This window comes from Danio rerio, chromosome 16 (genome assembly GCF_052040795.2).
Source record: "Danio rerio strain M-AB ecotype USA chromosome 16, GRCz13ab, whole genome shotgun sequence".
In the NCBI taxonomy this organism is placed as follows: domain Eukaryota; kingdom Metazoa; phylum Chordata; class Actinopteri; order Cypriniformes; family Danionidae; genus Danio; species Danio rerio.
The window spans coordinates 17,725,671-17,797,759 of NC_141036.1; the positions used below are offsets into that span (position 1 = coordinate 17,725,671).

The 72,089-nt window shown below is 43.2% G+C and overlaps 1 protein-coding gene and 1 long non-coding RNA gene across 3 annotated transcripts; one reads left to right on the forward strand and one right to left on the reverse strand.

Moving 5' to 3' along the window:
- Positions 1-25,670: 25,670 nt before the first annotated feature.
- Positions 25,671-31,330, reverse strand: LOC147840225 (uncharacterized). Of its 2 annotated transcripts, none has more exons than XR_015511199.1 (3): positions 30,965-31,330; positions 29,660-30,566; positions 25,671-26,485 (listed from the first exon to the last, which is right to left on the reverse strand). It is a non-coding gene; the product is annotated as an uncharacterized LOC147840225 (long non-coding RNA). The 2 variants fall into 2 exon arrangements; XR_015511198.1 differs by having other exon boundaries at positions 29,660-30,534; positions 30,793-31,007.
- Positions 31,331-32,829: 1,499 nt separating this feature from the next.
- Positions 32,830-52,362, forward strand: LOC147840226 (uncharacterized). The gene is made up of 16 exons (XM_087286836.1): positions 32,830-32,893; positions 34,173-34,204; positions 34,839-34,885; positions 34,976-35,291; positions 35,677-35,757; positions 36,365-36,453; positions 37,560-37,656; positions 39,297-46,894; positions 46,989-48,036; positions 48,131-49,178; positions 49,273-49,404; positions 49,680-49,809; positions 49,900-49,980; positions 50,419-50,505; positions 50,872-50,928; positions 51,156-52,362. The coding sequence occupies exons 7-8, from the start codon at positions 37,561-37,563 to the stop codon at positions 46,041-46,043; spliced, it is 6,843 nt and encodes a 2,280-aa protein (XP_087142962.1). The 5' UTR covers positions 32,830-32,893; positions 34,173-34,204; positions 34,839-34,885; positions 34,976-35,291; positions 35,677-35,757; positions 36,365-36,453; position 37,560; the 3' UTR covers positions 46,044-46,894; positions 46,989-48,036; positions 48,131-49,178; positions 49,273-49,404; positions 49,680-49,809; positions 49,900-49,980; positions 50,419-50,505; positions 50,872-50,928; positions 51,156-52,362.
- Positions 52,363-72,089: the final 19,727 nt, after the last annotated feature.

A 72,089-nucleotide genomic window follows, 5' to 3' on the forward strand; every position in this document is an offset into this window, starting at 1 on the left:
TATCTATCTATCTATCATGCTAACAATATGCTAATTCATGCTAGAAACATGCTAGTTACATGCTAATTCATGCTAGAAACATGCTAGTCACATGCTAATTCATGCTAGAATCATGCTAGTCACATGCTAATTTATACTAGAATCATGCTAACAACATGCTAATTCAGGCTAGAATCATGCTAGTCACATGCTAATTCATGCTAGAATCATGCTAGTCACATGCTAATTTATACTAGAATCATGCTAACAACATGCTAATTCATGCTAGAATCATGCTATTCACATGCTAATTCATGCTAAAATTATGCTTGTAACATGCTAATTCATGCTAGAATCATGCTAGTAACATGCCAATTCATGCTAGAATCATGCTAGTAACATACTAATTCATGCTAGAATCGTGCTAACAACATGCTATATCATGCTAGAATCATGCTAGTAACATGCTAATTCATGCTAGAATCGTGCTAGTCACATGCTAATTCATGCTAGAATCGTGCTAACAACATGCTAATTCATGCTAGAATCGTGCTAACAACATGCTAATTCATGCTAGAAACGTGCTAGTAACATGCTAATTCATGCTAGAATCATGCTAGTAACATGCCAATTCATGTTAGAATCATGCTAACAACATGCTAATTCATGCTAAAATCATGCTAACAACATTCTAATTCATGCTAAAATCATGCTAGTAACATGCTAATTCATGCTAGAATTATGCTAGCAACATGCTAATTTATGCTAGAATCATGCTAACAACATGCTAATTCATGCTTAAAACATGCTAACAACATGGTAATTCACGCTAGAATCATGCTAACAACATGCTAATTCACGTTAGAATCATGCTAATACCATGGTAATCTATCTATCTATCTATCTATCTATCTATCTATCTATCTATCTATCTATCTATCTATCTATCTATCTATCTATCTATCTATCTATCTATCTTTTCATACTTTTAAAAACTGTTTAAACTAAATTAACTATTACCGTCAGGCTTTCACAAGCCAGCCTCAAAGTTTGTTCTCAAACTTTAAGAATCTAGTTATTAGGCTGGCTTGTGTAGCAAGCCAGACTACTGTTATCCTATTAAACTTATTAGGCTGGCTTGTGTAGCAAGCCAGACTACTGTTATCCTATTAAACTTATTATTATTTTTCTATATTATTCTTCTTCTGAGACTAAAAATTAAACTCTATCTCGTCCTAGGCCATTCAAGCTATGACCATCAAACTTGGGTCAGACCTCCGAACTATTCTGACTCGAGTTGCTATATCCTTTCCGACTGATCCGACTTTCGGTTTCCCGAAAAACGTCCCGGGACTGTCGGAAAAATCCCATAGACGTAACATTGGATCAAACTTTGTGACCTCATAACTCCGCATCAGAATGTCACACAGACTTCTAACTGGGCTCATTTAACTCAGACTATCAAACTGCCAATGACTGATCACCTTTAAACTTTCTGGCCACGCCCTAGCAACCACTTTTGGACCCTAGAAACCGTCCCATAGACTTCCATTGCAAAAGACTCTCATTGACTTTACATGGGATCAAACTTTGTGAGCTCATAATTCTGCATCAGACTGTCCTACAGACTAATGGCTAGGCTCATTTAACTCAGTCTAGCCAGCAGCCAATCACCGATGGCCTTTTAACTTTATAGCCACACCCTAACAACCAGATACTGCACCCTAGCAACTGTCCCATAGACTGCAATTAAAGAGGTTCAGACTGATATTGTCATGCTGCAGTGTGATAGAGACATGGGGGTTGTGTTTAACTGTTCATACTGGCAAGAAGCTTTTATACATCATCAGTCTAAGCTGTCAATCAACTCCATAGCAACAAAACAGACTAACCTAGCAACGATATGGCACCAGCTATATCTCAGCATCAGAACATCGTAGAGAGGCGGGGGTTGGCTTGTTTGACTCATGCTCTTACACCATCTATCTATCTATCTATCTATCTATCTATCTATCTATCTATCTATCTATCTATCTATCTATCTATCTATCTATCTATCTATCTATCTATCTATCTATCTATCTATCTATCTACCTCTACCTATCTATCTATCTATCTATCTATCTATCTTTATCTACCTCTACCTATCTATCTATCTATCTATCTATCTATCTATCTATCTATCTATCTATCTATCTATCTATCTATCTGTCTGTCTGTCTGTCTGTCTGTCTGTCTGTCTGTCTGTCTGTCTATCTATCTGTCTCTATCTATCTATCTATCTATCTATCTATCTATCTATCTATCTATCTACCTCTACCTATCTATCTATCTATCTATCTATCTATCTGTCTGTCTGTCTGTCTGTCTGTCTGTCTGTCTGTCTGTCTGTCTGTCTATCTATCTATCTATCTATCTATCTCTACCTATCTATCTATCTATCTATCTATCTATCTATCTATCTATCTTTATCTACCTCTACCTATCTATCTATCTATCTATCTATCTATCTATCTATCTATCTATCTGTCTGTCTGTCTGTCTGTCTGTCTGTCTGTCTGTCTGTCTGTCTGTCTGTCTGTCTGTCTATCTATCTATCTATCTATCTATCTATCTATCTATCTATCTATCTATCTATCTACCTCTACCTATCTATCTATCTATCTATCTATCTATCTATCTATCTATCTATCTATCTATCTATCTATCCATCATGCTAACAACATGCTAATTCATGCTAGAATCATGCTAGTTACATGCTAATTCATGCTAGAATCATGCTAGTCACATGCTAATTAATGCTAGAATCATGCTAGTCACATGCTAATTCATGCTAGAATCATGCTAACAACATGGTAATTCATGCTAGATTCATGCTAATTTATGCTAAAATCATGCTAGTAACATGCTAATCCATGCTAGAATCATGCTAACAACATGCTAATTCATGCTAGATTCATGCTAGTAACATGCTAATTCATGCTAGAATCATGCTAGTATCATGCTAATTCATGCTAGCATTGTGCTAACAACATGCTAATTCATGCTAGAATCATGCTAGTAACATGCTAATTCATGCTAGAATCATGCTAACAACATGCTAATTCATGCTAGAATCATGCTAGTAACATGCTAATTCATGCTATAATCATGCTAACAACATACTAATTCATGCTAGAATCATTCTAGTAACATGCTAATTCATGCTAGAATCATGCTAACAACATGCTAATTCATGCTAGAATCATGCTAACAACATGCTAATTCATGCTAGAATCATGCTAACAACATGCTAATTCATGCTAGAATCATGCTAGTGCAATGCTAATTCATGCTAGAATCATGCTAACAACATGCTAATTCATGCTAGAATCATGCTAGTAACATGCTAATTCATGCTAGAATCATGCTAGTTCATGCTAGAAGCATGCTAACAACATGCTAATTTATGCTAGAATCATGCTAGTAGCATGCTAATTCATGCTAGAATCTTGCTAGTAACATGCTAAATCATGCTAGAATCATGCTAACAACATGCTAATTCATGCTAGAATCATGCTAACAACATGCTAATTCATGCTAGAATCGTGCTAACAACATGCTAATTCATGTTAAAATTATGCTAACAACATGCTAATTATTGCTAAAATCATGCTAGTAACATGCTAATTCATGCTAAAATCATGCTAACAACATGCTAATTCATGCTAAAATCATGCTAGTAACATGCTAATTCATGCTAGAATCATGCTAACAATATGCTATTTCACGTTAAAATCATGGTAATAACATGCTAATCTATCTATCTATCTATCTATCTATCTATCTATCTATCTATCTATCTATCTATCTATCTATCTATCTATCTATCTATCTATCTAGCTTTTCATACTTTTTAAAACTGTTTAAACTAAATAAACTATTACCGTCAGGCTTTCACAAGCCAGCCTCAAAGTTTGTTCTCAAACTTTAAGAATCTAGTTATTATTATTATTATTATTTATATTATTATTCTTCTTCTGAGACTAAAAATTAAACTCTATCTCCACCTAGACCTTTCAAGCTATGACCATCAAACTCGGGTCAGACCTCCGAACTATTCTGACTCGAGTTGCTATATCCTTTCCGACTGATCCGACTTTCGGTTTCCCGAAAAACGTCCCGGGACCGTCGGAAAAATCCCATAGACGTAACATTGGATCAAACTTTGTGACCTCATAACTCCGCATCAGAATGTCACACAGACTTCTAACTGGGCTCATTTAACTCAGACTATCAAACTGCCAATGACTGATCACCTTTAAACTTTCTGGCCACGCCCTAGCAACCACTTTTGGACCCTAGAAACCATCCCATAGACTTCCATTGCAAAAGACTCTCATTGACTTTACATGGGATCAAACTTTGTGAGCTCATAACTCTGCATCAGACTGTCCTAAAGACTAATGATTGAGCTCATTTAACTCAGTCTAGCCAGCAGCCAATCACTGATGGCCTTTTAACCTTCCAGCCACACCCTAACAACCAGATACTGCACCCTAGCAACTGTCCCATAGACTGCAATTAAAGAGGTTCAGACTGATATTGTCATGCTGCAGTGTGATAGAGACATGGGGGTTGTTTTTAACTGTTCATACTGGCAAGAAGCTTTGATACATCATCAGTCGAAGCTGTCAATCAACTCCATAGCAACAAAACAGACTAACCTAGCAACGATATAACAGCAGCTATATCTCAGCATCAGAACATCGTAGAGAGGCGGGGGTTGGCTTGTTTGAATCAGGCTCACACACCATCTATCTATCTATCTATCTATCTATCTATCTATCTATCTATCTATCTATCTATCTATCTATCTATCTATCTATCTATCTATAACTATCTATCTATCTATCTATCTATCTATCTATCTATCTATCTATCTATCTATCTATCTATCTATCTATCTATCTATCTATTTATCTATCTATCTATCTATCTATCTATCTATCTATCTATCTATCTATCTATCTATCTATCTATCTATCTATCTATCCATCATGCTAACAACATGCTAATTCATGCTAGAATCATGCTAGTTACATGCTAATTCATGCTAGAATCATGCTAGTCACATGCTAATTCATGCTAGAATCATGCTAGTTACATGCTAATTCATGCTAGAATCATGCTAGTCACATGCTAATTTATGCTAGAATCATGCTAGTCACATGCTAATTCATGCTAGAATCATGCTAGTTACATGCTAATTCATACTAGAATCATGCTAACAACATGCTAATTCATGCTAGAATCATGCTAGTCACATGCTAATTCATGCTAGAATCATGCTAACAACATGCTAATTCATGCTAGAATCATGCTAGCAACATGCTAATTCATGTTAGAATCATGCTAACAACATGCTAATTCGTGCTAGAATCATGCTAGTAGCATGCTAATTCATGTTAGAATCATGCTAACAACATGCTAATTCATGCTAGAATCATGCTAGTAACATGCTAATTCATGCTAGAATCATGCTAACAACATGCTAATTCATGCTAGAATCATGCTAGTCAAATGCTAATTCATGCTAGAATCGTGCTAACAACATGCTAGTTTATGCTAGAATCATGCTAGTAACATGCTAAGTCATGCTAGATTCATGCTAGTAACATACTAATTCATGCTAGAATCATGCTAACAACATAATTCATGCTAGAATCATGCTAGTAACATGCTAATTCATGCTAGAATCGTGTTAATTCATGCTAAAATCATGCTAGTAACATGCTAATTCATGTTAAAATCATGCTAGGTACATGCCAATTCATGCTAGAATCATGCTAGTAACATGCTAATTCATGCTAGAATCGTGCTAGTAACATGCTAATTCATACTAGAATCATGCTAGTAACATGCTAATTCATGCTAGAATTATGCTAACAACATGCTAATTCATGCTAGAATCATGCTAGTAACATGCTAATTCATGCTAGAATCATGCTAGTAACATGCTAAATCATGCTAGAATCATGCTAACAACATGCTAAATCATGCTAGAATCATGCTAACAACATCTATCTATCTATCTATCTATCTATCTATCTATCTATCTATCTATCTATCTATCTATCTATCTATCTATCTATCTATCTATCTATCTATCTTTTCATACTTTTTAAAACTGTTTAAATAAACTATTACCGTCAGGCTTTCACAAGCCAGCCTCAAAGTTTGTTCTCAAACTTTAAGAATCTAGTTATATTTTCTTCTTCTGAGACTAAAAATTAAACTCTATCTCCTCCTAGGCCTTTCAAGCTATGACCATCAAACTCGGGTCAGACCTCCGAACTATTCTGACTCGAGTTGCTATATCCTTTGCGACTGATCCGACTTTCGGTTTTCCGAAAAACGTCCCGGGACTGTCGGAAAAATCCCATAGACGTAACATTGGATCAAACTTTGCGACCTCATAACTCCTCGTCAGAATGTCACACAGACTTCTAACTGGGCTCATTTAACTCAGACTATCAATCTGCCAATGACTGATCACCTTTAAACTTTCTGGCCACGCCCTAGCAACCACTTTTGGACCCTAGAAACCGTCCCATAGACTTCCATTGCAAAAGACTCTCATTGACTTTACATTGGATCAAACTTTGTGAGCTCATAACTCTGCATCAAACTGTCCTACAGACTAATGGCTGAGCTCATTTAACTCAGTCTAGCCAGCAGCCAATCACTGATGGCCTTTTAACTTTCTAGCCACACCCTAACAACCAGATAATGCACCCTGGCAACTGTCCCATAGACTGCCATTAAAGAGGTTCAGACTGATATTGTCATGCTGCAGTGTGATAGAGACATGGGGGTTGTTTTTAACTGTTCATACTGGCAAGAAGCTTTGATACATCATCAGTCTAAGCTGTCAATCAACTCCATAGCAACAAAACAGACTAACCTAGCAACGATATAACAGCAGCTATATCTCAGCATCAGAACATCATAGAGAGGCGGGGGTTGGCTTGTTTGACTCATGCTCGCACACCATCTATCTATCTATCTATCTATCTATCTATCTATCTATCTATCTATCTATCTATCTATCTATCTATCTATCTATCTATCTATCTATCTATCTATCTATCTATCTATCTATCTATCTATCTATCTATCTACCTGTCTGTCTGTCTCTCTCTCTCTCTCTCTCTCTCTCTCTATCTATCTATCTACATCTATCTATCTATCTATCTATCTATCTATCTATCTATCTATCTATCTATCTATCTATCTATCTATCTATCTATCTATCTATCTATCTATCTATCTATCTATCTATCTATCTACATCTATCTATCTATCATCTATCTATCTATCTATCTATCTATATATCTATCTATCATGCTACCAATATGCTAATTCATGCTAAAACATGCTAGTTACATGCTAATTCATGCTAGAATCATGCTAGTCACATGCTAATTCATGCTAGAATCATGCTAGTCACATGCTAATTTATACTAGAATCATGCTAACAACATGCTAATCCATGCTAGAATCATGCTAGTCACATGCTAATTCATGCTAGAATCATGCTAACAACATGCTAATTCATGCTAGAATCATGCTAGTAACATGCTAATTCATGTTAGAATCATGCTAACAACATGCTAATTCATGCTAGAATCATGCTAATTCATGCTAGAACCATGCTAACAACATGTTAATTCATGCTAGAATCATGCTAGTAACATGCTAATTCATGCTAGAATCATGCTAACAACATGTTAATTCATGCTAGTAACATGCTAATTCATGTTAGAATCATGCTAACAACATGCTAAATCATGCTAGTAACATGCCAATTCATGCTAAAATCATGCTAACAACATGCTAATTTATGCTAGAATCATGCTAACAACATGCTAATTCATGCTAGAATCATGCTAGTAACATGCTAATTCATGTTAAAATCATGCTAGGTACATGCTAATTCATGCTAGAATCATGCTAGTAACATGCTAATTCATGCTAGAATCGTGCTAACAACATGCTAATTCATGCTAGAATCATGCTAACAACATGCTAATTCATGCTAGAATCATGCTAACAACATGCTAATTCATGCTAGAATCATGCTAGTAACATGCTAATTCATGCTAAAATCATGCTAGTAACATGCTAATTCATGCTAGAATCATGCTAACAACATGCTATTTCACGTTAAAATCATGCTAATAACATGCTAATCTATCTATCTATCTATCTATCTATCTATCTATCTATCTATCTATCTATCTATCTATCTATCTATCTATCTATCTATCTATCTATCTATCTATCTATCTATCTATCTATCTATCTTTTCATACTTTTTAAAACTGTTTAAACTAAATAAACTATTACCGTCAGGCTTTCACAAGCCAGCCTCAAAGTTTGTTCTCAAACTTTAAGAATCTAGTTATTTTTATTATTCTTCTTCTTCCGTACGTTTTTCGGCGCGTAACTAGTCCCGCAGCTTTCGTCCCAGACCCTTGAAAGTGGGGTCAAATCGTGCGGTCTTATCGGGAATGGTGTGCTATGACTTTTATAAGGGGTGGGGGGTTTTTTGGCCCCGCAGGGGCCAAAAAACCCCCCCAAAAATCCCATAGACATAACATTGAGCCGAACTTTGACGAATCACAGCGCCGAGTGAGAATTTCATAGAAATATGGGATTCACAGCATCTGTAGGGGGTTGCAGCCTAAGTGAGAACATACCTCGCAATGGGGTAAAAGTTGCACCCCTGGGGCTCTAGGACGTCCCAAAGCTCTCCCATTGACTTACATTGTCCCCATTGACTCCCATTCATTTTTCTAGGAGAGCACTAAACGCGCCGCGAAATGGGACGACCTTTAAAGCGTTATAGCGCCAAGTGTGAAATTCGTAGAAATATGGGATTCGCAACATCTGTAGGGGGTTGCAGCCTGTATGAGAACATACCCCAAAAGGGGGTATAAGTTGTACCCCTCGGGAGCTAGGACGTCCCAAAGGGGTCCCCATTGACTTTACATTGCCCATTGACTCCCATTCATTTCTTGACTCACATGTCAATCACAGTACATAGCAGTGTCATACAGACTTTGGGGTTGCCTTACTTGACTGAGGCAACCAATCAGCATCTCAATATGATTTTGAAGCTCACAAGCCACGCCCCCCAAACCATTTAAAGACCCTTGATAACTGCCCCATTGACTTAACATGGGGTGGGATGTCCCATTGCACATCCCATTGACTTCCATTATAAAGGTCACACATCTATAACATTACATAGGAGTGTCATAGAGACATGGGGGTGGGCTCATTGGACTCAGACAACCAATCAGCATCACAATATGATAATGAAGCTCACAAGCCACGCCCCCAAATTGATCCCATAGACTTCTATTATAATTGGGCTAGATGCATATCTTTGCTTAGCAGTGTCCTATTGACTTGGGGGATGGCTCATTAGACTAAGACAACCAATGAGCTTTTCAATATGATAATGAAGCTCACAAGCCACGCCCCCAAACTGGTCCCATAGACTGCCATTATAACTGGCCTACATGCATATCTTTGCTTAGCAGTGTCCTATTGACTTGGGGGATGGCTCATCTGACTCAGACAACCAATGAGCATCTCAATATGATAATGAAGCTCACAGGCCACGCCCCCAAACTGGTCCCATAGACTGCCATTGTAACTGGTCTACATGCATATCTTTGCCTAGCAGTGTCCTATTGACTTGGGGGTTGGCTCATTTGACTTGGACAGCCAACCACATTCAAGTTCACTCTGCAACCTCGCCCATAGCAACAAAACAGAGTACCCTAGCAACCGTTCATCAACAGCTATATCTTAGCATCGGAACATCGTAGAGACTTGGGGATTGGCTCGTTTTAGTCATGCTAGCAAACGGAAGTTCCTATATGCTACACATGCTAGCAGTGACTAGCTACATGCTAATATTGACTAGCCAAGTACTGTAACTTGCTAGAAATGCTTACTAAGTATAAATATTTCATCAGGCATGTATGTGAGGCTTGCCTAATAACCACCCAGGGTACCCAAGCAACTGCCTAGCAACCACCCAAATTACCCTAGCAACCGCCTAGCAACCACCTAGCAACCGCCTAGTAACGCGTTAGTAAGGGCCTAGCGACCACTCAGGACACCCTAGCAACCGCCTAGCAACACCTTAGCAACCACTTAGAATACCCTAGCAACCACCTAGCAACACCTTAGCAACCACCTAGCAACCACTCAGGACACCTTAGCAACCGCCTAGCAACACCTTAGCAACCACCTAGCAACCACTCAGAACACCCTAGCAACTGCCTAGCAACCACTCAGAACACCCTAGCAACCGCCTAGCAACCACTCAGAACACCCTAGCAACCGCCTAGCAACACCTTAGCAACCACCTAGCAACCACTCAGGACACCTTAGCAACCGCCTAGCAACACCTTAGCAACCACCTAGCAACCACTCAGAACACCCTAGCAACCACCTAGCAACACCTTAGCAACCACCTAGCAACCACTCAGGATACCATAGCAACCGCCTAGCAACACCTTAGCAACCACCTAGCAACCACTTAGGACACCCTAGCAACCGCCTAGCAACGCCTTAGCAACCACTTAGAATACCCTAGCAACCACCTAGAAACACCTTAGCAACCACCTAGCAACCACTTAGGACACCTTAGCAACCGCCTAGCAACCACTCATGACACCCTAGCAACTGCCTAGCAACACCTTAGCAACCACCTAGCAACCACTCAGGACACCCTAGCAACCGCCTAGCAACACCTTAGCAACCACCTAGCAACCACTCAGGACACCCTAGCAACCGCCTAGCAACACCTTAGCAACCACCTAGCAACCACTCAGAACACCCTAGCAACCATTCAGAACACCCTAGCTACCAAAACAAATACATTGTACCCCATCGATTTGCCACGCAAACCCCATTCACATTTCCTTTAGGAAATGTACAATTCTAGTTAATGGGGTTTGCCATAGGCAAAGTCCATTCTTACTATTGTGGTTTATTATTATAATTATTATTCTTCTTCCGTACGTTTTTCGGCGCGTAACTAGTCCCGCAGCTTTCGTCCCAGACCCTTGAAAGTGGTGTCAAATCGTGCGGTCTTATCGGGAATGGTGTGCTATGACTTTTATAAGGGGTGGGGGGTTTTTTGGCCCCGCAGGGGCCAAAAAACCCCCCCAAAAATCCCATAGACTTAACATTGAGCCGAACTTTGACGAATCACAGCGGCAAGTGTGAATTTCATAGAAATATGGGATTCACAGCATCTGTAGGGGGTTGCAGCCTAAGTAAGAACATACCTCGCAAGGGGGTTAAAGTTGCACCCCTGGGGCTCTAGGACGTCCCAAAGTGCTCCCATTGACTAACATGGGCCCCATTGACTCCCATTCATTTTTCTAGAACAGCACTAAACGCGCCGCGAAATGGGACGACCTTTAAAGCGTTATAGCGCCAAGTGTGAAATTCGTAGAAATATGGGATTCGCAACATCTGTAGGGGGTTGCAGCCTGTATGAGAACATACCCCAAAAAGGGGTATAAGTTGTACCCCTGGGGTGCTAGGACGTCCCAAATGGGTCCCCATTGACTTTACATTGCCCATTGACTCCCATTCATTTCTTGACTCACATGTCAATCACATTACATAGCAGTGTCATACAGACTTGGGGGTTGCCTTACTTGACTGAGGCAACCAATCAGCATCTCAATATGATTTTGAAGCTCACAAGCCACGCCCCCCCAAACCATTTAAAGACCCTTAATAACTGCCCCATTGACTTAACATGGGGTGGGATGTCCCATTGCACATCCCATTGACTTCCATTATAAAGGTCACACATCTATAACATTACATAGGAGTGTCATAGAGACATGGGGGTGGGCTCATTTGACTCAGGCAACCAATCAGCATCACTATATGATAATGAAGCTCACAAGCCACGCCCCCAAATTGATCCCATAGACTTCTATTATAATTGGGCTAGATGCATATCTTTGCATTGCAGTGTCATATAGGCTTAGGGGTTGGCCCATTGGACCCAGACAACCAATGAGCATCTCAATATGGTAATGAAGCTCACAAGCCACGCCCCCAAACTGGTCCCATAGACTGCCATTATAACTGGCCTACATGTATATCTTTGCTTAGCAGTGTCCTATTGACTTGGGGGTTGGCTCATTTGACTTGGACAGCCAACCACATTCAAGTTCACTCTGTAACCTCGCCCATAGCAACAAAACAGAGTACCCTAGCAACCATTCATCAACAGCTATATCTCAGCATCGGAACATCGTAGAGACTTGGGGATTGGCTCGTTTGACTCATGCTAGCAAACGGAACTTCCTGTATGCTACACATGCTAGCAGTGACTAGCTACATGCTAATATTGACTAGCCAAGTACTGTAACTTGCTAGAAATGCTTACTAAGTATAATTATTTCATCAGGCAAGTATATGAGGCTTGCCTAGTAACCACCCCGGGTACCCTAGCAACTGCCTAGCAACCACTCAAATTACCCTAGCAACCACCTAGCAACCACCTAGCAACCGCCTAGTAGCGCCTTAGTAAGGGCCTAGCGACCAATCAGGACACCCTAGCAACCGCCTAGCAACGCCTTAGCAACCACTTAGAATACCCTAGCAACCACCTAGCAACGCCTTAGCAACGACCTAGCAACCACTCAGGACACCCTAGCAACCGCCTAGCAACACCTTAGCAACCACCTAGCAACCACTTAGGACACCCTAGCAACCGCCTAGTAACGCCTTAGCAACCACTTAGAATACCCTAGCAACCACCTAGCAACACCTTAGCAACCGCCTAGCAACCACTCAGAGTACCCTAGCAACCGCCTAGCAACACCTTAGCAACCACTCAGAACACCCTAGCAACCGCCTAGCAACACCTTAGCAACCACCTAGCAACCACTTAGGACACCTTAGCAACCGCCTAGCAACACCTTAGCAACCACCTAGCAACCACTCAGAACACCCTAGCAACCGGCTAGCAACCACCTAGCAACCACTCAGAACACCCTAGCAACCACCTAGCAACCACTTAGGACACCTTAGCAACCGCCTAGCAACACCTTAGCAACCACCTAGCAACCACTCAGAACACCCTAGCAACCGCCTAGCAACCACCTAGCAACCACTCAGAACACCCTAGCAACCGCCTAGCAACACCTTAGCAACCACCTAGCAACACCTTAGCAACCACCTAGCAACCACTTAGGACACCTTAGCAACCGCCTAGCAACACCTTAGCAACCACCTAGCAACCACTCAGAACACCTTAGCAACCGCCTAGCAACCACATAGCAACCACTCAGAACACCCTAGCAACCATTTACATTGCCCTAGCAACCACATAAACACATGAATTTAACCATTTCTCCACATTTACTGCTATTTTGCCCAGTTTAGTACCATTTTGTACCCCATCGATTTGCCACGCAAACCCCATTCACATTTCCTTTAGGAAATGTACAATTCTAGTTAATGGGGTTTGCCATAGGCAAAGTCCATTCTTACTATTGTGGTTTATTATTCTTCTTCCTTCTTCTTCTTCTTCTTCTTCCGTACACTTTTTCGGCGCGTAACTAGTCCCGCAGCTTTCGTCCCAGACCCTTGAAAGTGGGCTCAAATCGTGCGGCTTTATCGGGAATGGTGTGCTATGACTTTTATAAGGGGTGGGTGGTTTTGGGGCCCCGCAGGGGCCCCAAAACCACCCCCCAAAACGCATTGACTCAACATTACGCCCAACTTTGACGACTCACAGCGCCGCGTGTGAATTTCATAGAAATATGGGATTCACAGCATCTGTAGAGGGTTGCAGCCTAAGTGAGAACATACCTCGCAAGGGGGTAAAAGTTGCACCCCTGGGGCTCTAGGACGTCCCAAAGTGCTCCCATTGACTTACATTGGCCCCATTGACTCCCATTCATTTTTCTAGAACAGCACTAACGCCCCCGCGAAATGGGACGACCTTTAAAGCGTTATAGCGCCAAGTGTGAAATTCGTAGAAATATGGGATTCGCAACATCTGTAGGGGGTTGCAGCCTGTATGAGAACATACCCCAAAAGGGGGTATAAGTTGTACCCCTGGGGTGCTAGGACGTCCCAAAGGGGTCCCCATTGACTTTACATGGCCCATTGACTCCCATTCATTTCTTGACTCACATGTCAATCACAGTACATAGCAGTGTCATACAGACTTGGGGGTTGGCTTACTTGACTGAGGCAACCAATCAGCATCTCAATATGATTTTGAAGCTCACAAGCCACGCCCCCCCAAACCATTTAAAGACCCTTAATAACTGCCCCATTGACTTAACATGGGGTGGGACGTCCCATTGCACATCCCATTGACTTCCATTATAAAGGTCACACATCTATAACATTACATAGGAGTGTCATAGAGACATGGGGGTGGGCTCATTTGACTCAGGCAACCAATCAGCATCACTATATGATAATGAAGCTCACAAGCCACGCCCCCAAATTGATCCCATAGACTTCTATTATAATTGGGCTAGATGCATATCTTTGCATTGCAGTGTCATACAGGCTTAGGGGTTGGCTCATTGGACCCAGACAACCAATGAGCATCTCAATATGGTAATGAAGCTCACAAGCCACGCCCCCAAACTGGTCCCATAGACTGCCATTATAACTGGCCTACATGCATATCTTTGCTTAGCAGTGTCCTATTGACTTGGGGGATGGCTCATCTGACTCAGACAACCAATGAGCATCTCGATATGATAATGAAGTTCACAAGCCACGCCCCCAAATTGGTCCCATAGACTTCCATTAAAATAGGCCTACATGCATATCTTTGCTTTGCAGTGTCCTATTGACTTGGGGGTTGGCTCATTTGACTTGGACAGCCAACCACATTCAAGTTCACTCTGTAACCTCGCCCATAGCAACAAAACAGAGTACCCTAGCAACCATTCATCAACAGCTATATCTCAGCATCGGAACATCGTAGAGACTTGGGGATTGGCTCGTTTCACTCATGCTAGCAAACGGAACTTCCTGTATGCTACACATGCTAGCAGTGACTAGCTACATGCTAATATTGACTAGCCAAGTACTGTAACTTGCTAGAAATGCTCACTAAGTATAAATATTTCATCAGGCATGTATGTGAGGCTTGCCTAGTAACCACCTAGGGTACCCTAGCAACCGCCTAGCAACCACCCAAATTACCCTAGCAACCGCCTAGCAACCACCTAGCAACCGCCTAGTAACGCCTTAGTAAGGGCCTAGCGACCACTCCGGACACCCTAGCAACCGCCTAGCAACGCCTTAGCAACCACTTAGAATACCCTAGCAACCACCTAGCAACACCTTAGCAACCACCTAGCAACCACTCAGAACACCCTAGCAACCGCCTAGCAACACCTTAGCAACCACCTAGCAACCACTCAGAATACCCTAGCAACCGCCTAGCAACAACTTAGCAACCACTCAGAACACCTTAGCAACCACCTAGCAACACCTTAGCAACCACCTAGCAACCACTCAGGACACCCTAGCAACCGCCTAGCAACACCTTAGCAACCACCTAGCAACCACTTAGGACACCTTAGCAACCACCTAGCAACACCTTAGCAACCACCTAGCAACCACTCAGGATACCCTAGCAACCGCCTAGCAACCACTTAGCAACCACTTAGGACACCTTAGCAACCGCCTAGCAACACCTTAGCAACCACCTAGCAACCACTCAGAACACCCTAGCAACCGCCTAGCAACCACTGAGGACACCCTAGCAACCGCCTAGCAACGCCTTAGCAACCACTTAGAATACCCTAGCAACCACCTAGCAACACCTTAGCAACCACCTAGCAACCACTTAGGATACCTTAGCAACCGCCTAGCAACCACCTAGCAACCACTCAGGACACCCTAGCAACTGCCTAGCAACCACCTAGCAACCACTCAGGACACCCTAGCAACCGCCTAGCAACACCTTAGCAACACCTTAGCAACCACTTAGAAAACACTTAGGACACCTTAGCAACCGCCTAGCAACGCCTTAGCAACCACTTAGAATACCCTAGCAACCACCTAGCAACACCTTAGCAACCACCTAGCAACCACTTAGGACACCTTAGCAACTGCCTAGCAACACCTTAGCAACCACCTAGCAACCACTCAGAACACCCTAGCAACCGCCTAGCAACCACCTAGCAACCACTCAGAACACCCTAGCAACCGCCTAGCAACACCTTAGCAACCACTTAGCAACCACTCAGAACACCCTAGCAACCACCTAGCAACCACTCAGGACACCCTAGCAACCGCCTAGCAACATCTTAGCAACCACCATTTCTTACCTTTCCAGTGCTATTGCCCAGTTTAGTACCATTTTGTACCCCATCGATTTGCCACGCAAACCCCATTCACATTTCCTTTAGGAAATGTACAATTCTAGTGTTACTATTACTGTTCACTTTTTCAATCCTTCGGCGCGCAACTCCGTCCGCATTTTTTGCCCTAGAATGATGAGTGAGGTGTCAAATCGACCGGCCTGTTGAGGAGAGGTGTGCTATGATTTTTCATTGAGGGTGAGAGTACACTGCCCCCATGAGGGGCAAGAAAGTAACCCCCAAAATCCCCATAGACTTAACATGGACACAAAATGGCTGACATTGATATCTAGATTAGAGAGTCGTAGAAGCTTGGGAGTGGGCTCATTTTACTCCGCCTATCAAGTCGGTATTAAGTAGGGACATAACAAATTTGTAGACACTCCCTAGCAACCACTTTACACCCCCTAACAACCATATAACAACATAAACAAGCCATATTTTAGCACAGGACTATCGTAGAAAGACAGGGTTTGGGTTCTTTTCATGCAGGTTGATCAAATCTCTATTGTCTTCACCTATTACAAAAGCGTTGCCACACCCTAGCAACCATTTACATTACCCTAGCAACCACATACACACATGAATTTAACCATTTCTCCACATTTACTGCTATTTTGCCCAGTTTAGTACCATTTTGTACCCCATCGATTTGCCACGCAAACCCCATTCACATTTCCTTTAGGAAATGTACAATTCTAGTTAATGGGGTTTGCCATAGGCAAAGTCCATTCTTACTATTGTGGTTTATTAATGGGGTTTGCCATAGGCAAAGTCCATTCTTACTATTGTGGTTTATTATTATTATTCTTCTTCCATCTTCCGTGCGCTTTTTCGGCGCGTAACTAGTCCCGCAGCTTTTGTCCCACACCCTTGAAAGTGGTGTCAAATCGTCCGGTTTTATCGGGAATGGTGTGCTATGACTTTTATAAGGGGTCGGAGGTTTTTTGGCCCCGGAGGGGCCAAAAAACCTCCGAAAAAAGTCCCATAGACTTTACATTGAGCCAAACTTTGACGAGTCACAGTACGGAGTGTGAATTTTCTGGAAATATGGGATTCACAGTATCTGTAGGGGGTTGCAGCCTAAGTGAGAACATACCCCGCAAGGGGGTATAAGTTGCACCCCTGGGGCTCTAGGACGTCCCAAAGTTTTCCCATTGACTTACATTGGCCCCATTGACTTCCATTCATTTTTCTAGGAGAGCACTAAACGCGCCGCGAAATGGGACGACCTTTAACGCGTTATAGCGCCAAGTGTGAAATTCGTAGAAATATGGGATTCGCAACATCTGTAGGGGCTTGCAGCCTGTATGAGAACATAGCCCAAAAGGGGGCATAAGTTGTACCCCTGGGGTGCTAGGACGTCCCAAAGGGGTCCCCATTGACTTTACATGGCCCATTGACTCCCATTCATTTCTTGACTCACATGTCAATCACAGTACATAGCAGTGTCATACAGACTTGGGGGTTGGCTTACTTGACTGAGGCAACCAATCAGCATCTCAATATGATTTTGAAGCTCACAAGCCACGCCCCCCCAAACCATTTAAAGACCCTTAATAACTGCCCCATTGACTTAACATGGGGTGGGATGTCCCATTGCACATCCCATTGACTTCCATTATAAAGGTCACACATCTATAACATTACATAGGAGTGTCATAGAGACACGGGGGTGGGCTCATTTGACTCAGACAACCAATGAGCATCTCAATATGATAATGAACCTCACAAGCCACGCCCCCAAACTGGTCCCATAGACTGCCATTATAACTGGCCTACATGCATATCTTTGCTTAGCAGTGTCCTATTGACTTGGGGGATGGCTCATCTGACTCAGACAACCAATGAGCTTTTCAATATGATAATGAAGCTCACAAGCCACGCCCCCAAACTGGTCCCATAGACTGCCATTGTAACTGGTCTAGATGCATATCTTTACATAGCAGTGTCATAGAGACATGGGGGTTGGTAAATTTGACTTAGACAGCCAACCACATTCAAGTTCACTCTGTAACCTCGCCCATAGCAACAAAACAGAGTACCCTAGCAACCATTCATCAACAGCTATATCTCAGCATCGGAACATCGTAGACACTTGGGGATTGGCTCATTTGACTCATGCTAGCAAACGGAACTTCCTATATGCTACTCATGCTAGCAGTGACTAGCTACATGCTAATATTGACTAGCCATGTACTGTAACTAGCTAGAAATGCTTACTAAGTATAAATATTTTATCAGGCATGTATGTGAGGCTTGCCTAGTAACCACCCAGGGTACCCTAGCAACTGCCTAGCAACCACCCAAATTACCCTAGCAACCGCCTAGCAACCACCTAGCAACCGCCTAGTAATGCCTTAGTAAGGGCCTAGCGACCACTCAGGACACCCTAGCAACCGCCTAGCAACACCTTAGCAACCACTTAGAATACCCTAGCAACCACCTAGCAACGCCTTAGCAACCACCTAGCAACCACTCAGGGCACCCTAGCACTGTTGCTAGCATGATGCTAGCAACTCGATTAGCATGTTGCTAGCATCATGCTAACACGATTAGCATAACGCTAGCTACATGCTAATCATGTTAGCATGATGCTAGCAACTCGATTAGCATGTTGTTAGCATGATGCTAACACGATTAGCATCATGCTAGCTACATGCTAATCATATTAGCATGATGCTAGCAGGTCGATTAGCATCTTGCTAGCATGATGCTAACACGATTAGCATCATGCTAGCTACATGCTAATTATGTTAGCATCATGCTAGCAACTCGATTAGCATGTTGTTAGCATGATGCTAACATGATTAGCATCATGCTAGCTACATGCTAATCATATTAGCATGATGCTAGCAAGTCGATTAGCATGTTGCTAGCATGATGATAACACAATTAGCATCATGCTAGCTACATGCTAATCATGTTAGCATCATGCTAGCAACTCGATTAGCATGTTGTTCTATTGCCCAGTTTACTACTGTTTTGTACCCCATCGATTTGCCACGCAAACCCCATTCACATTTCCTTTAGGAAATGTACAATTGTAGTGTTACTATTACTGTTCACTTTTTCAAAACTTCGGCGCGCAACTCCGCCCGCAATTTTTGCTCTAGAATGATGAGTGAGGTGTCAAATCGACCGGCCTGTTAAGGAAAGGTGTGCTATGATTTTTCAAAGAGGGTGGGGGTACACTGCCCCCATCAGGGGCAAGAAAGTAACCCCCAAAATCCCCATAGACTTAACATGGACACAAAATGGCTGACATTGATATCTAGATTAGAGAGTCGTAGAAGCTTGGGAGTGGGCTCATTTTACTCCGCCTATCAAGTCGGTATTAAGTAATGACATAGCAAATTTGTAGACACTCCCTAGCAACCACTTTAGGCCCCCTAACAACCATATAACAACATAAACAAGCCATATTTTAGCACAGGAATATCGTAGAAAGACAGGGTTTGGGTTCTTTTGATGCAGGTTGATCAAATCTCTATTGTCTTCACCTATTACAAAGGCGTTGCCACACCCTAGCAACCATTTACATTACCCTAGCAACCACATAAACACATGAATTTAACCATTTCTCCACATTTTCTGCTATTTTGCCCAGTTTAGTAGCATTTTGTACCCCATCGATTTGCCACGCAAACCCCATTCACATTTCCTTTAGGAAATGTACAATTCTAGTTATTCTTCTTCTTCCTTCTTCTTCTTCTTCCTTCTTCCGTCCTGTTTTTCGGCGCGTAACTAGTCCCGCAGCTTTCGTCCCAGACCCTTGAAAGTGGGCTCAAATCGTGCGGTCTTATCGGGAATGGTGTGCTATGACTTTTATAAGGGGTGGGGGGTTTTTTGGCCCCGCAGGGGCCAAAAAACCCCCCCCAAAATCCCATAGACTTAACATTGAGCCGAACTTTGACGAATCACAGCGCCTAGTGTGAATTTCATAGAAATATGGGATTCACAGCATCTGTAGGGGGTTGCAGCCTAAGTGAGAACATACCTCGCAAGGGGGTATAAGTTGCACCCCTGGGGCTCTAGGACGTCCCAAAGTGGTCCCCATTGACTTACATTGGCCCATTGACTCCCATTCATTTTCTAGACACTCGTAGATACTATTCCCGGAAATCGCCGTAGCGCCAACAGTGAATATCGTAGAGACATGGGATTCGCGACATCTCGAAAGGGTTATAGGAGGCTTCAAACAACACCCCGAAAGGCGGTAAATGTTGTACCCCTGGGGAGCTAGGACGTCCCAAAGTCTCCATTGACTTTACATGGAGCCGAACTTTAACCAATCACTGCGTCCATTGTGAATTTCATAGAAATATGGGATTCACAACATCTGTAGTGGGTTGCAGCCTAAGTGAGAACATACCCCGAAAGGGGGTATAGGCTGTTCCCCTGGGGTGCTAGGACGTCCCAAAGTGGTCCCCATTGACTTTACATTGGCCATTGACTTCCATTCATTACATTGACTCCCATTATAAATGTCATATGTCAATCACAGTACATAGCAGTGTCATACTGACTTGGGGGTGGGCTTATTTGACTCAGGCAACCAATCAGCATCTCATTATGATTTTGAAGCTCACAAGCCACGCCCCCCCAGACCATTTAAAGACCCCTCTAACTGCCCCATTGACTTAACATGGGGTGGGATGTCCCATTGCAGATCCCATTGACTTCCATTATTAAGGTCACACATCTATAACATTACATAGGAGTGTCATAGAGACATGGGGGTGGGCTCATTTGACTCAGGCAACCAATCAGCATCACCATATGATAATGAAGCTCACAAGCCACGCCCCCAAACTGGTCCCATAGACTGCCATTATAACTGGCCTACATGCATATCTTTGCTTAGCAGTGTCCTATTGGCTTGGGGGATGGCTCATCTGACTCAGACAACCAATGAGCATCTCAATATGATAATGAATCTCACAAGCCACGCCCCCAAATTGATCCCATAGACTGCCATTATAACTGGCCTACATGTATATCTTTGCTTGGCAGTGTCCTATTGACTTGGGGGTTGGCTCATTTGACTTAGGCAGCCAACCACTTTTTAAGTTCGCTCTGTAACCTTGCCCATAGCAACAAAACAGAGTACCCTAGCAACCATTTATCAACAGCTATATCTCAGCATCGGAACATCGTAGAGACTTGGGGATTGGCTCGTTACACTCATGCTAGCAAACGGAACTTCCTATATGCTACACATGCTAGCAGTTACTAGCTACATGCTAATATTGACTAGCCAAGTACTGTAACTTGCTAGAAATGCTTACTAAGTATAATTATTTCATCAGGCATGTATGTGAGGCTTGCCTAGTAACCACCCAGGGTACCCTAGCAACTGCCTAGCAACCACCCAAATTACCCTAGCAACCGCCTAGCAACCACCTAGCAACCGCCTAGTAACGCCTTAGTAAGGGCCTAGCGACCACTCAGGACACCCTAGCAACCGCCTAGCAACGACTTAGCAACCACTCAGAATACCCTAGCAACCACCTACCAACACCTTAGCAACCACCTAGCAACCACTTAGGACACCCTAGCAACCGCCTAGCAACACCTTAGCAACCACCTAGCAACCACTTAGGACACCCTAGCAACCGCCTAGCAACGCCTTAGCAACCACTTAGAATACCCTAGCAACCACCTAGCAACACCTTAGCAACCACCTAGCAACCACTTAGGACACCCTAGCAACCGCCTAGCAACACCTTAGCAACCACTTAGCAACCACTCAGAACACCCTAGCAACCACCTAGCAACCACTCAGGACACCCTAGCAACCGCCTAGCAACATCTTAGTAACCACCATTTCTTACCTTTCCAGTGCTATTGCCCAGTTTAGTACCATTTTGTACCCCATCGATTTGCCACGCAAACCCCATTCACATTTCCTTTAGGAAATGTACAATTCTAGTTAATGGGGTTTGCCATAGGCAAAGTCCATTCTTACTATTGTGGTTTATTATTCTGTCTTCTTCTTCTTCTTCTTCTTCTTCCGTACACTTTTTCGGCGCGTAACTAGTCCCGCAGCTTTCGTCCCAGACCCTTGAAAGTGGGCTCAAATCGTGCGGCTTTATCGGGAATGGTGTGCTATGACTTTCATAAGGGGTGGGTGGTTTTGGGGCCCTGCAGGGGCCCCAAATCCACCCCCCAAAACGCATTGACTCAACATTACGCCCAACTTTGACAGATTATAGCGCCAAGTGTGAAATTCATAGAAATATGGGATTCACAGCATCTGTAGGGGGTTGCAGCCTAAGTGAGAACATACCCCGCAAGGGGGTATAAGTTGCACCCCTGGGGTGCTAGGACGTCCCAAAGTGCTCCCATTGACTTACATTGGCCCATTGACTCCCATTCATTTTTCTGGAAGAGCACTAAACGCGCCGCGAAATGGGCCGACCTTTAACGCGTTATAGCGCCAAGTGTGAAATTCGTAGAAATATGGGATTCGCAACATCTGTAGGGGCTTGCAGCCTACATGAGAACATACCCCGAAAAGGGGTATAAGTTGTACCCCTGGGGTGCTAGGACGTCCCAAAGGTGTCCCCATTGACTTTACATTGCCCATTGACTCCCATTCATTTCTTGACTCACATGTCAATCACATTGCATAGCAGTGTCATAGACTTAGGGGTTGGCTTATTTGACTGAGGCAACCAATCAGCATCTCAATATGATTTTGAAGCTCACAAGCCACGCCCCCCCAAACCATTTGAAGACCCTTAATAACTGCCCCATTGACTTAACATGGGGTGGGACGTCCCATTGCACATCCCATTGACTTCCATTATAAAGGTCACACATCTATAACATTACATAGGAGTGTCAAAGAGAAATGGGGGTGGGCTCATTTGACATAGGCAACCAATCAGCATCACTATATGATAATGAAGCTCACAAGCCACGCCCCCAAATTGGTCCCATAGACTTCTATTATAATAAGGCTAGATGCATATCTTTGCATAGCAGTGTCATACAGACTTGGGGGAAGGCTCATTTGACTCTGACAACCAATCAGCTTTTCAATATGATAATGAAGCTCTTAAGCCACGCCCCCAAATCCATTTAAATACCCTTAATAACTGTTCCATTCACTGCCATTTTAACTGGTCTACATGCATATCTTTGCTTAGCAGTGTCCTATTGACTTGGGGGTTGGCTCATCTGACTAAGACAACCAATGAGCATCTCAATATGATAATGAAGCTCACAAGCCACGCCCCCAAACTGGTCCCATAGACTGCCACTATAACTGGCCTACATGCATATCTTTACATAACAGTGTCATAGAGACATGGGGGTTGGTTCATTTGACTTAGACAGCCAACCACATTCAAGTTCACTCTGTAACCTCGCCCATAGCAACAAAACAGAGTACCCTAGCAACCATTCATCAACCGCTATATCTCAGCATCGGAACATCGTAGAGACTTGGGGATTGGCTCGTTTGACGCATGCTAGCAAACGGAACTTCCTATATGCTACACATGCTAGCACTGACTAGCTACATGCTAATATTGACTAGCCATGTACTGTAACTTGCTAGAAATGCTTACTAAGTATAATTATTTCATCAGGCATGTATGTGAGGCTTGCCTAGTAACCATCCAGGGTACCCTAGCAACTGCTTAGCAACCACCCAAATTACCCTAGCAACCGCCTAGCAACCACCTAGCAACCGCCTAGTAACGCCTTAGTAAGGGCCTAGCGACCACTCAGGACACCCTAGCAAACGCCTAGCAACGCCTTAGCAACCACTCAGAATACCCTAGCAACCACCTAGCAACACCTTAGCAACCACCTAGCAACCACTTAGGACACCTTAGCAACCGCCTAGCAACACCTTAGCAACCACCTAGCAACCACTCAGAACACCCTAGCAACCACCTAGCAACACCTTAGCAACCACCTAGCAACCACTTATGACACCTTAGCAACCGCCTAGCAACACCTTAGCAACCACCTAGCAACCACTCAGGACACCATAGCAACCGCCTAGCAACACCTTAGCAACCACTCAGAATACCCTAGCAACCGCCTAGCAACGCCTTAGCAACCACTTAGAATACCCTAGCAACCACCTAGAAACACCTTAGCAACCACCTAGCAACCACTCAGAACACCCTAGCAACCGCCTAGCAACACCTTAGCAACCACCTATCAACCACTTAGGACACCTTAGCAACCACCTAGCAACACCTTAGCAACCACCTAGCAACCACTCAAAACACCCAAGCAACCACTTAGCAACACCTTAGCAACCACTTAGCAACCACTCAGAACACCCTAGCAACCACCTAGCAACCACTCAGGACACCCTAGCAACCGCCTAGCAACATCTTAGCAACCACCATTTCTTACCTTTCCAGTGCTATTGCCCAGTTTAGTACCATTTTGTACCCCATCGATTTGCCACGCAAACCCCATTCACATTTCCTTTAGGAAATGTACAATTCTAGTGTTACTATTACTGTTCACTTTTTCAAAACTTCGGCGCGCAACTTCAGCCGCATTTTTTGCCCTAGAATGATGAGTGAGGTGTCAAATCGACCGGCCTGTTGAGGAGAGGTGTGCTATGATTTTTCAAAGAGGGTGGGGGTACACTGCCCCCATGAGGGGCAAGAAAGTAACCCCCAAAATCCCCATAGACTTAACATGGACACAAAATAGCTGACATTGATATCTAGATTAGAGAGTCGTAGAAGCTTGGGAGTGGGCTCATTTTACTCCGCCTATCAAGTCGGTATTAAGTAGTGACATCACAAATTTTTAGACACTCCCTAGCAACCACTTTAGGCCCCCTAACAACCATATAAAAACATAAACAAGCCATATTTTAGCACAGGAATATCGTAGAAAGACAGGGTTTGGGTTCTTTTGATGCAGGTTGATCAAATCTCTATTGTATTCAGCTATTACAAAGGCGTTGCCACACCCTAGCAACCATTTACATTACCCTAGCAACCACATAAACACATGAATTTAACCATTTCTCCGCATTTACTGCTATTTTGCCCAGTTTAGTACCATTTTGTACCCCATCGATTTGCCACGCAAACCCCATTCACATTTCCTTTAGGAAATGTACAATTCTAGTTAGTGGGGTTTGCCTTAGGCAAAGTCCACTATTGTTATTCTCCATACTTATTAATGGGGTTTGCCATAGGCAAAGTCCATTCTTACTATTGTGGTTTATTATTCTTCTTCCTTCTTCTTCTTCTTCTTCTTCCGTACACTTTTTCGGCGCGTAACTAGTCCCGCAGCTTTCGTCCCAGACCCTTGAAAGTGGGCTCAAATCGTGCGGCTTTATCGGGAATGGTGTGCTATGACTTTTATAAGGGGTGGGTGGTTTTGGGGCCCCGCAGGGGCCCCAAAACCACCCCCCAAAACGCATTGACTCAACATTACGCCCAACTTTGACGACTCACAGCGCCGTGTGTGAATTTCATAGAAATATGGGATTCACAGCATCTGTAGAGGGTTGCAGCCTAAGTGAGAACATACCTCGCAAGGGGGTAAAAGTTGCACCCCTGGGGCTCTAGGACGTCCCAAAGTGCTCCCATTGACTTACATTGGCCCCATTGACTCCCATTCATTTTTCTAGAACAGCACTAACGCCCCCGCGAAATGGGACGACCTTTAAATCGTTATAGCGCCAAGTGTGAAATTCGTAGAAATATGGGATTCGCAACATCTGTAGGGGGTTGCAGCCTGTATGAGAACATACCCCAAAAGGGGGTATAAGTTGTACCCCTGGGGTGCTAGGACGTCCCAAAGGGGTCCCCATTGACTTTACATTGCCCATTGACTCCCATTCATTTCTTGACTCACATGTCAATCACATTACATAGCACTGTCATACAGACTTGAGGGTAGGCTTATTTGACTGAGGCAACCAATCAGCATCTCAATATGATTTTGAAGCTCACAAGCCACGCCCCCCCAAACCACTTAAAGACCCCTATTAAGTGCCCCATTGACTTAACATGGGGTGGGATGTCCCATTGCAGATCCCATTGACTTCCATTATAAAGGTCACACATCTATAACATTTCATAGGAGTGTCATAGAGACACGGGGGTGGCCTCATTTGACTCAGACAACCAATCAGCATCACTATATGATAATGAAGCTCACAAGCCACGCCCCCAAATTGGTCCCATAGACTTCTATTGTAATAAGGCTAGATGCATATCTTTTCATAGCAGTGTCATACAGACTTGGGTGAAGGCTCATTTGTCTCAGACAACCAATCAGCTTTTCAATATGATAATGAAGCTCTTAAGCCACGCCCCCAAATCCATTTAAATACCCTTAATAAGTGTTCCATTCACTGCCATTTTAACTGGTCTACATGCATATCTTTGCATAACAGTGTCCTATAGACTTAGGGGTTGGCTCATTGGACTCAGAAAACCAATGAGCATCTCAATATGATAATGAAGCTCACAAGCCACGCCCCCAAACTGGTCCCATAGACTGCCATTGTAACTGGTCTACATGCATATCTTTGCTTGGCAGTGTCCTATTGACTTGGGGGTTGGCTCATCTGACTCAGACAACCAATAAGCATCTCAATATGATAATGAAGCTCACAAGCCACGCCCCCAAACCGGTCCCATAGACTGCCATTATAACTGGCCTACATGCATATCTTTGCTTAGCAGTGTCCTATTGGCTTGGGGGATGGCTCATCTGACTCAGACAACCAATGAGCATCTCAATATGATAATTAATCTCACAAGCCACGCCCCCAAATTGATCCCATAGACTGCCATTATAACTGGCCTACATGTATATCTTTTTCTTGGCAGTGTCCTATTGACTTGGGGGTTGGCTTATTTGACTTGGACAGCCAACCACATTCAAGTTCACTCTGTAACCTTGCCCATAGCAACAAAAGAGAGTACCCTAGCAACCATTCATCAACAGCTATATCTCGGCATCAGAACATCGTAGAGACTTGGGGATTGGCTCGTTTGACTCATGCTAGCAAACGGAACTTCCTATATGCTACACATTCTAGCAGTGACTAGCTACATGCTAATATTGACTAGCCAAGTACTGTAACTTGCTAGAAATGCTTACTAAGTATAAATATTTCATCAGGCATGTATGTGAGGCTTGCCTAGTAACCACCCAGAGTACCCTAGCAACTGCCTAGCAACCACCCAAATTACCCTAGCAACCGCCTAGTAACGCCTTAGTAATGGCCTAACGACCACTCAGGACACCCTAGCAACCGCCTAGCAACGCCTTAGCAACCACTCAGAATACCCTAGCAACCACCTAGCAACACCTTAGCAACCACCTAGCAACCACGTAGGACACCTTAGCAACCACCTAGCAACACCTTAGCAACCACTTAGCAACCACTCAGAATACCCTAGCAACCGCCTAGCAACGCCTTAGCAACCACTTAGAATACCCTAGCAACCACCTATCAACACCTTAGCAACCACCTAGCAACCACTCAGAACACCCTAGCAACCACCTAGCAACACCTTAGCAACCACCTAGCAACCACTCTGAACCCCCTAGCAACCACCTAGCAACACCTTAGCAACCACTCAGAACACCATAGCAACCGCCTAGCAACACCTTAGCAACCACCTAGCAACCACTCAGAATACCCTAGCAACTGCCTAGCAACGCCTTAGCAACCACTTAGAATACCCTAGCAACCACCTAGCAACACCTTAGCAACCACCTATCAACCACTTAGGACACCTTAGGAACCACCTAGCAACACCTTAGCAACCACTTAGCAAACACTCAGAACAACCTAGCAACCACCTAGCAACCACTCAGGACACCCTAGCAACCGCCTAGCAACATCTTAGCAACCACCATTTCTTACCTTTCCAGTGCTATTGCCCAGTTTAGTACCATTTTGTACCCCATCGATTTGCCACGCAAACCCCATTCACATTTCCTTTAGGAAATGTACAATTCTAGTGTTACTATTACTGTTCACTTTTTCAAACCTTCGGCGCGCAACTCCGGCCGCATTTTTTGCCCTAGAATGATGAGTGAGGTGTCAAATCGACCGGCCTGTTGAGGAGAGGTGTGCTATGATTTTTCAAAGAGGGTGGAGGTACACTGCCCCCATGAGGGGCAAGAAAGTAACCCCCAAAAATCCTCATAGACTTAACATGGACACAAAATGGCTGAAATTGATTTCTAGATTAGAGAGTCGTAGAAGCTTGGGAGTGGGCTCATTTTACTCCGCCTATCAAGTCGGTATTAAGTAGTGACATAACAAATTTGTAGACACTCCCTAGCAACCACTTTAGGCCCCCTAACAACCATATAACAACATAAACAAGCCATATTTTAGCACAGGACTATCGTAGAAAGACAGGGTTTGGGTTCTTTTGATGCAGGCTGATCAAATCTCTATTGTCTTCACCTATTACAAAGGCGTTGCCACACCCTAGCAACCATTTACATTACCCTAGCAACCACATAAACACATGAATTTAACCATTTCTCCACATTTACTGCTATTTTGCCCAGTTTAGTTCCATTTTGTACCCCATCGATTTGCCACGCAAACCCCATTCACATTTCCTTTAGGAAATGTACAATTCTAGTTATTATTCTTCTTCTTCCGTACGTTTTTCGGCGCGTAACTCGTCCCGCAGCTTTCGTCCCAGACCCTTGAAAGTGGGCTCAAATCGTCCGGTCTTATCGGGAATGGTGTGCTATGACTTTTATAAGGGGTGGGGGGTTTTTTGGCCCCGCAGGGGCCAAAAAACCCCCCCCAAAATCCCATAGACTTAACATTGAGCCGAACTTTGACGAATCACAGCGCCGAGTGTGAATTTCGTAGAAATATGGGATTCGCAACAGCTGTAGGGGGTTGCAGCCTAAGTGAGAACATACCACGCAGGGGGGTATAAGTTGTACCCCTGGGGGGCTAGGACGTCCCAAAGTGGTCCCATTGACTTAACATGGGCCCATTGACTCCCATTCATTACATTGACTCCCATTATAAATGTCACATGTCAATCACAGTACATAGCAGTGTCATACTGACTTGGGGGTGGGCTCATTTGACTCAGGCAACCAATCAGCATCTCATTATGATTTTGAAGCTCACAAGCCACGCCCCCCCAAACCACTTAAAGACCCCTAATAAGTGCCCCATTGACTTAACCTGGGGTGGGATGTCCCATTGCAGATCCCATTGACTTCCATTATAAAGGTCACACATCTATAACATTACATAGGAGTGTCATAGAGACATGGGGGTGGACTCATCTGACTCAGACAACCAATCAGCATCTCAATATGATAATGAATCTCACAAGCCACGCCCCCAAACTGGTCCCATAGACTGCCATTATAACTGCCCTACATGCATATCTTTGCTTAGCAGTGTCCTATTGGCTTGGGGGATGGCTCATCTGACTCAGACAACCAATGAGCATCTCAATATGATAATGAATCTCACAAGCCACGCCCCCAAACTGGTCCCATAGACTGCCATTATAACTGCTCTACATGCATATCTTTGCTTAGCAGTGTCCTATTGACTTGGGGGTTGGCTCATTTGACTTGGACAGCCAACCACATTCAAGTTCACTCTGTAACCTCGCCCATAGCAACAAAACAGCGTACCCTAGCAACCATTCATCAACAGCTATATCTCAGCATCGGAACATCGTAGAGACTTGGGGATTGGCTCGTTTGACTCATGCTAGCAAACGGAACTTCCTATATGCTACACATGCTAGCAGTGACTAGCTACATGCTAATATTGACTAGCCATGTACTGTAACTTGCTACAAATGCTTACTAAGTATAAATATTTCATCAGGCATGTATGTGAGGCTTGCCTAGTAACCACCCAGGGTACCCTAGCAACTGCCTAGCAACCACCCAAATTACCCTAGCAACCGCCTAGCAACCACCTAGCAACCGCCTAGTAACGCCTTAGTAAGGGCCTAGCGACCACTCAGGATACCCTAGCAACCGCCTAGCAACGCCTTGGCAACCACTCAGAATACCCTAGCAACCACCTAGCAACGCCTTAGCAACCACTCAGGACACCTTAGCAACCGCCTAGCAACACCTTAGCAACCACCTAGCAACCACTCAGAACACCCTAGCAACCACCTAGCAACCACTCAGAACACCCTAGCAACCACCTAGCAACACTTTAGCAACCACCTAGCGACCACTCAGGATACCCTAGCAACCGCCTAGCAACGCCTTGGCAACCACTCAGAATACCCTAGCAACCACCTAGCAACGCCTTAGCAACCACTCAGGACACCTTAGCAACCGCCTAGCAACACCTTAGCAACCACCTAGCAACCACTCAGAACACCCTAGCAACCACCTAGCAACCACTCAGAACACCCTAGCAACCACCTAGCAACACTTTAGCAACCACCTAGCAACCACTCAGGACACCCTAGCAACCACCTAGCAACACCTTAGCAACCACCTAGCAACCACTCAGGACACCCTAGCAACCGCCTAGCAACCACTTAGAATACCCTAGCAACCACCTAGCAACACCTTAGCAACCACCTAGCAACCACTCAGGACACCCTAGCAACCACCTAGCAACACCTTAGCAACCACCTAGCAACCACTCAGGACACCCTAGCAACCGCCTAGCAACCACTTAGAATACCCTAGCAACCACCTAGCAACACCTTAGCAACCACCTAGCAACCACTTAGGACACCTTAGCAACCGCCTAGCAACCACTCAGGACACCCTAGCAACCGCCTAGCAACGCCTTAGCAACCACTTAGAATACCCTAGCAACCACTTAGGACACCTTAGCAACCGCCTAGCAACACCTTAGCAACCACCTAGCAACCACTCAGAACACCCTAGCAACCACCTAGCAACACCTTAGCAACCACCTAGCAACCACTCAGGACACCCTAGCAACCTCCTAGCAACACCTTAGCAACCACCTAGCAACCACTCAGGACACCCTAGCAACCGCCTAGCAACCACTTAGAATACCCTAGCAACCACCTAGCAACACCTTAGCAACCACCTAGCAACCACTTAGGACACCTTAGCAGCCGCCTAGCAACACCTTAGCAACCACCTAGCAACCACTTAGGACACCCTAGCAAGGAATTACCAACTACCTAGCAGAACACATTAGCAGTGCCTAGCAACCACTAAAACACCCTAGCAACCACCTAGCAATGCAGTAAATCACTGATTTGTGATTGTCTCTGACATTTATTCATTAATCAAATATAAAGATAGCAGTTTTTTTGTCTGCTCAGACTTGTTTTCAGGAAACACCAACTGTTACTCACACACACACACACACACACACACACACACACACACACACACACACACACACACACACACACACACACACACACACACACACAGGACTGGAGTGGGACTCCTTTTTAGCCCTGGAGTTTCAAGCCTTAGAACGACCCACATCAGTCGACGACTGACTATGTAAAAAATAACATTATTTACAATTCAGTTTCAAATGACACTAACACGTTTTTTAAGGACACAGGTGCCTTACAACTTCACATTTTTTATATATAAATATGAGAACATTAATTCTTTATAGATATCCAGTCCTTTGTAATGGTTGTAATAAGTAACCCAAACAATATTAAATGTCTTTACACTAAAAATTAAAAAATGATTTCTTTCTGGTAAGGTTTGAACTCGGGTCGCTGGCTTTGAAACCGAACGCGCTAATCACCAGACCACGATGGCGCTATTGAACTGCTTGGATGGGAACAAAGAATAAGTATTGCACTGTTATCTGCTGCTATTGGTGTCTACTCTTTTTTTTTTACCCTACTCTTTCTCCTCTTTTTAGATTTCTGATCAAGTTATGTCAGACTTATTAATGTAGTGAATCATCTGATTTTTATTAAGCAGGTGTAATAACCATTAATATTAATTAATATTCAGTAAGGTGCCGCTGTTTGGGGTGAAATGATAGTTACGTCATCATTAACCTGCGGGCTGCAAAGCGCGCGCGCGCGCGCGCGCACACACACACACACACACACACACACACACACACTCACAAACAGAGAACAATTATTTGAATTCAGACATTTTTATTTACTGTAATACATAAAGATGGCTAGATTCAAAATGGAAGATGGTAAACAATGTCTCTGAGTTATTATTACAATTAATTTACCTGTGTTTTATAAATAAATAAATAAATAAATAAATAAATAAATAAATATATATATATATATATATATATATATATATATATATATATATATATATATATATATATATATATATATAAAATGCACACTTTTTTATTTAGGCACTACAAAAGTCACACTTGAAAACGGGTGTGGTCCTCTCCATAAATGGAGAAAATCTTAATTCTGCAGGTTGATTGGCTGTGCCTTGCCTTCTATTGGCCAACGATGATGAGCCGGCTTTAGGTTCCAGAACTTTCTGCGGTGAGTAGGTTGTTTTAGAGGTTTGCTCTTATAATTGCTGTTTAACCTTCAATTAAAACATGTATATTAAAAAAAATAGATTGTTGTTGCTTGTAATGGATGTAAAAGTAGCCATTCATGTCCTTTAGTGGGATTTCTGGTGTGCATGATGATTCAGGCTGAAGCCGTTGTACTAACGGTTACATCTTAACTTTATGCAGGCTGCTTTGTCACGTACAGTCACTTTATACTGTAATACATTTTAAACTGAAGTCGCGATTAGAAAAGGTACGATTCAAGTCGCAAAAGCTGCGATTATTTCGATAAATAACGTTACTGTGGCGAGGGCGGCCCATTAAAACATCCTACTAACTATCGTCAACGTACTTAATCAGCAGCCGACCGTTACAGCAGAACCCACGAGCTTGTATTTCACTGATATGGAGATAAAATGAGAGCTGTGAGCTAGAGGTCTGCATTCCCGCGGCCCGCGGCTGTACTGAAGCTGAGAGCGAGACGCTGTGTGTGTGTGTGTGTGTGTGTGTGTGTGTGTGTGTGTGTGTGTGTGTGTGTGTGTGTGTGTTAGACATTTGACCTGCTTGCTTAAGGTAACGTGTCCTCTCGGCTATTACAGCGAGTCTTGTCGTTAGACACGCATGAGCATGTTACCCTGCAGCTGGAGTTTTCTTTACCGCGTTTATCATGAATCAGCTGTGATATCCGCGCTATTAAGACTGTAACCGTGGCCGTTTGTCCGTATCACCGTCACTCCGATGAATAACTCGAGCAGCGGTAACCGCAGTCGAGAAGAATCGCAGCCCTTTCTGTTGCGTGTGGGAACACAATGACCGATTATAGGTGTTTAAGAACTTGTTCGACAGCGCTAAAAAAAGCAATCGAGATTATATTTACATTAGTTTATTTGTTGTAAATGCTCTTGTCCTGTGCATGTAGTTTAGCTTTGTTTGAAACATTCAAGAACAGTGTTTTCTTTCAGCAGGTAAAATAAACGAACAAATGATATGTAAATGTACAAATTATACATTTTATTGCAAGAATTTTTGTGCTGTGAATTAAAATCTAAAATTGTGTATGGAAAGCATTGTCAGTGCACTGTGAATGTCGTGAAATCAATATAAAAAAATGTTACACGATCTAAATGTAAAGGTTTTATACATGTTTACTTCATATTGCAGAAAGAATTTATGTAATTGACATTAAAATACAAAAAAAAAAGTCATTTCCCTAGTACAAATGTGCTTTCTATGCAACATGATTGTTTCTACTTTTATCTTTTTAGAACTTTTTCACCAGCTATCCATCCTGTGTCAGGTAATGATTGAATATATTGAAAGGGTAAAAAGAAGAAACATGCTGTACTTACAAAAATTCTGGATTTTTTCAGCAGTTAAACTCACTTTTTGTATTGTAATCAGTTTTTAAGATAACATTAATTTCATACATTTATCAGACCACTACTATAATATGACTAAGGGGGGAAATTAAGTGACCAAACATTCTGTTTCTCCAGATTTGTTAGTTTTGGGCTTGAGTTAAAGGGATGGTTCACTCAAAACTGAAAGTTCTGTCATTTACTCACCCTTTATGTGTTTCATGCATTCTTCTGTTGAGCAAAAAATATACTTTCAAGAAAGCTGGAAACCTGTAACCATTTACTTCCATAGTATTTTTTCAGTTAAGGGGTCTGTTTTTCCTCCTGAGAAATAATGGTCTGTTTTCCCCCCTACATCACTTTTCTGAGCATCTTTTGCAAATGACTCTGATAGTATGTTTTTTTTTGCAAATTGGCTCCTTTAAAAATAGATACATTCTTTTGATATGTCCCTAACAATTCATTTTATTTACAGATTAACTATGTTATTGATAAGTGATGTTTAACATGGAGAGAAGGTAATGCATAGTTGACATTAATTTTCATTAAAGTTATTTTTTGTCCCTTTTTCAGAGAGACTCGCCAGATATTCCAGATTCTTCACTGCACTTTGCATCTTGGTGAGTGTTGGATAACATTTTTATTTCAAATATTGAGAAAACACTAGTTGTTGCATTGACCTAATTTGTTCTATTTTCTTTATTTTTCAGGTTTCTTGTGAAAAATAAAGCAACTACTTCTGTTGTTTTATTTTTCAGTGTTCTCCATTTTTACAGGGATAACGTTTCTTTTGTTTTAATAAACTTAGCATTTTGTAATTTATATATTCTGTTTTGTTTAGTAGTTTTTTTTTCTGCATTTTTTTTTTATATAATTTGTTTTTTGTTGTTATTAAAAAAAAAAAAAAAAAATTCAAAATTACACGCTGTACTGTCTTCTATAGTTGCTAACCTCTGTTTTCTTCCAGTTACTACAGGTTTCATCTTCTCAGGTTCTGCAGTGCTTTGCATCAGGGGACGTTTTAAAGTATGTGCCAAAGAGAAAATTATTGGTTTGCTTTTTTAAATGTCTCCTAATGTGGCAAAAGTCACCTCATATCCTAAAAATTACTATGAATAACTACAGGCCTAATTGTAATCCCAGAGAAACGGTTAAGGGGTCTGTTTTTCCTCCTGTGAAATAATGTTCTGTTTTCTCCCTACATCACTTTTCCGAGCATCTTTTGCAAATGACTGATACTATATTTGTCGCAAATTGGCTCCTTTTAAAAATTGAAATGCTTTTGATATATCCCTTATTTATTTTATATACAGATTAAGTATATTGTTGATAAGTGATGTTTAACATGAACAGAAGGTAATGCATAGTTCACATTAATTTACATCTAATGTTGCTTTTTGTTCTTTTTCAGAGAGACTCACTACATATTCCAGATTCTTCAGATACTACTCATCTTAGGTTCTGCAGTGCTTACATCGGGGGAAGTTTTAAAGTATGTGCCAAAGAAAAAAACATTTAGTTCGCTTTCTAAATGTCTCGTATTGTGGCAAAAGTCACCTCATATCCTAAAAAGTACTTTGATGTAACATCATTTCTGTACATTTTATTAAGTTTATTTTCAACACGTAAATAATTTTAGTTTGGTTTGTCTGAAAAGTGTTATTCCACGGAATATGGATTTTTAAATTTTTTTTTTTTAATTTTGTAAAAATAAGTACAGACATGCCTGGAAATACAAAAAAAAGTGTAAAAGTACTTTAGAGTGAAACAACAATTGGTTTACTGAAATGCATAACTAGGTCTAAGTTGTAAACCCAGAGCACAAGTTAAGGACTCTGTTTCTCCTCCTGTGGAATAATGGCCTGTTTTCACCCTATACATCACTTTTCCAAGAATCTTTTGCAAATGACTCTGATAGTATATTTTTCGCAAATTGGCTCCTTTAAAAAAATTGATAAATGCTTTTGATCTATCCCTAACTATTTATTTTATATACAGATTAAGTATATTATTGATAAGTCATGATGTGTAACATGGAAAGAAGGTAATGCATAGTTGACATTAATTTTCATTAATGTTATTTTTTGTCCCTTTTTCAGAGAGACTCGTCAGATATTCCAGATTCTTCAGATACGACTGGTTTTCATCTTGTCAGGTTCTGCAGTGCTTTCATCGGGGAAGTTTTAAAGTATGTGCCAAAGAAAAAAACATTTAGTTAGCTTTCTAAATGTCTCGTATTGTGGCAAAAGTCACCTCGTATCCTAAAAAGTACTTTGATGTAACATCATTTCTGTACATTTAATTACATTTATTTTTAACACGTAAACATTTTTATTTTACTCATATTTTATCATTTTTATCATTTTATTTGAAAAAATTCACTGTAATTTTGTGATTTAAAATACACATTTATAAAATACAAAACACCTTTAAAAAAACTCAATGAAAACTCGACCAACATAACTGTGTGTGTAATGTAAATGTAAACATTGTACATACAAGATTGCAACTTTCTTACAATGTTATTGATTTTAGTCTTCATGCTTGTAATGGCATATGTTCCCGGAGATCCACCTTCCTGCCTTCCAGCTGCAATCTTCACATTGGTCTTTGATTACCAAGTGCTCCTTCAGATTCTTATGGTGCTTTTACACTAGCATTTTAGGTCCGCACCTGAGTTGTTTGACATCTGAATACGATACGTTTGGCTAGTGTTAACAGATAGACGCGAGTTACACTCTGTACGTTCAAAACCAAAAGATTCAGTAAAAGCAGAACGACCGCCATGTGGTACGTCTTCCCACAGCTTTGCTGTGTGTCCGTCACCTAGCAACAGCCGTACACAAAACAACAGCTCGATGACGCAAGCAAACTGTGGTTCAGAAGGACAAAAAGACAGTGTGAACACAAACAAGCCTGGAAGATGGCAAGGGGGAACAATTAAACTTAAGGTCCAGGCGATTGAACCAAGTGTGAAAGCACCCTTAGTTAATTTAGTTTAGTTTGATCAGCATTAGAGCTGAACTCGGTATTAAAAACAAGAGCTTTTTATTTTGGCATTTATATTTATATATATATATATATATATATATATATATATATATATATATATATATATATATATATATATATATATATGTATATATATATATACATATATATATATATGTATATATGTATATATATATATACATATATATATATATGTATGTATATGTGTATGTATATGTATATATGTGTATATATATATATTTGTTTTAGACTTGTGTTTTTTTTTTTTTTTTTTTTTTCCAGCATGCCACGAAAAGGGAAGAGATCTCAGGCTCAGAAATTGCGCTGGAAAAAGATAGACCTTCAAGATGTAAATACCAGCCTATCCTGCATTAAAGAGGTAATAATGAAATATGTCTGTAATTTTTAGAAGATTTGTACATGACTTAAAGCAGCCATTTACAAATTTAATGAATTTTTTTATTACATGGTGAATTATTTTCCCGTCACAAAGCCTTAATGGGATAGTTCACCCAAAAATGAAAATTCTGCTATTTACTCTTGACATGTGCCAAAGCATTCTGTTGAGCACCGTATAAGATATTTTAAAGAATGTTGGAAACCTCTAACCATTGTCTTCCATGGTTACAAGTTTACAACCTTATTATTATTATTATTATTATTATTATTATTATGTTTAAGAAAAATAAATTGTGTTTTACTGAACTTAAAGGCTTTTGTTTGGAAGTGATTGCAGAATTGTTACATTTGGCCAAGAATTCCTTTAAATTTCTCTTAATTACAATAATTCGTAACACTTTATAATAAGTACACACTATGAACCATTTATTAGCAGGGTTTCCGTGGGGTCTTAAAGTCTAAAATTTAAAAATCTAAATTTAAGGCCTGTTTTAGGTCACTGTTCTAGATCTTAAATATTTTGCATGGGTCATTTTTTTTCCCGATGTCAACACTACATCTAATGCTTATTTTAGATGTTTTTGTGGTGTTGTACTTTACTAGTCCAATTCTTATTTGCGGTATTATAACTACAAATGAGACCAGCATCCACTAGCTTAATTGCATGTGGTGAATGTTACGTTATCGCTGTGTTTGCGAAGGTTTGCTTTGGGTGCACACATCTTGATTTCGGCTGGCGGAGCTCACAAAATGTTTTGAGAATCGAGTGAACAGTTCGTGCAGCGCCGCGTTTAATTTCAGTTGAATATGAAACACTTTGAAGACATTTTTTTTCTCAAATGGGTATGACTGTACATGTTAATGTGTCCTTCTGTCAAATCAACACCAAATAATGTTCTAATCAAGTACACAAACTAAATGTTGTTTGAACATAACTTTTTTTGGTTTAATGGTGTGTAAACAATGTTTTGCGTTTAAATGTTTTTTTTTTTCAACAAATATAACTTCATATAAATTCAGTTAAAAAGAAATTAATATGAAATGTGCACTTGACCAACAGTTTTATTTATTTGTTTTTTCTTAGTTCTTAACTGTAGATCACTAACATGTAAGGGATGTAAATTACCATGGCAAGTGGTTTGTTACCCCTTGTAGAATCTGTTATGGTGTGTGTTGTGGTAATTGTCTGAAAAAAAATATATATATATTGTTTTGGAATGTTAGGGTAATACTTTATCAAATAAGTCTTATGCAAATAATTACATTGTATGTATAATGACAATGCACATAAATGTACAGCATGTATGTCTGTGTATACACGCATACATATACATTTATGCATACATGTACGCATGTGTGTGTTTTAATATAGCCCTGTTTAAACCTGGTTTCACCTCCCAATGCACAATAATAGGTTGTTATTTTATTTAATTGTTATTGTTGTCTTTTTTTCTGGCCACTTTATGTAAGTGGACAACTAAATACAAAATAACACATTTTGTATTCTTCTTTTGGAAAAAAAGATTAAGTTTTGATATGCTTTGGGTTCAAAAACGATAATACCACTTGTATAAAAACAATTTTGTCTAACAATCTAATAAAGTACATGTTTTTTTGCAGGTTGAACAAACGAGTACCAGTGCTGCTGTAGGCCAGTCTCCTGTTAGACAATATGAGGAAAGTGGGGGTAATGAACCCAAAGTTGTGTCAGTCCGGGCGTCTCATTCTCAGGCTGATGTTCGATATGATGAATTCTCAAGGAATCACCAGTGTACCTGTGTGTCACTGACATTCTTGGCCAGTCACAGTGCAGGGCATCAGTTTAAGATGTCGGATCTTGACAGAGTTTTAGAGGAAGGGGATGCCTTGTATGTCAGCGTTAAAATGCAGCTCATCGCTGAAAACAGATTCAGTCATGACTATCTGTCCATGGAGGAAGTACCTTTTGGACTTTCAACATTTAACCAAACATACAATGTTCAGAAGTCGGAAGTCAAGGTTGGATTTTTTCGAGCCAAAGGTTCCCCCGACATGGAAGAATGGTTTTTGCCTCTTGCTGAAAGACTGCAGTGTCTCGCAGTGGATGTCACGCATGCACTTTTAATAGTTTCTTCAGAATGCATTGCGGTGTTTAGAGATGGATCAGGCAGATATGGATTCTTTGATCCACATTCAAGGACATTTGAAGGAGAAGAGGCCCTGGCTGGTGGTGGAACAGCTGTCATGTTAACTTTTACTCGCCTAAGTGACATGACTGACCAAATTCTTAAGCTCTTCAACCATTGCCGTGATGACCAATCCTATGAATTCATGTCTGTGTCTTTTGAAATGGAGCAACAGGCAGGCCAGCAGCCTTTACCATCAGCTCGTGAACCAATTTCACAAGTAATCTCAGTTCTACCAGAACCAGATGGAAATGCAGCTGTTCCCAGAGCAGCTGAAAGCCGCCAACCCATGGTAGCCAGAGTAAATAAGGCACGGAGAAGAAAAGAATTGCGTAAAGCAATTGATAATTTAAAATCCAAGGACACAGCTAAATCTTATGTGAACCGAAAACACAAACAAAGAGATGATGAGAGGGGCCAGTATTCCGCCTGTTTGCAGTATCGGCAAAATAAAAAAGAAGCTCTTAAGCAAAAGTATGGTCAGGATGCTCTCATTAGAAACACAAAGAAAAGCTACATGGCTAGACGATACAGAGATGAGATTGTCCGATCTAAAAAGAAGGAGGATATGATGAGACGATATCGCACAGATCCTGTATTTCAGAAAAAAAAGAGAGCATACATAGTCAGGAGGTACAGTACAGATACTGTCTTTCAGAAGAAAATGAGAACGTACATGATCCAAAGGTACAGTACTGATACTGTCTTTCAGGCAAAAATGAAGGATTACATGAAGAGGAGGTATACAAGTGACTCTCAATTCAGAAAACATCACATTCTCCGATGTACTCTCCACAAGAACCAGAAGCTTGCTAGTGATGCTACATCACGTATTCTTCATCAGTTGCAATGTGCACTGAGGATTAAAAGGAAATATAAGATGTACATCCGCTCCAGCCATGAAACAGCCCAGCCAACAGTCAGCAAAGTGATGGAAAGTGCAATTCAAGCATTCCAGTGTAAGATCCAGCAAGGTCCTACATACGTCTGCACTGTTTGTCACAGAGCCCTCTTTCCAGACCAGGTCAAGGCCTGTGACCGGTCAAACTACGAAAAAGATGTTCAACTTTCATCATTTTGCTTGACCAAGCAGTATGTACATACTTGCGACAGTGCCTGCTCAGATGATTGCACTGTTCCAGAGGAAAGAAGACGGGAATGGATCTGCCACACTTGTGACAGCCATCTTAAAAGAGGACACATGCCTTCAATTGCAGCAGTAAACAAGCTTGAACTGCCACCTATCCCTGCAGAATTGGCTGAGTTGAATGTACTAGAACGTCAGCTTATCGCAAAAATCTTGCCTTTTGCAAAAATAGTTGCACTGCCCAAAGGACAACAGAGAGCAGTTCATGGTGCTGTTGTGTGTGTACCTTCGGAGGTGGAGAACACTGTAAACTCTCTGCCAAGACCAAGAAGCGAGTCCCAGCTCCTACAGGTCAAGCTGAAGAGACATGTCAGTTTTAAAGGATACCAGCACTTCCATACTGTAAATATGCACAGCGTGCTGGCAGCTTTATCTAAGCTGAAGGAAATGCATTCAGAGTACAAGGATATCTCCATAACAGAGCCTGAGGTATCTGAAGATCAGTTTGACGAAGACATTAATGCAGCAGAGGATAACCAAGAAGTTGGCCATTCTGAGCAGGAGGAGCAACACGTTAGTGTGGAGGAAAAAGACGAACTTAGACCCGGTCTCACCTTAGATACGTGCATGCAGCCACCAGACATTGCACAGGACATCTTGTCTTACGGTGAAGGGATCTTTAGTATCGCACCTGCACAAGGAAAAAAGCCTGTTGGATTTTTTAAAATCCCAAAACTGGAAGCCATGGCATTCCCTGTCCAGTTCCCCACGGGAGAGAACACAATCGACGAGGCAAGGCAGACAGCCATTTCTCCTAGCATGTACTTCAACGTCAGATTGTTTTGTGTTGATGCCCGATTTGCAAGGGATCAAAGTTACCTTTTCTTTGCACAATTTGTGACAGAAACGCAACTGGCAAGAAACAGCATGTCCATTCAGCTTCGAAAAGGTAAACCCATTACCAGAGATGGCCGAAGAATCTCCAATAGGATGCTTCAGGATTCCGATGAGGTTGAGAGACTTGTTCACAACAGGGATGCCACACGATTCATGCAGCCCCTGAGAGGCTCTCCAGCCTATTGGGAGAAGACGTTGCGAGATCTCCAGGCCATGATTCGACAGCTGGGGACACCTACTTTCTTTTGTACATTCAGTGCAGCAGAAATGCGATGGCCTGAGATTGTGACTGTAATCAAAGCTCAACAAGGCGAAGAAATTGACTTTTCACAGCTTGACTGGGCGACGAAATGTGAAATCCTTAGGAGTAATCCTGTCACTGTCATGCGCATGTTTGAGAAGCGTGTGGATGCATTAATGGCTCACCTGCTTTTGTCACCTGCACAACCCATTGGTGAAGTGGAGGATTTCTTTTATAGAGTGGAGTTTCAGGCGAGAGGAAGCCCACATATTCATCTGCTTGCTTGGGTAAAGGATGCCCCAGATCCAGAGGAAGATAATGATGAGACAATTTGTGACTTCATCGACCGTTACGTATCGTGCAAGCTTCCAGATCCCAATGTTGATCCTGAGCTTCATAAGATTGTGACAGAGGTTCAGCTTCATAGCAAAAACCACTCAAAGTCATGCAAGAAAGGCAAGGTGGTGTGTAGATTTGGATTTCCAAAACTACCAATGCCTAAGACCATGATCACTCATCCAATGCCAGAGCGTCCTGATGAGGGGGATGATGAACCTACTGACTCGGCAGCCAAGAAGAAAGCAAGGCGAGATGCGGCTAAAAAAGCAATGAATGAAGCCAAATCAAAACTCAAGCCTTTGTGGGATTTGCTGAATGATCCCAAATCTTCCTTCGACAATTTGTCAGACCTTCTAACCAAGTGCAATTTGTCCATGGACGATTACCTGAACTATGCTGAAGGACTCACCACTGGCAGTGCAGTTCTTTTGAAGCGTGATCCAAAGGAGACTTGGGTGAATGGCTACAATCCTGATTTGCTCAGGGCGTGGAATGCGAACATGGATATTCAGTACATCCTAGACGCTTACAGCTGCATCATGTATATGCTGTCCTACGTTTCAAAGCCGGAGCATGAGATGAGTGGCTTTCTAAAGAACGTTATCCAGAGTGTTCGTGAAGCCAACGTTAATGAAGAGGACGAAATGAAGCACATAATGCAAGCCTATGCCAAGCACCGGCAAGTAAGTGCTCAGGAGTCCGTTGCGCGAACATGCAGCTTGCCGTTAAAGAAGTGTTCACGAAGTGTCGTGTTTGTTCCGACGGATGACGATGCCCTCAAGATGAGTCTGCCCATAAGTGTGTTGCTGAACAAAAATCCTGAATCGGAGGACGTCTGGATGTCAGGTTTAATAGAAAAATACAGAGCAAGACCTCTAACGTTGGAGTTTGAAAAAATGTGTCTTGCGGACTTTGCATCCAATTACCGTGTTGTGTACGGTCAGCAAATTAAAGGAAAAAATGTCCTCCGACTGCTTCACGATATGGGATTCATTCAAAAGAGGACTGTTGGCAAGCCTGCAGTTATCAGATATGCTCGCTTTTCAGAGGAGAAGCAACCAGAAAAATTTTACGGAAGAATGGTGAAACTTTACGTTCCCCATCGCCACAATGCAGAGCTGAAACCCGAGGATTTTCCCACATATCAGCTATTTTATAAAAGCGGATTTGTGGAACTTCCTGGACATCCTGGTCTCCGGTTCCCTGTCTGCGGCATAGTAAAGGCATACCAGCAGAGATATGAAAAGCACGGCAAAGTCGTAGATAAAGCATTTGAACAACTTCAGCAGGAAGGACCATCTGAGAGTGCTTGGACAGCTTTTGCACCAGAAGTTGAAGTGGATCGCCTGGAATGCATAGCTGAGCAAGAAGACGTCGGTCCAGAGGAAGACGAACAGGATGAGGTTCCTGAATTCCAGCCTCGTAATGAAGATGGCGACGGAGTTGCACCACGCATAGAGGCGCCACAGATGAGTGTCGAGTTTGTCAGGAAACTCTTTAGAAGTTTAAACAAGACACAGGCAGCCATATTTTACACCATTCGGCAGTGGTGTCAGAACAGAGTATGGGGACTGAATCCAGAACAGTTTTTTTACTTTGTGTCCGGTGGTGCTGGATGTGGAAAGTCGCACGTAATCAAGTGTGTATACACTGAAGCAACAAAGATTCTGCGACAACTTCCTCAGCTCCGGGAGGATGGAGATCTCTCCATTCCTACAGTGCTTTTGAGTGCATTCACTGGAACCGCAGCGTTTAACATTTCTGGAAAAACTCTGCATTCCATTCTAAAGCTGCCAAAGAACCTGAAGCCACCCTATCAAGGGCTTGGGAACTCTCTTGATGATGTACGAGCAGAATTACGTCATGTGGAAATCTTGATTATTGACGAAATCTCTATGATCTCAAAAGATTTTTTTGCGTACATCAACTGGAGGTTTCAACAGATCAGAGGCAGCAAGAAACCCTTTGGGGGCATTTCTGTCATAGTGGTGGGAGACTTTTATCAATTACCACCCCCAGGAAAAGCCAAGCCACTCTGCGTTTACGAAGAGGATGTGCTGGACTTTTGGAAAGACCACTTCCAAATTGTAACCCTCACGGAGATCATGCGGCAGAAAGAGGACCTTTCATTTGCCCAGCTTTTAAACCGACTGAGAGTGAAACGGAAGTCTGATGCTCTTAAAGAAGAAGATAGGTCCTTGTTATTGCAAGCTGTGAAGAATCCCCAAGACTGCCCACGGGATGCATTGCACATATTTGCAACCAACAAGGAAGTCCACAGTCACAATTGTGAGACGGTAAACGCTCTTCATGCTGACATCGTAACCATTGATGCTGAAGACTACCGAAAAGACCCAAGAACAGGAGGTATGAAAAGGCAGACTAAACCTGTGATGGGTAAAAAAGACAACCTGCTTGACACCATACAAGTTGCAGTGGGAGTCCGCATAATGGTAATTAGGAATCTGGATGTCGAAGATGGACTCGTCAATGGATGTTTTGGAAAAATTGGAAACATTGTGACTAAAACAAGAGACGGAATTGCATTTGTGCACATGCTTGGAATTCAGCCCGACAATCCAAATGCTGGGCAGAAATACAGACGACGGCTGCAAGGTGAAGAGGACACTTTAGTCTACATCGAAAGATCAGAGGAACCTCTGAAGAAAGGAACAGTCCGTCGACAATTTCCAATCAAGTTGGCCTACGCATGCACCGCTCACAAAGTTCAAGGCATGACCATGCAATCGGCTGTAGTGTCACTAAAGAAGATTTTTGAGCCAGGAATGGCCTACGTTGCCCTTAGCCGAACAACCTCACTTGGTGGTTTATACATCAGAGACTATGACGAGAAAAAGATCTATGCTGATCCGGAAATCACAACCTCGTTGGAGAGGATGAAAATGGCAACGCTGGAAGGCATCATGCCACTTTTCCACTTGAAGAAAACCAACACCAATCTGTTAGAAACACTTATCATTGTGCATCATAACACAGAGGGACTCCAATCACATATAGAAGACATCAAACACCATCATGAGCTGCTTCTATGTGATATCTTTTGTGTTACGGAAACGCACCTCTCCGGATCATGCATCTCATCACATGTCCAGTTGGAAGGCTTTAAGATGTTTGCAAGAAATAGACATGCGTCTTACTCAACCCTTCCAGAAATGGCAAAGAAGGACTGTGGTGGAGTTGCAATTTATTGCAAAGAAGACATCCAGGCGGAACCTCGACACTTTATACACCACGTCACCGACCTGGAGTTTGTCGTCATCAAAGTTGATGCACCAGTGACTGCAACAATTGCTGCGGTGTACAGGCCACCAGACTTTAGTCTGGGAAAATTTTTGCCAAACATCAGGGGCCTTCTTGATTATTTGGAAATGATGAAGGAGAATCCCATAATTGTCTGTGGAGACTTCAACGAAGACCACCTCTCGCCTGGAAAAAAGCCCATTCTGGAGTTGTTTCAATCCCAACAATACCAACAGCTCATCACCATGGCAACCACAGAGAAACAAACACTGTTGGATCATATTTATGTTTCTCATCCAGACTTGTGCATGCAGTCAGGTGTTTTACACACCTACTATAGCTATCACAATCCAGTGTATTGTGTTTTGCCTAAATAATTCAGCCAACAATCCAAATGCTGGGCGGACATGCATACGCAACTGCAAGGTGAAGAGGACACTTAACTCTACATCGAAAGATCAGAGGAAACTCTAAAGAAAGGAGCAGTTCGTCAACAATGTCCAATCAAGATGGCTTACACATGCACAAAGTTCAAGGCATGGCCATGCAATCGGCTGTAGTATCACTCAAGAAAATTATTGCCGTATTTGCAACCAACAAGGAAGTCCAGAGTCACAATGCTGAGATGGTAAACTCTCTTCATGCTGACATCATAACCATTGATGCTGAAGATTAACGAAAAGACCCAAGAACAGGAAGAATGAAAAAGCAAACTAACCCTGTGATGGGTAAAAAAGACAACCTGCTAGGCACCATACAAGTTGCATTGATTGGGAGTCTGCATAATGCTGATCAAAAATGTGGATGTCAAAGATGGACTTGTCAATGGATGCTTAGGAAACATTGGAAACATTGTGACCAAAACAAACAGACTTCACCAAAGACCACCTCTTGTCTGGAAGAAAGCCCATTCTGGAGTTGTTCCAATCCCTACTATACAAACAGCTCATCTCCATGGCCACCACAAAGAAAACGAACATTGGCCTACGTCTTTGACATGAAGTCAGTGTGCCACACAGAACCGGGAGACAAAAGACCTGGATAGAGCCTGATTATCAGCCACTCGTCTTTTACTTGGTGGTGTGTGCACAGTTGCGTGAAGGCGGTGTGTCGTACCTGAGGTGGATGCTGTGTGATGAGAGTAGAGTAGGGTCAGCAGCAAGGGACATCAGGAGGATATTGTGGCATCTTCAAAGTTTACAAAGGGCAGTGACGGCAGCAACAGTTGGTGAGTAGTACAGTGGCTTTTTAAATGTTCCATTATTTTATGTCTTTCCTTTGTATTTGTGTTTGACATTTTGTACTGAATTTATGACTTGCAGTGGCGATGCTGGTTCGAGCCTCAGCTGGGTCAGTTGGTGTTTCTGTGTGGAAGATGCAAGAACAGGATAGATGAAAAAGCAAACTAACTCTGTCATGGGTAAAAGAAGACAACCTGCTAGGCACCATACAAGTTGCATTGATTGGGAGTCTGCATAATGTTGATCAAAAATGTGGATGTCAAAGATGGACTTGTCAATGGATGCTTAGGAAACATTGGAAACATTGTGACCAAAACAAAATACAGACTTGCATTTGTGCACATGCTTGAAAATCAGCCGACAATCCAAATGCTGGCCAGAAATACATACGACAACAACTGCAAGGTAAAGAGGACACTTTACATCAAAAGATCAGAGGAAACTCTAAAGAAAGAAGCAGCCTGTCAACAATTTCCAATCAAGATGGCTTACGCATGCACCACTCTCAAAGTTCAAGGCATGACCATGCAATCGGCTGTCAAAAATCACAACCTCGTTGGAGAGGACAAAAAATGGCAACGCTGGAAGGCATCATGCTACTTTTTGACTGGAAAAAAAACCAACAACAGTCTGAAAGAAAAGCTTATCGTTGTGCATCATAAAGCAGAGGGACTCCCATCACATATAGAGGACATAAAACACCCATCACCAAACATCATGGGCCTACTTAATTATTTGGAAATGATGGAGAATCCCATAATTGTCTGTGGAGACTTCACCAAAGACCACCTCTTGTCTGGAAGAAAGCCCATTCTGGAGTTGTTCCAATCCCTACTATACAAACAGCTCATCTCCATGGCCACCACAAAGAAAACGAACATTGGCCTACGTCTTTGACATGAAGTCAGTGTGCCACACAGAACCGGGAGACAAAAGACCTGGATAGAGCCTGATTATCAGCCACTCGTCTTTTACTTGGTGGTGTGTGCACAGTTGCGTGAAGGCGGTGTGTCGTACCTGAGGTGGATGCTGTGTGATGAGAGTAGAGTAGGGTCAGCAGCAAGGGACATCAGGAGGATATTGTGGCATCTTCAAAGTTTACAAAGGGCAGTGACAGCAGCAACAGTTGGTGAGTAGTACAGTGGCTTTTTAAATGTTCCATTATTTTATGTCTTTCCTTTGTATTTGTGTTTGACATTTTGTACTGAATTTATGACTTGCAGTGGCGATGCTGGTTCGAGCCTCAGCTGGGTCAGTTGGTGTTTCTGTGTGGAAGATGCAAGAACAGGATGGATGAAAAAGCAAACTAACCCTGTCATGGGTAAAAGAAGACAACCTGCTAGGCACCATACAAGTTGCATTGATTGGGAGTCTGCATAATGTTGATCAAAAATGTGGATGTCAAAGATGGACTTGTCAATGGATGCTTAGGAAACATTGGAAACATTGTGACCAAAACAAAATACAGACTTGCATTTGTGCACATGCTTGGAAATCAGCCGACAATCCAAATGCTGGCCAGAAATACATACGACAACAACTGCAAGGTAAAGAGGACACTTTACATCAAAAGATCAGAGGAAACTCTAAAGAAAGAAGCAGCCTGTCAACAATTTCCAATCAAGATGGCTTACGTATGCACCACTCTCAAAGTTCAAGGCATGACCATGCAATCGGCTGTCAAAAATCACAACCTCGTTGGAGAGGACGAAAAATGGCAACGCTGGAAGGCATCATGCTACTTTTTGACTGGAAAAAAAACCAACAACAGTCTGAAAGAAAAGCTTATCGTTGTGCATCATAAAGCAGAGGGACTCCCATCACATATAGAGGACATAAAACACCCATCACCAAACATCATGGGCCTACTTAATTATTTGGAAATGATGGAGAATCCCATAATTGTCTGTGGAGACTTCACCAAAGACCACCTCTTGTCTGGAAGAAAGCCCATTCTGGAGTTGTTCCAATCCCTACTATACAAACAGCTCATCTCCATGGCCACCACAAAGAAAACGAACATTGGCCTACGTCTTTGACATGAAGTCAGTGTGCCACACAGAACCGGGAGACAAAAGACCTGGATAGAGCCTGATTATCAGCCACTCGTCTTTTACTTGGTGGTGTGTGCACAGTTGCGTGAAGGCGGTGTGTCGTACCTGAGGTGGATGCTGTGTGATGAGAGTAGAGTAGGGTCAGCAGCAAGGGACATCAGGAGGATATTGTGGCATCTTCAAAGTTTACAAAGGGCAGTGACAGCAGCAACAGTTGGTGAGTAGTACAGTGGCTTTTTAAATGTTCCATTATTTTATGTCTTTCCTTTGTATTTGTGTTTGACATTTTGTACTGAATTTATGACTTGCAGTGGCGATGCTGGTTCGAGCCTCAGCTGAGTCAGTTGGTGTTTCTGTGTGGAGTTTGCATGTTCTCCCTGCATTCGCGTGGGTTTCCTCCGGTTGCTTCAACTTCCCCCACAGTCCAAAGACACGCGGAACAGGTGAATTGGTATAGGTTAAATTGGCCTTTGTGTGTGTGTGTGTGTGTGCATGTGTGTGAATAAGTATGTCCAGATGTTTCCCAGAGATGGGTTGCGGCTGGAAGGTCGTCCACTGTGTAAAAATGGGCTGGATAAGTTGGTGGTTCATTCTTCTGTGGCGACCCCGGATTAATAAAGAAACTAAGCCGACAATAAAATGCATGAATAAATGAATTATTTTATGTTTTTCCTTTGTATTTGTGTTTGACATTTTGTTCTGAATTTATGACTTGCAGTGGCAACGCTGGTTCGAGCCTCGGCTGGGTCAGTTGGTGTTTCTATTTGGAGTTTGCATGTTCTCCCTGCGTTCGAGTGGGTTTCCTCCGGTTGCTTCGACTTCTTCAACAGTCTAAAGACACGTTGTTTGTACTGCCTTGTAATACAGTCACATTTTCAGCATAATGTTAAATCTTAGTCTCATTCAAGTGTTGTGTTTTTTTATGTTTTTACTACCAGAAGACCCAAGAAGATGTGTTGACTGAGAAAACAAATGTCCTGCAGTATTGTTGAGGAAGACATCTGCCTAACTATATATTGGTGAGCATGCTGTTAGGATCACGCCATTTAATTGTAGTGTGTGTGTGTGTGTGTGTACTAATATGTATTGAAATTATAAAACAAACCAGTTGTCATGTTACAAAAGATTCTATTTTAAATATTGTTTAAGCTTCCTACAAAAAGAAATGTAAAAAATATATATTTCCACAAGTTAAGCTGCATAAACTAAGAGACATTATTAAGGAGGTTATTCACCTAAACATTTAAATTATCATTTACTGGAGTTGCTTGCTTCTTGAACTCAATACTTGAAAAATAAAATAAATAAAAAGCTTTTAAAATCTTAAAAGTTATGGAAAAAAAGCTATTGACTTTCTATGTATTTTCTTTGCATCACTATTATTGTTAATGGCTGTTTTAACTAGTGCTTGTGTATATAGCGTTCTTATTATTGATTCATCAATCTCATGGTTGTAGGAGAAGACCAGGTGTATGCGCACTACGGCATTGCAGAATGATAGACCAGAGGAAGAACATCTCTAATACAGAGGTATTCTGAAACAAGTGAGTTATGCCGTTAAAAAAAATTCTATTTGCAATATTGTTTAAGCTTTCTCTAAAAGGAAACTTTTACAAAATATTTCCACAAATTAAGCTGCATAAACTTAGAGGCATTATTAAGGTGTTTATTCACCTAAACTTTTAAGTTGTCATTTACAGATATTCTACTCGTTTCAAATATGTCTGAGTTGCTTGCTTCTTGAACTCGAAATGCTTGAGAATGCAAAAAAAATCTTTAATGTTGTGGAAAAACAGCATTGACTTTCTTTGTATTTTTTGCATCCACTATGAATGTTAATGGCTGTTTTTTAATGGTGCTTGTGTATATAGTGTTCTTATTATTGATTTTTTTTAATCTCATGGTTACAGGAGAAGACCAGGTGTTTGGCATTGCACACCACAGCATTGCAGGATGACGGACCAGAGGTATACTTTATTAGTACTCCTAGAAGAGTCTTGTGGTTCAGTGCATCTTGTCATAACTTGTGCTTTGTCTTTAAGAAGTCTTTAGGAAGTATGGACTTTGTAAAACCTTAGATTTTAAAGTAAACTGTGATTCTCATTTTCTCTTTGTTCCTGAAGTATCCAAACAATCAAAATATATTTTTTTTACTAATAATTTTGTCACATCTGTTTTGCCTCCTCTTCCTCAGGATATAAAGTCTGTGCATGCCAGATCCAGAGGCCAGATGGTGGAAGACGGTTTCCTGCAACATTTAGATAATTTTAACGTTGTTTAAAAATGTTATTAGCTTATACATTTAAAAAATGTTGTTACGTGCCACGCCCAAGGAAGATGGGTACTCCCTTGCTGAGTCTGGTCTTTCCAAGGTTTCTCTCCAAACTTTTTGGAGTTTTTTTCCTTGCCACAGTCGCCAATGGCTTGCTCACAGGGGGTGTTGTGCCAAGTCCTGTCTTCCCCTCGGGTCCTTTATCTTTAAACTTAGATTCCATAGTAATTTAGCCATACAAATGTTAATAAAAAGGAGCTTAAAAGTAATTTAAAATAAGTAAAAATAGGCTTAAGAGTACAAATAAAGCTTAGTCAATCATATCATCACAATTTAGGATATTTATATGCAGCTTAGGTTTGAATGTATTTGCCATTAATAAATACTAATGAGTAAAATGTTTGCTCCATAAACTATTTAGTGTTATAAATCAATGTAACTTTTTTTTTTTCTCAGATTAGAGCCGCAAATTATTTGCAGAAAGGGACAGTAGGTCAGGTAAAAATTGATAATCATCACATATGGTCAAAGTACATTTTTACTTTAAACAACGTAAAAAAAGAATAAAACCCATTAGCATTTAGATCAGTTTCTTAGGGCACTTTTAATATTAATTAATTAATTAATTAATAATAATAATAACAAAACTTTTGTGTTTATAGCTGGCATGGTCTTTATTAAATAAACATTCCCAGCACCAATTTATAGCAAATAATCATGTCATTTTATTATTATTAATTAAACCATGTTTAGCAGGGTGGTTGAACTGCAGAATTATTTATAAATTTAACTCTGCCACTGTACACAGTATGTGATAGTGCACTGAATGAGGTTTTAAATTAAAATCAACCATATTAAATGCACATATATATAATATTATATAATTTATTATAATATATAATTAATATATATTATAGTATAAAAATTATAATAATTTACAATGATGTGTTTAAGAAAAACATCCATTTTGGAATTAAACAGTCATTAGGTAAACTTTATTATTGCTCTATTGCTTAATTCATTATTCTAACATTTTAGTAGGTGTGACTGGGATCAGACTGGTGGACAGGATTTGGCACAACAGGCTTTTTTTTTAATCGATTTAATAAACAATTTGGTTTAATTGGCACAGTCAGCTTGTTTTGTCTTTATTGAATGTCTGTCAATGCTACATCACTATTGACTTTAAGAAGCAAGTATTCAGTACTACAAATGCTAATTGCATATGTTAGATTAAGCACAGTCTACCTAAATGTGCTTTAACCTGTGCTATGCTGTAAGCATTAAGGTTTTAGGTGATGGTATGATTTATTTTTTAAACATAATAACAGTTTTGCAACTGCATCTGATACACAGATGATTGTAAGATGCAAGTGGTTAAACAAATTTGGACCCATGTTGAATTACAATATGTCAAGGGAAACAATGTTGCTACTTTACTAGTATTGTGGTTATCCTAGACACAACCATTTGTTATTGAACCATGGATGCAGAGTCACAACGGCTTGAGGACAGGTATGACTTCTGAAGGGTGATGACAACTTTAATTCAATGGCTTATTTTACATTTATAAATAAAATGGCTAACAACCAAAAATCCCCATAGACTTAACATGGGCACAAAATGACTTGCAACAATATCTAGATTAGTAAGTCTTAGAAGCTTGAGAGTGGCCTCATTTTACTCGGCCTGTCAAGTCAGTATTCAGTAGTGACAACAAATTTGTAAACACCCCCTAACAACCATATAACAACATAAACGAGCCATATTTTAGCACAGGAATATCGTAGAAAGACAGGGTTTGGGTTCTTTTGATGCAGGTTGATCAAATCTCTATTGTCTTCACCTATTACAAAGGTGTTGCCACACCCTAGCAACCATTTACATTACCCTAGCAACCACATAAACACATGAATTTAACCATTTCTTACCTTTCCACTGCTATTTTGCCCAGTTAGTACCATTTTGTACCCCATCGATTTGCCACGCAAACCCCACTCACATTTCCTTTAGGAAATGTACAATTCTAGTTAATGGGGTTTGCCATAGGCAAAGTCCATTCTTACTATTGTGGTTTATTATTAATGGGGTTTGCCATAGGCAAAGTCCATTCTTACTATTGTGGTTTATTATTCTGTCTTCTTCTTCTTCTTCCGTACACTTTTTCGGCGCGTAACTAGTCCCGCAGCTTTCGTCCCAGACCCTTGAAAGTGGGCTCAAATCGTGCGGCTTTATCGGGAATGGTGTGCTATGACTTTTGTAAGGGGTGGGTGGTTTTGGGGCCCCGCAGGGGCCCCAAAACCACCCCCCAAAACGCATTGACTCAACATTACGCCCAACTTTGACAGATTATAGCGCCAAGTGTGAAATTCATAGAAATATGGGATTCACAGCATCTGTAGGGGGTTGCAGCCTAAGTGAGAACATACCCCGCAAGGGGGTATAAGTTGCACCCCTGGGGCTCTAGGACGTCCCAAAGTGCTCCCATTGACTTACATGGGCCCATTGACTCCCATTCATTTTCTAGACACTCGTAGATACTATTCCCGGAAATCGCCGTAGCGCTAACAGTGAATATCGTAGAGACATGGGATTCGCGACATCTCGAGAGGGTTATAGGAGGCTTCAAACCACACCCCGAAAGGCGGTAAATGTTGTACCCCTGGGGAGCTAGGACGTCCCAAAGTCTCCATTGACTTTACATGGAGCCGAACTTTAACCAATCACTGCGTCCATTGTGAATTTCATAGAAATATGGGATTCACAACATCTGTAGGGGGTTGCAGCTTAAGTGAGAACATACCCCGAAAGGGGGTATAGGTTGTTCCCCTGGGGTGCTAGGACGTCCCAAAATGGTCCCCATTGACTTTACATTGCCCATTGACTCCCATTCATTACATTGACTCCCATTATAAATGTCATATGTCAATCACTGGACATAGCAGTGTCATACTGACTTGGGGGTGGCCTTATTTGACTCAGGCAACCAATCAGCATCTCAATATGATTTTGAAGCTCACAAGCCACGCCCCCCAAACCATTTAAAGACCCTTAATAACTGCCCCATTGACTTAACATGGGGTGGGACGTCCCATTGCACATCCCATTGACTTCCATTATAAATGTCAACATTACATAGGAGTGTCATAGAGACATGGGGGTGGGCTTATTTGACTCAGGCAACCAATCAGCATCTCTTTATGATAATGAAGCTCACAAGCCACGCCCCCAAATTGGTCCCATAGACTGCCATTATAACTGGCCTACATGCATATCTATGCTTAGCAGTGTCCTATTGGCTTGGGGGATGGCTCATCTGACTCAGACAACCAATGAGCATCTCAATATGATAATGAATCTCACAAGCCACGCCCCCAAATTGATCCTATAGACTGCCATTATAACTGGCCTACATGTGTATCTTTGCTTGGCAGTGTCCTATTGACTTGGGGGTTGGCTCATTTGACTTGGACAGCCAACCACATTCAAGTTCACTCTGTAACCTCGCCCATAGCAACAAAACAGAGTACCCTAGCAACCATTCATCAATAGCTATATCTCTGCATCGGAACATCGTAGAGACTTGGGGATTGGCTCGTTTGACTCATGCTAGCAAACGGAACTTCCTATATGCTACACATGCTAGCAGTGACTAGCTACATGCTAATATTGACTAGCCATGTACTGTAACTTGCTAGAAATGCTTACTAAGTATAAATATTTTATCAGGCATGTATGTGAGGCTTGCCTAGTAACCACCCAGGGTACCCTAGCAACCGCCTAGCAACCACCTAGCAACCGCCTAGTAACGTCTTAGTAAGGGCCTAGCGACCACTCAGGACACCCTAGCAACCGCCTAGCAACGCCTTAGCAATTACTCAGAATACCCTAGCAACCGCCTAGCAACACCTTAGCAACCACCTAGCAACCACTCAGGACACCCTAGCAACCGCCTAGCAACACCTTAGCAACCACCTAGCAACCACTCAGAACACCCTCGCTACCGCCTAGCAACCACCTAGCAACCACTCAGAACACCCTAGCAACCACCTAGCAACACCTTAGCAACCACCTAGCAACCACTCAGGACACCCTAGCAACCGCCTAGCAACCACATAGAATACCCTAGCAACCACCTAGCAACACCTTAGCAACCACCTAGCAACCACTTAGGACACCTTAGCAACCACCTAGCAACTCCTTAGCAACCACCTAGCAACCACTCAGAACACCCTAGCAACCGCCTAGCAACCGCCTAGCAACCACTCAGAACACCCTAGCAACCACCTAGCAACACCTTAGCAACCACCTAGCAACCACTCAGAACACCCTAGCAACCGCCTAGCAACCACTCAGAACACCCTAGCAACCACCTAGCAACACCTTAGCAACCACCTAGCAACCACTCAGGACACCCTAGCAACCACCTAGCAACACCTTAGCAACCACCTAGCAACCACTCAGGACACCCTAGCAACCACCTAGCAACCACTTAGCAACCACCTAGCAACCACACAGGACACCCTAGCAACCACCTAGCAACCACATAGAATACCCTAGCAACCACCTAGCAACACCTTAGCAATCATCTAGCAACCACTTAGGACACCTTAGCAACCGCCTAGCAACACCTTAGCAACCACCTAGCAACCACTCAGAACACCCTAGCAACCGCCTAGCAACCGCCTAGCAACACCCTAGCAACCACCTAGCAACCACTTAGGACACCTTAGCAACCATTCAGAACACCCTAGCAACCATTCAGAATACCCTAGCTACCAAAACAAATACATTGTACCCCATCGATTTGCCACGCAAACCCCATTCACATTTCCTTTAGGAAATGTACAATTCTAGTTATAATTATTATTCTTAATTCCGCCCAAAGTTCGGCGCGTAACTAGTCCCGCAGCTTTCGTCCCAGACCCTTGAAAGTGGGGTCAAATCGTGCGGTCTTATCGGGAATGGTGTGCTATGACTTTTATAAGGGGTGGGGGGTTTTTTGGCCCCGCAGGGGCCAAAAAACCACCCCAAAAATCCCATAGACTTAACATTGAGCCGAACTTTGACGAATCACAGCGCCGAGTGTGAATTTCAGAGAAATATGGGATTCACAGCATCTGTAGGGGGTTGCAGCCTAAGTAAGAACATACCTCGCAAGGGGGTAAAAGTTGCACCCCTGGGGCTCTAGGACGTCCCAAAGTGCTCCCATTGACTAACATGGGCCCCATTGACTCCCATTCATTTTTCTAGAACAGCACTAACGCCCCCGCGAAATGGGACGACCTTTAAAGCGTCATAGCGCCAAGTGTGAAATTCGTAGAAATATGGGATTCGCAACATCTGTAGGGGGTTGCAGCCTGTATGAGAACATACCCCCAAAGGGGGTATAAGTTGTACCCCTGGGGTGCTAGGACGTCCCAAAGGGGTCCCCATTGACTTTACATGGCCCATTGACTCCCATTCATTTCTTGACTCGCATGTCAATCACATTACATAGCAGTGTCATACAGACTTGGGGGTTGCCTTACTTGACTGAGGCAACCAATCAGCATCTCAATATGATTTTGAAGCTCACAAGCCACGCCCCCCCAAACCACTTAAAGACCCTTTATAAGTGCCCCATTGACTTAACATGGGGTGGGATGTCCCATTGCAGATCCCATTGACTTCCACTATAAAGGTCACACATCTATAACATTACATAGGAGTGTCATAGAGACATGGGGGTGGGCTCATCTGACTCAGACAACCAATCATCATCTCAATATGATAATGAAGCTCATAAGCCACGCCCCCAAACTGGTCCCATAGACTGCCATTATAACTGCCCTACATGCATATCTTTGCTTAGCAGTGTCCTATTGGCTTGGGGGATGGCTCATCTGACTCAGACAACCAATCAGCATCTCAATATGATAATGAATCTCACAAGCCACGCCCCCAAACTGGTCCCATAGACTGCCATTATAACTGCTCTACATGCATATCTTTGCTTAGCAGTGTCCTATTGACTTGGGGGTTGGCTCATTTGACTTGGACAGCCAACCACATTCAAGTTCACTCTGTAACCTCGCCCATAGCAACAAAACAGAGTACCCTAGCAACCGTTCATCAACAGCTATATCTCAGCATCGGAACATCGTAGAGACTTGGGGATTGGCTCGTTTGACTCATGCTAGCAAACGGAACTTCCTATATGCTACACATGCTAGCAGTGACTAGCTACATGCTAATATTGACTAGCCAAGTACTGTAACTTGCTAGAAATGCTTACTAAGTATAAATATTTCATCAGGCATGTATGTGAGGCTTGCCTAGTAACCACCCAGGGTACCCTAGCAACTGCCTAGCAACCACCCAAATTACCCTAGCAACCACCTAGCAACCACCTAGCAACCGCCTAGTAACGCCTTAGTAAGGGCCTAGCGACCACTCAGGACACCCTAGCAACCACCTAGCAACACCTTAGCAACCACTTAGAATACCCTAGCAACCACCTAGCAACGCCTTAGCAACGACCTAGCAACCACTCAGGACACCCTAGCAACCGCCTAGCAACACCTTAGCAACCACCTAGCAACCACTTAGGACACCCTAGCAACCGCCTAGCAACGCCTTAGCAACCACTTAGAATACCCTAGCAACCACCTAGCAACACCTTAGCAACCGCCTAGCAACCACTCAGAACACCCTAGCAACCGCCTAGCAACCACCTAGCAACCGCTCAGAACACCCTAGCAACCGCCTAGCAACACCTTAGCAACCACCTAGCAACCACTCAGGACACCCTAGCAACCACCTAGCAACACCTTAGCAACCACCTAGCAAACACTCAGGACACCTTAGCAACCGCCTATCAACACCTTAGCAACCACCTAGCAACCACTTAGGACACCTTAGCAACCGCCTAGCAACACCCTAGCAACCACTCAGGACACCCTAGCAACCGCCTAGCAACACCTTAGCAACCACTCAGAACACCCTAGCAACCGCCTAGCAACGCCTTAGCAACCACTTAGGACACCTTAGCAACCGCCTAGCAACACCCTAGCAACCACTCAGGACACCCTAGCAACCGCCTAGCAACACCTTAGCAACCACCTAGCAACCACTCAGAACACCCTAGCAACCATTCAGAACACCCTAGCAACCAAAACAAATACATTGTACCCCATCGATTTGCCACGCAAACCCCATTCACATTTCCTTTAGGAAATGTACAATTCTAGTTAATGGGGTTTGCCTTAGGCAAAGTCCATTCTTACTATTGTGGTTTATTATTCTGTCTTCTTCTTCTTCTTCTTCCGTACACTTTTTCGGCGCGTAACTAGTCCCGCAGCTTTCGTCCCAGACCCTTGAAAGTGGGCTCAAATCGTGCGGCTTTATCGGGAATGGTGTGCTATGACTTTTGTAAGGGGTGGGTGGTTTTGGGGCCCCGCAGGGGCCCCAAAACCACCCCCCAAAACGCATTGACTCAACATTACGCCCAACTTTGACAGATTATAGCGCCAAGTGTGAAATTCATAGAAATATGGGATTCACAGCATCTGTAGGGGGTTGCAGCCTAAGTGAGAACATACCCCGCAAGGGGGTATAAGTTGCACCCCTGGGGCTCTAGGACGTCCCAAAGTGCTCCCATTGACTTACATTGGCCCATTGACTCCCATTCATTTTCTAGACACTCGTAGATACTATTCCCGGAAATCGCCGTAGCGCCAACAGTGAATATCGTAGAGACATGGGATTCGCGACATCTCGAGAGGGTTATAGGAGGCTTCAAACCACACCCCGAAAGGCGGTAAATGTTGTACCCCTGGGGAGCTAGGACGTCCCAAAGTCTCCATTGACTTTACATGGAGCCGAACTTTGACGAATCACAGCGCCGAGTGTCAATTTCACAGAAATATGGGATTCACAACATCTGTAGGGGGTTGCAGCCTAAGTGAGAACATACCCTGAAAGGGGGTATAGGTTGTACCCCTGGGGTGCTAGGACGTCCCAAAAGGGTTCCCATTGACTTTACATTGCCCATTGACTCCCATTCATTACATTGACTCCCATTATAAATGTCATATGTCAATCAAAGTACATAGCACTGTCATACAGACTTGGGGGATGGCTTATTTGACTAAGGCAACCAATCAGCATCTCATTATGATTTTGAAGCTCACAAGCCACGCCCCCCCAAACCACTTAAAGACCCCTAATAAGTGCCCCATTGACTTAACATGGGGTGGAATGTCCCATTGCAGATCCCATTGACTTACATTATAAAGGTCACACATCTATAACATTACATAGGAGTGTCATAGAGACATGGGGGTGGGCTCATCTGACTCAGACAACCAATCAGCATCTCAATATGATAATGAAGCTCACAAGCCACGCCCCCAAACTGGTCCCATAGACTGCCATTATAAGTGGCCTACAAGCATATCTTTGCTTAGCAGTGTCCTATTGGCTTGGGGGATGGCTCATCTGACTCAGACAACCAATGAGCATCTCAATATGATAATGAATCTCACAAGCCACGCCCCCAAATTGATTCCATAGACTGCCATTATAACTGCCCTACATGCATATCTTTGCTTAGCAGTGTCCGATTGACTTGGGGGATGGCTCATCTGACTCAGACAACCAATGAGCATCTCGATATGATAATGAATCTCACAAGCCACGCCCCCAAACTGGTCCCATAGACTGCCATTATAACTGCCCTACATGCATATCTTTGCTTAGCAGTGTCCTATTGACTTGGGGGTTGGCTCATTTGACTTGGACAGCCAACCACATTCAAGTTCACTCTGTAACCTCGCCCATAGCAACAAAAGAGAGTACCCTAGCAACCGTTCATCAACAGCTATATCTCAGCATCGGAACATCGTAGAGACTTGGGGATTGGCTCGTTTGACTCATGCTAGCAAACGGAACTTCCTGTATGCTACACATGCTAGCAGTGACTAGCTACATGCTAATATTGACTAGCCAAGTACTGTAACTTGCTAGAAATGCTTACTAAGTATAAATATTTCATCAGGCATGTATGTGAGGCTTGCCTAGTAACCACCCAGGGTACCCTAGCAACTGCCTAGCAACCACCCAAATTACCCTAGCAACCGCCTAGCAACCGCCTAGTAACGCCTTAGTAAGGGCCTAGCGACCACTCAGGACACCCTAGCAACCGCCTAGCAACGCCTTAGCAACCACTCAGAATACCCTAGCAACCACCTAGCAACACCTTAGCAACCACTTAGGACACCTTAGCAACCGCCTAGCAACACCTTAGCAACCACCTAGCAACCACTCAGAACACCCTAGCAACCGCCTAGCAACCGCCTAGCAACCACTCAGAACACCCTAGCAACCACCTAGCAACACCTTAGTAACCACCTAGCAACCACTTAGGACACCTTAGCAACCACCTAGCAACGCCTTAGCAACCACTTAGAATACCCTAGCAACCACCTAGCAACACCTTAGCAACCACCTAGCAACCACTTAGGACACCTTAGCAACAGCCTAGCAACACCTTAGCAACCACTCAGGACACCCTAGCAACCACCTAGCAACACCTTAGCAACCACCTAGCAACCACTCAGAACACCCTAGCAACCGCCTAGCAACGCCTTAGCAACCACCTAGCAACCACTCAGGACACCCTAGCAACCACCTAGCAACACCTTAGCAACCGCCTAGCAACCACTCAGAACACCCTAGCAACCATTTACATTACCCTAGCAACCACATAAACACATGAATTTAACCATTTCTCCACATTTACTGCTATTTTGCCCAGTTTAGTACCATTTTGTACCCCATCGATTTGCCACGCAAACCCCATTCACATTTCCTTTAGGAAATGTACAATTCTAGTTAGTGGGGTTTGCCTTAGGCAAAGTCCACTATTGTTATTCTCCATACTTATTATTATTCTTCTTCTTCCGTACGTTTTTCGGCGCGTAACTCGTCCCGCAGCTTTCGTCCCAGACCCTTGAAAGTGGGCTCAAATCGTCCGGTCTTATCGGGAATGGTGTGCTATGACTTTTATAAGGGGTGGGGGGTTTTTTGGCCCCGCAGGGGCCAAAAAACCCCCCCCAAAATCCCATAGACTTAACATTGAGCCGAACTTTGACGAATCACAGCGCCGAGTGTGAATTTCGTAGAAATATGGGATTCGCAACAGCTGTAGGGGGTTGCAGCCTAAGTGAGAACATACCACGCAGGGGGGTATAAGTTGTACCCCTGGGGGGCTAGGACGTCCCAAAGTGGTCCCATTGACTTAACATGGGCCCATTGACTCCCATTCATTACATTGACTCCCATTATAAATGTCACATGTCAATCACAGTACATAGCAGTGTCATACTGACTTGGGGGTGGGCTCATTTGACTCAGGCAACCAATCAGCATCTCATTATGATTTTGAAGCTCAAAAGCCACGCCCCCCCAAACCACTTAAAGACCCCTAATAAGTGCCCCATTGACTTAACATGGGGTGGGATGTCCCATTGCAGATCCCATTGACTTCCATTATAAAGGTCACACATCTATAACATTACATAGGAGTGTCATAGAGACATGGGGGTGGGCTCATCTGACTCAGACAACCAATCAGCATCTCAATATGATAATGAATCTCACAAGCCACGCCCCCAAACTGGTCCCATAGACTGCCATTATAACTGCCCTACATGCATATCTTTGCTTAGCAGTGTCCTATTGGCTTGGGGGATGGCTCATTTGACTCAGACAACCAATGAGCATCTCAATATGATAATGAATCTCACAAGCCACGCCCCCAAACTGGTCCCATAGACTGCCATTATAACTGCTCTACATGCATATCTTTGCTTAGCAGTGTCCTATTGACTTGGGGGTTGGCTCATTTGACTTGGACAGCCAACCACATTCAAGTTCACTCTGTAACCTCGCCCATAGCAACAAAACAGAGTACCCTAGCAACCATTCATCAACAGCTATATCTCGGCATCAGAACATCGTAGAGACTTGGGGATTGGCTCGTTTGACTCATGCTAGCAAACGGAACTTCCTATATGCTACACATGCTAGCAGTGACTAGCTACATGCTAATATTGACTAGCCAAGTACTGTAACTTGCTACAAATGCTCACTAAGTATAAATATTTCATCAGGCATGTATGTGAGGCTTGCCTAGTAACCACCCAGGGTACCCTAGCAACTGCCTAGCAACCACCCAAATTACCCTAGCAACCGCCTAGCAACCACCTAGCAACCACCTAGTAACGCCTTAGTAAGGGCCTAGCGACCACTCAGGACACCCTAGCAACCGCCTAGCAACGCCTTAGCAACCTCTCAGAATACCCTAGCAACCACCTAGCAACACCTTAGCAACCACCTAGCAACCACTCAGGACACCTTAGCAACCGCCTAGCAACACCTTAGCAACCACCTAGCAACCACTCAGAACACCCTAGCAACCGCCTAGCAACCACTCAGAACACCCTAGCAACCACCTAGCAACACCTTAGCAACCACCTAGCAACCACTCAGGACACCCTAGCAACCACCTAGCAACACCTTAGCAACCACCTAGCAACCACTCAGGACACCCTAGCAACCGCCTAGCAACCACTTAGAATACCCTAGCAACCACCTAGCAACACCTTAGCAACCACCTAGCAACCACTCAGGACACCCTAGCAACCACCTAGCAACACCTTAGCAACCACCTAGCAACCACTTAGGACACCTCAGCAACCGCCTAGCAACACCTTAGCAACCACCTAGCAACCACTCAGAACACCCTAGCAACCACCTAGCAACACCTTAGCAACCACCTAGCAACCACTCAGGACACCATAGCAACCGCCTAGCAACGCCTTAGCAACCACTTAGGACACCTTAGCAACCATCTAGCAACCACTCAGAACACCTTAGCAACCATTCAGAACACCCTAGCAACCAAAACAAATACATTGTACCCCATCGATTTGCCACGCAAACCCCACTCACATTTCCTTTAGGAAATGTACAATTCTAGTTAATGGGGTTTGCCATAGGCAAAGTCCATTCTTACTATTGTGGTTTATTATTCTGTCTTCTTCTTCTTCTTCTTCTTCTTCTTCCGTACACTTTTTCGGCGCGTAACTAGTCCCGCAGCTTTTGTCCCAGACCCTTGAAAGTGGGCTCAAATCGTGCGGCTTTATCGGGAATGGTGTGCTATGACTTTTGTAAGGGGTGGGTGGTTTTGGGGCCCCGCAGGGGCCCCAAAACCACCCCCCAAAACGCATTGACTTAACATTACGCCCAACTTTGACAGGTTATAGCGCTAAGTGTGAAATTCATAGAAATATGGGATTCACATCATCTGTAGGGGGTTGCAGCCTAAGTGAGAACATACCCCGCAAGGGGGTATAAGTTGCACCCCTGGGGCTCTAGGACGTCCCAAAGTGCTCCCATTGACTTACATTGGCCCATTGACTCCCATTCATTTTCTAGACACTCGTAGATACTATTCCCGGAAATCGCCGTAGCGCCAACAGTGAATATCGTAGAGACATGGGATTCGCAACATCTCGAGAGGGTTATAGGAGGCTTCAAACCACACCCCGAAAGGCGGTAAATGTTGTACCCCTGGGGAGCTAGGACGTCCCAAAGTCTCCATTGACTTTACATGGAGCCGAACTTTGACGAATCACAGCGCCGAGTGTGAATTTCACAGAAATATGGGATTCACAACATCTGTAGGGGGTTGCAGCCTAAGTGAGAACATACCCTGAAAGGGGGTATAGGTTGTACCCCTGGGGTGCTAGGACGTCCCAAAAGGGTTCCCATTGACTTTACATTGCCCATTGACTCCCATTCATTACATTGACTCCCATTATAAATGTCATATGTCAATCAAAGTACATAGCACTGTCATACAGACTTGGGGGTTGGCTTATTTGACTAAGGCAACCAATCAGCATCTCATTATGATTTTGAAGCTCACAAGCCACGCCCCCCCAAACCACTTAAAGACCCTTAATAAGTGCCCCATTGACTTAACATGGGGTGGGATGTCCCATTGCAGATCCCATTGACTTCCATTATAAAGGTCACACATCTATAACATTACATAGGAGTGTCATAGAGACATGGGGGTGGGCTCATCTGACTCAGACAACCAATCAGCATCTCAATATGATAATGAAGCTCACAAGCCACGCCCCCAAACTGGTCCCATAGACTGCCATTATAACTGCCCTACATGCATATCTTTGCTTAGCAGTGTCCTATTGGCTTGGGGGATGGCTCATTTGACTCAGACAACCAATGAGCATCTCAATATGATAATGAATCTCACAAGCCACGCCCCCAAACTGGTCCCATAGACTGCCATTATAACTGCCCGACATGCATATCTTTGCTTAGCAGTGTCCTATTGACTTGGGGTTTGGCTCATTTGACTTGGACAGCCAACCACATTCAAGTTCACTTTGTAATCTCGCCCATAGCAACAAAACAGAGTACCCTAGCAACCATTCATCAACAGCTATATCTCAGCATCAGAACATCGTAGACACTTGGGGATTGGCTCGTTTGACTCATGCTAGCAAACGGAACTTCCTATATGCTACACATGCTAGCAGTGACTAGCTACATGCTAATATTGACTAGCCATGTACTGTAACTTGCTAGAAATGCTTACTAAGTATAAATATTTCATCAGGCAAGTATGTAAGGCTTGCCTAGTAACCACCCAGGGTACCCTAGCAACTGCCTAGCAACCACCCAAATTACCCTAGCAACCGCCTAGCAACCACCTAGCAACCGCCTAATAACGCCTTAGTAAGGGCCTAGCGACCACTCAGGACACCCTAGCAACCGCCTAGCAACGCCTTAGCAACCACTTAGAATACCCTAGCAACCACCTAGCAACACCTTAGCAACCACCTAGCAACCACTCAGAACACCCTAGCAACCGCCTAGGAACACCTTAGCAACCACCTAGCAACCACTCAGAATACCCTAGCAACCGCCTAGCAACAACTTAGCAACCACTCAGAACACCCTAGCAACCACCTAGCAACACCTTAGCAACCACCTAGCAACCACTTAGGACACCTTCGCAACCGCCTAGCAACACCTTAGCAACCACCTAGCAACCACTTAGGACATCTTAGCAACCGCCTAGCAACACCTTAGCAACCACCTAGCAACCACTTAGAACACCTTAGCAACCGCCTAGCAACACCTTAGCAACCAACTAGCAACCACTTAGGGCACCCTAGCACTGTTGCTAGCATGATGCTAGCAACTCGATTAGCATGTTGCTAGCATGATGCTTACACGATTAGCATCATGCTAGCTACATGATAATCATGTTAGCATGATGCTAGCAACTCGATTAGCATGTTGCTAGCATGATGCTAACACGATTAGCATCATGCTAGCTACATGCTAATCATGTTAGTATGATGCTAGCAACTCGATTAGCATGTTGCTAGCATGATGCTAACACTATTAGTATCATGCTAGCTACATGCTAATCATATTAGCATGTTGATAGAACCTTGATTAGCATGTTGTTGCTTTTTGGCCAGTACGGTGATGCATTTTACCCCATCGATTTGCCACGCAAACCCCATTCACATTTCCTTTAGGAAATGTACAATTCTAGTGTTACTATTACTGTTCACTTTTTCAAAACTTCGGCGCGCAACTCTGGCCGCATTTTTTGCCCTAGAATGATGAGTGAGGTGTCAAATCGACCGGCCTGTTGAGGAGAGGTGTGCTATGATTTTTCAAAGAGGTTGGGGGTACACTGCCCCCATGAGGAGCAACAAAGTAACCCCCAAAATCCCCATAGACTTAACATGGACACAAAATGGCTGACATTGATATCTAGATTAGAGAGTCGTAGAAGCTTGAGAGTGGGCTCATTTTACTACGCCTGTCAAGTCAGTATTAAGTAGTGACATAACAAATTTGTAGAAACTCCCTAGCAACCACTTTAGGCCCCCTAACAACCATATAACAACATAAACAAGCCATATTTTAGCACAGGAATATCGTAGAAAGACAGGGTTTGGGTTCTTTTGATGCAGGTTGATCAAATCTCTATCGTCTTCACCTATTACAAAGGCGTTGCCACACCCTAGCAACCATTTACATTACCCTAGCAACCACATAAACACATGAATTTAACCATTTCTTACCTTTCAAGTGCTATTGCCCAGTTTAGTACCATTTTGTACCCCATCGATTTGCCACGCAAACCCCATTCACATTTCCTTTAGGAAATGTACAATTCTAGTGTTACTATTACTGTTCACTTTTTCAAAACTTCGGCGCGCAACTCTGGCCGCATTTTTTGCCCTAGAATGATGAGTGAGGTGTCAAATCGACCGGCCTGTTGAGGAGAGGTGTGCTATGATTTTTCAAAGAGGTTGGGGGTACACTGCCCCCATGAGGAGCAACAAAGTAACCCCCAAAATCCCCATAGACTTAACATGGACACAAAATGGCTGACATTGATATCTAGATTAGAGAGTCGTAGAAGCTTGAGAGTGGGCTCATTTTACTACGCCTGTCAAGTCAGTATTAAGTAGTGACATAACAAATTTGTAGAAACTCCCTAGCAACCACTTTAGGCCCCCTAACAACCATATAACAACATAAACAAGCCATATTTTAGCACAGGAATATCGTAGAAAGACAGGGTTTGGGTTCTTTTGATGCAGGTTGATCAAATCTCTATCGTCTTCACCTATTACAAAGGCGTTGCCACACCCTAGCAACCATTTACATTACCCTAGCAACCACATAAACACATGAATTTAACCATTTCTTACCTTTCAAGTGCTATTGCCCAGTTTAGTACCATTTTGTACCCCATCGATTTGCCACGCAAACCCCATTCACATTTCCTTTAGGAAATGTACAATTCTAGTGTTACTATTACTGTTCACTTTTTCAAAACTTCGGCGCGCAACTCCGGCCGCATTTTTTGCCCTAGAATGATAAGTGAGGTGTCAAATCGACCGGCCTGTTGAAGAGAGGTGTGCTATGATTTTTCAAAGAGGGTGGGGGTACACTGCCCCCATGAGGGGCAACAAAGTAACCCCCAAAATCCCCATAGACTTAACATGGACACAAAATGGCTGACATTGATATCTAGATTAGAGAGTCGTAGAAGCTTGGGAGTGGGCTCATTTTACTCCGCCTATCAAGTCGGTATTAAGTAGTGACATAACAAATTTGTAGACACTCCCTAGCAACCACTTTAGGCCCCCTAACAACCATATAACAACATAAACAAGCCATATTTTAGCACAGTAATATCGTAGAAAGACAGGGTTTTGGTTCTTTTGATGCAGCTTGATCAAATCTCTATTGTCTTCACCTATTACAAAGGCGTTGCCACACCCTAGCAACCGTTTACATTACCCTAGCAACCAGATAAACACATGAATTTAACCATTTCTTACCTTTCCAGAGCTATTGCCCAGTTTAGTACCATTTTGTACCCCATCGATTTGCCACGCAAACCCCATTCACATTTCCTTTAGGAAATGTACAATTCTAGTTAGTGGGGTTTGCCCTTAGGCAAAGTCCACTATTGTTATTCTCCATACTTATTATTATTATTATTCTTCTTCCGTACGTTTTTCGGCGCGTAACTCGTCCCGCAGCTTTCGTCCCAGACCCTTGAAAGTGGGGTCAAATCGTCCGGTCTTATCGGGAATGGTGTGCTATGACTTTTATAAGGGGTGGGGGGTTTTTTGGCCCCGCAGGGGCCAAAAAACCCCCCCCAAAATCCCATAGACTTAACATTGAGCCGAACTTTGACGAATCACAGCGCCGAGTGTGAATTTCGTAAAAATATGGGATTCGCAACAGCTGTAGGGGGTTGCAGCCTAAGTGAGAACATACCACGCAGGGGGGTATAAGTTGAACCCCTGGGGGGCTAGGACGTCCCAAAGTGGTCCCATTGACTTAACATGGGCCCCATTGACTCCCATTCATTACATTGACTCCCATTATAAATGTCACATGTCAATCACAGTACATAGCAGTGTCATACTGACTTGGGGGTGGGCTCATTTGACTCAGGCAACCAATCAGCATCTCATTATGATTTTGAAGCTCACAAGCCACGCCCCCCCAAACCACTTAAAGACCCCTAATAAGTGCCCCATTGACTTAACATGGGGTGGGATGTCCCATTGCAGATCCCATTGACTTCCATTATAAAGGTCACACATCTATAACATTACATAGGAGTGTCATAGAGACATGGGGGTGGGCTCATCTGACTCAGACAACCAATCAGCATCGCAATATGATAATGAAGCTCACAAGCCACGCCCCCAAACTGGTCCCATAGACTGCCATTATAACTGGCCTACATGCATATCTTTGCTTAGCAGTGTCCTATTGGCTTGGGGGATGGCTCATCTGACTCAGACAACCAATGAGCATCTCAATATGATAATGAATCTCACAAGCCACGCCCCCAAACTGGTCCCATAGACTGCCATTATAACTGCTCTACATGCATATCTTTGCTTAGCAGTGTCCTATTGACTTGGGGGTTGGCTCATTTGACTTGGACAGCCAACCACATTCAAGTTCACTCTGTAACCTCGCCCATAGCAACAAAACAGAGTTCCCTAGCAACCATTCATCAACAGCTATATCTCAGCATCAGAACATCGTAAAGACTTGGGGATTGGCTCGTTTGACTCATGCTAGCAAACGGAACTTCCTATATGCTACACATGCTAGCAGTGACTAGCTACATGCTAATATTGACTAGCCAAGTACTGTAACTTGCTACAAATGCTCACTAAGTATAAATATTTCATCAGGCATGTATGTGAGGCTTGCCTAGTAACCACCCAGGGTACCCTAGCAACTGCCTAGCAACCACCCAAATTACCCTAGCAACCGCCTAGCAACCACCTAGCAACCGCCTAGTAACGCCTTAGTAAGGGCCTAGCGACCACTCAGGGCACCCTAGCAACCGCCTAGCAACGCCTTAGCAACCACTCAGAATACCCTAGCAACCACCTAGCAACACCTTAGCAACCACCTAGCAACCACTCAGGACACCTTAGCAACCGCCTAGCAACACCTTAGCAACCACCTAGCAACCACTCAGAACACCCTAGCAACCGCCTAGCAACCACTCAGAACACCCTAGCAACCACCTAGCAACACCTTAGCAACCACCTAGCAACCACTCAGGACACCCTAGCAACCACCTAGCAACACCTTAGCAACCACCTAGCAACCACTCAGGACACCCTAGCAACCGCCTAGCAACCACTTAGAATACCCTAGCAACCACCTAGCAACACCTTAGCAACCACCTAGCAACCACTTAGGACACCTTAGCAACCGCCTAGCAACACCTTAGCAACCACCTAGCAACCACTCAGGACACCCTAGCAACCACCTAGCAACGCCTTAGCAACCACTTAGAATACCCTAGCAACCACCTAGCAACACCTTAGCAACCACCTAGCAACCACTTAGGACACCTTAGCAACCGCCTAGCAACACCTTAGCAACCACCTAGCAACCACTCAGAACACCCTAGCAACCACCTAGCAACACCTTAGCAACCACCTAGCAACCACTCAGGACACCATAGCAACCGCCTAGCAACGCCTTAGCAACCACTTAGGACACCTTAGCAACCATCTAGCAACCACTCAGAACACCTTAGCAACCATTCAGAACACCCTAGCAACCAAAACAAATACATTGTACCCCATCGATTTGCCACGCAAACCCCACTCACATTTCCTTTAGGAAATGTACAATTCTAGTTAATGGGGTTTGCCATAGGCAAAGTCCATTCTTACAATTGTGCCGGTTTATTATTATTCTTCTTCCATCTTCCGTGCGCTTTTTCGGCGCGTAACTAGTCCCGCAGCTTTTGTCCCACACCCTTGAAAGTGGTGTCAAATCGTCCGGTTTTATCGGGAATGGTGTGCTATGACTTTTGTAAGGGGTCGGGGGTTTTTTGGCCCCGCAGGGGCCAAAAAACCCCCCCAAAAATCCCATAGACTTAACATTGAGCCGAACTTTGACGACTCACAGCGCCGCGTGTGAATTTCATAGAAATATGGGATTCACAGCATCTGTAGAGGGTTGCAGCCTAAGTGAGAACATACCTTGCAAGGGGGTAAAAGTTGCACCCCTGGGGCTCTAGGACGTCCCAAAGTGCTCCCATTGACTTACATTGGCCCCATTGACTCCCATTCATTTTTCTAGAAGAGCACTAACGCCCCCGCGAAATGGGACGACCTTTAAAGCGTCATAGCGCCAAGTGTGAAATTCGTAGAAATATGGGATTCGCAACATCTGTAGGGGGTTGCAGCCTGTATGAGAACATACCCCCAAAGGGGGTATAAGTTGTACCCCTGGGGTGCTAGGACGTCCCAAAGGGGTCCCCATTGACTTTACATGGCCCATTGACTCCCATTCATTTCTTGACTCGCATGTCAATCACATTACATAGCAGTGTCATACAGACTTGGGGGTTGCCTTACTTGACTGAGGCAACCAATCAGCATCTCAATATGATTTTGAAGCTCACAAGCCACGCCCCCCCAAACCACTTAAAGACCCTTAATAAGTGCCCCATTGACTTAACATGGGGTGGGATGTCCCATTGCAGATCCCATTGACTTCCATTATAAAGGTCACACATCTATAACATTACATAGGAGTGTCATAGAGACATGGGGGTGGGCTCATCTGACTCAGACAACCAATCAGCATCTCAATATGATAATGAAGCTCATAAGCCACGCCCCCAAACTGGTCCCATAGACTGCCATTATAACTGCCCTACATGCATATCTTTGCTTAGCAGTGTCCTATTGGCTTGGGGGATGGCTCATCTGACTCAGACAACCAATGAGCATCTCAATATGATAATGAATCTCACAAGCCACGCCCCCAAACTGGTCCCATAGACTGCCATTATAACTGGCCTACATGCATATCTTTGCTTGGCAGTGTCCTATTGACTTGGGGGTTGGCTCATTTGACTTGGACAGCCAACCACATTCAAGTTCACTCTGTAACCTCGCCCATAGCAACAAAAGAGAGTACCCTAGCAACCGTTTATCAACAGCTATATCTCAGCATCGGAACATCGTAGAGACTTGGGGATTGGCTCGTTTGACTCATGCTAGCAAACGGAACTTCCTATATGCTACACATGCTAGCAGTGACTAGCTACATGCTAATATTGACTAGCCATGTACTGTAACTTGCTAGAAATGCTCACTAAGTATAAATATTTCATCAGGCATGTATGTGAGGCTTGCCTAGTAACCACCCAGGGTACCCTAGCAACTGCCTAGCAACCACCCAAATTACCCTAGCAACCACCTAGCAACCGCCTAGTAACGCCTTAGTAAGGGCCTAGCGACCACTCAGGACACCCTAGCAACCGCCTAGCAACGCCTTAGCAACCACTTAGAATACCCTAGCAACCACCTAGCAACACCTTGGCAACCACTTAGGACACCTTAGCAACCGCCTAGCAACACCTTAGCAACCACCTAGCAACCACTCAGGACACCCTAGCAACCGCCTAGCAACGCCTTAGCAACCACTTAGAATACCCTAGCAACCACCTAGCAACACCTTAGCAACCACTTAGCAACCACTTAGGACACCTTAGCAACCGCCTAGCAACGCCTTAGCAACCACTTAGAATACCCTAGCAACCACCTAGCAACACCTTAGCAACCACCTAGCAACCACTTAGGACACCTTAGCAACCGCCTAGCAACCACTCAGAACACCCTAGCAACCGCCTAGCAACCACCTAGCAACCACTCAGGACACCCTAGCAACCGC

What these genes read in the sequence shown, in the direction of transcription:
- LOC147840226 (XM_087286836.1), top strand. Translation starts at nt 37,561, where the DNA reads ATGCCACGAAAAGGGAAGAGATCTCAGGCTCAGAAATTGCGCTGGAAA. An exon ending in GCCTATCCTGCATTAAAGAG is followed by an intron (nt 37,657 to 39,296) that starts GTAATAATGAAA and finishes GTTTTTTTGCAG; the next exon opens with GTTGAACAAACGAGTACCAG.